The sequence below is a fragment of the Pongo abelii genome, chromosome 7 (assembly GCF_028885655.2).
Source record: "Pongo abelii isolate AG06213 chromosome 7, NHGRI_mPonAbe1-v2.0_pri, whole genome shotgun sequence".
NCBI lineage: Eukaryota > Metazoa > Chordata > Mammalia > Primates > Hominidae > Pongo > Pongo abelii.
The window spans coordinates 44,750,529-44,822,087 of NC_071992.2; the positions used below are offsets into that span (position 1 = coordinate 44,750,529).

At 45.3% G+C, this 71,559-nt stretch overlaps 2 protein-coding genes and 1 pseudogene across 3 annotated transcripts in view; 1 reads left to right on the forward strand and 2 right to left on the reverse strand.

Annotated features, from left to right (window-relative positions):
- The first annotated feature begins 12,584 nt into the window (after nucleotides 1-12,584).
- CHRNB3 (cholinergic receptor nicotinic beta 3 subunit) lies at nucleotides 12,585-50,986 on the forward strand. Its single transcript, XM_002819049.6, has 6 exons — nucleotides 12,585-12,817; nucleotides 23,642-23,793; nucleotides 25,643-25,687; nucleotides 44,303-44,412; nucleotides 45,033-45,915; nucleotides 49,863-50,986. Exons 1-6 carry the CDS (start codon nucleotides 12,766-12,768, stop codon nucleotides 49,995-49,997), a joined length of 1,377 nt encoding a protein of 458 aa, XP_002819095.2. The 5' UTR covers nucleotides 12,585-12,765; the 3' UTR covers nucleotides 49,998-50,986.
- LOC112134653 (ribosomal protein uL30-like) lies at nucleotides 40,249-40,936 on the reverse strand (annotated as a pseudogene).
- A 15,068-nt stretch (nucleotides 50,987-66,054) lies between the features above and the next one.
- CHRNA6 (cholinergic receptor nicotinic alpha 6 subunit) overlaps nucleotides 66,055-71,559 on the reverse strand; it is a 15,816-nt gene continuing 10,311 nt past the window's right edge. For both annotated transcript variants that reach the window (XM_002819052.4, XM_002819051.4), the window contains 3 exons: nucleotides 70,359-70,468; nucleotides 69,277-70,255; nucleotides 66,055-66,723 (listed from right to left, as the gene is read on the reverse strand). In XM_002819052.4, coding sequence (XP_002819098.1) covers nucleotides 66,592-66,723; nucleotides 69,277-70,255; nucleotides 70,359-70,468 — 1,221 coding nt within the window. In that variant the 3' untranslated portion in view covers nucleotides 66,055-66,591. The remainder of the gene's footprint in view (nucleotides 66,724-69,276; nucleotides 70,256-70,358; nucleotides 70,469-71,559) is intronic.

Sequence of the window (71,559 nt, forward strand, 5' to 3'; positions counted from 1 at the left end):
AAACCCCGTCTCTACTAAAAATACAAAAATTAACCAGACATGCTGGCAAGTGCCTGTAATTCCAGCTACTCAGGAGGCTGAGGCAGGAGAATCGCTTGAACCTGGGAGGTGGAGGTTGCAATGAGCCGAGACCATGCCATTGCACTTCAGCCTGGGTGAAGAAGTGAGACTCTGCCTCAAAAAAAAAAAAAAAAAAAAAAAAGGACTAGAGAAGCAAGAGCAAACAAATTCAAAACTAGCAGAAGGCAAGAAATAACTAAGATCAGAGAAGAACTGAAGGTGATAGAGACACAAAAAACCCTTCAAAAAATCAAGGAATCCAGGAGCTGGTTTTTTGAAAAGATCAACAAAATTGATAGACCGCTAGCAAGACTAATAAAGAAGAAAAGAGAAGAATCAAATACACACAATGAAAAATGATAAAGGGGATATCACCACCAATCCCACAGAGATACAAACTACCATCAGAGAATACTATAAACACCTCTATGCAAATAAACTAGAAAACCTAGAAGAAATGGATAAATTCCTGGACAGATGCACCCTCCCAAGACTAAATGAGGAAGAAGTTGAATCTCTGAATAGACAAATAACAGGCTCTGAAATTCAGGAAATAATTAATAGCCTATCAACCAAAAAAAGTCCTGGACCAGACAGATTCACAGCCAAATTATACAAGAGGTACAAAGAGGAGCTCGTACCATTCATTCTGAAAATATTCCAATTAATAGAAAAAGAGGGAATCCTCTCTAACTCATTTTATGATGCCAGTATCATCCTGATACCAAAGCCTGGCAGAGACACAACAAAGAGAATTTTAGACCAATATCCCTGATGAACATCAATGCAAAAATCCTCAATAAAATACTGGCAAACCGAATCCAGCAGGGCATCAAAAAGCTTATCCACCACGATCAAGTGGGCTTCATCTCTGGGATGCAAGGCTGGTTCAACATATGTAAATCGATAAACGTAATCCATTATATAAACAGAACCAACGACAAAAACCACACGAATAGTTCAATAGATACAGAAAAGGCCTTCGACAAAATTCAACAGCCCTTCATGCTAAAAACTCTCAATAAACTAGGTATTGATGGAACGTATCTCAAAATAATAAGAGCTATTAGGCCGGGCGTGGTGGCTCTTGCCTGTAATCCCAGTACTTTGGGAGGCCGAGGCGGGCAGATCACGTGGCCAGGAGATCAAGACAATCCTGGCTAACACAGTGAAACTCCGTCTCTACTAAAAATGCAAAAATTAGCCAGGTGTAGTGGTGCATGCCTGTAATCCCAGCTACTCAGGAGGCTGAAGCAGGAAAATCACTTGAACTCGGGAGGCGGAGGTTGCAGTGAGCCAAGATCATGCCATTGCACTCCAGCTTGGGCAACAAGAGAGAAACTCCATCTCAAATAATAATAATAATAATAAGAGCTATTTATGACAAACCCACAGCCAATATCATACTGAATGGGCAAAAACTGGAAGCATTCCCTTTAAAAACTGGCACAAGACAGGGATGCCCTCTCTCACCACTCCTATTCAACATAGTGTTGGAAGTTCTGGCTAGGGCAATCAGGCAAGAGAAAGAAATAAAGGGTATGCAATTAGGAAAAGAGGAAGTCAAATTGTCCCTGTTTGCAGATGACATGATTGTATATTTAGAAAACCCCATCGTCTCAGCCCAAAATCTCCTTAAGCTGATAAGCAACTTCAGCAAAGTCTCAGGATACAAAATCAATGCGAAAAAATCACAAGCATTCCTATACACCAATAACAGACAAACAGAGAGCCGAATCATGAGTGAACTCCCATTCACAATTGCTACAAAGAGAATAAAATACCTAGGAATCAAACTTACAAGGGATGTGAAGGGCCTCTTCAAGGAGAACTACAAACCATTGCTCAACAATATAAAAGAGGACACAAACAAACATTCCGTGCTCATGGATAGGAAGAATCAATATCGTAAAAACGGCCATACTGCCCAAGGTAATTTATAGATTCAATGCCATCCCCATCAAGCTACCAATGACTTTCTTCACAGAATTGGAAGAAACTACTTTAAAGTTCATATGGAACCAAAAAAGAGCCTGCATTGCCAAGTCAACCCTAAGCCAAAAGAACAAAGCTGGAGGCATCACGCTACCTGACTTCAAACTATACTACAAGGCTACAGTAACCAAAACAGCATGGTACTGGTACCAAAACAGAGAGATAGACCAATGGAACAGAACAGAGTCCTCAACAATAACACCGCACATCTACAACCATCTGATCTTTGATAAACCTGAGAAAAACAAGAAATGGGGAAAGGATTCCCTATTTAATAAATGGTGCTGGGAAAACTGGCTAGCCATATACAGAAAGCTGAAATTGGATCCCTTCCTTACACCTTACACTTTATACAAAAATTAATTCCAGATGGATTAAAGACTTAAATGTTAGACCTAAAACCATAAAAACCCTAGAAAAAAACCTAGGCAGGCCAGGCGCGGTGGCTCACGCCTGTAATCCCAGCACTTTGGGAGGCAGAGGCAGGCGGATCATGAGGTCAGGAGATTGAGACCATCCTGGCTAACACGGTGAAACCCCGTCTCTACTAAAAATATAAAAAATTAGCCAGGTGTGGTGGCGGGCGCCTGTAGTCCCAGCTACTTGGGAGGCTGAGGCAGGAGAATGGCGTGAACCTGGGAGGCGGAACTTGGAGTGAGCTGAGATCATGCCACTGCACTCCAGCCTGGGCAACAGAGCGAGACTCCATCTCAAAAAAAAAAAAGGAAGAAAAGAAAACCTAGGCAATACCATTCAGGACATAGGCATGGGCAAGGACTTCATGACTAAAACACCAAAAGCAAGGCAACAAAAGCCAAAATTGACAAATGGGATCTAATTAAACTAAAGAGCTTCTTCACAGCAAAAGAAACTACCATCAGAGTGAACAGGCAACCTACAGAATGGGAGAAAATTTTTGCAATCTACCCATCTGACAAAGGGCAAATATCCAGAATCTACAAAGAACTTAAACAAATTTACAAGAAAAAATCAAACAACCCCATCAAAAAGTGGGCAAAGGATATGAACAGATACTTCTCAAAAGACATTTATGCAGCCAACATACACATTAAAAAATGCTCATCACCATTGGTCATCAGAGAAATGCAAATCAAAACCACAGTGAGATACCATCTCACACCAGCTAGAATGGCGATCATTAAAAAGTCAGGAAACAACAGATGCAGGAGAGGATGTGGAGAAATAGGAACGCTTTTACACTGTTGGTGGGAGTGTAAACTAGTTCAACCATTGTGGAAGACAGTGTGGCGATTCCTCAAGGATCTAGAACTAGAAATACCATTTGACCCAGCGATCCCATTGCTGGGTATATACCCAAAGTATTATAAATCATGCTACTATAAAGACACACGCACACGTATGTTTATTGCAGCACTATTCACAATAGCAAAAACTTGGAACCAACCCAAATGTCCATCAATGATAGACTGCATTAAGAAAATGTGGCACATATGCACCATGGAATACCATGCAGCTATAAAAAAGATGAGTTCATGTCCTTTGTGGAAACCATCATTCTGAGCAAACTATCACAAGGACAGAAAACCAAACACCACATGTTCTCACTCATGGGTGGGAACTGAAAAATGAGAACACCTGGACACAGGGCAGAGAAAAACACACATGGGGGCCAGTCATGGAGTAGGGGGCAGGGGGAGGGATAGCATTAGGAGAAATACCTAACCTAATGACGAGTTAATGGATGCAGCAAACCAACATGGCACGTGTAACAAACTATGTAACAAACTTGCACGTTGTGCACATGTACGGGTACCTAGAATTAAAGTATAATAAAAAAAAAGAAAAAAATAAAAAATAAAAAATAATTAAAAAAAATAAATCTGGGCAAGGTAGGTTTCACACAAATGTGTACTTCCAAGACTAGCAGTGTTGAGCAGATGGGCGGTGGAATCATACATTTGCTTCCTGGTGTTCCGATGGTCACCCACAAAGCCCACACACATGAACACACACCCCAGAGTGTTTTAAGGATGCCTCTTCTTTCTTACATACTGATGTCAGAGGGGGAATGATGTGGAATGTGGCCAGGGACTGAGGGGATTACTGGGACAAGGGACTTTCTATTTCAAAACTGGGGAAGTCCTGGGCAAACCAGGACGCTGGGCCGCCCTACCTGTAACACGGACTTGTGGAATTTTCAAACCTAAAGAGAGCTTGGAGCGCCTCTATTCTGTTGGTTCACCACTCTGGCTATGGATGAGAATTACCTGAGGAACTTAAAAAAACAAAAAGGCCAGGCGCGGTGGCTCAAGCCTGTAATCCCAGCACTTTGGGATGCTGAGGCAGGCAGATCACGAGGTCAGGAGATCGAGACCATCCTGGCTAACATCGTGAAACCCCGTCTCTAGTAAAAATACAAAAAGATTAGCCGTCGTGGTGGCACCTGTAGTCCCAGCAACTCGGGAGGCTGAAGCAGGAGAATGGCGTGAATCTGGGAAGCAGAGGTTGCAGTGAGCCGAGATTGCGCCACTGCACTCCAGCCTGGGCGACAGAGCGACACTCTGTCTCAAAAAAAAAAAAAAAAAAAAAAAAAGAAGTTCCTGGGTCTCTCATCATGAGAGGTGACAGCGTGCTGGCAGTCCTCACAGCCCTTGCTCACTCTCGGTGCCTCCTCTGCCTGGGCACCCACTTTGGTGGCACTTGAAGAGCCCTTCAGCCTGCTTCTGCACTGTGGGAGCCCCTTTCCGGGCTGGCCAAGGCCGGAGCTGGCTCCCTCAGCTTGTGAGGAGGTGTGGAGGGAGAGGTGCGGGCGGGAACCGGGGCTGCGTGCGGTGCTTGCAGGCCAGCGCGAGTTCCGGGTGGGCGTGGGCTAGGCGGACCCAGCATTCGCACTCGGAGTGGCCTACCGGCCCCACTGGCACCAGGCAGCCAGGGGCTTAGCACCTGGGCCAGCAGCTGCTGTGCTCAATTTCTCGCCAGGCCTTAACTGCCTTCCTGCTTGGCAGGGCTTGGGACCTGCAGCCCGCCATGCCTGAGCCTCCCCACCACCTCGGGGGCTCCTGTGCCGCCCGAGCCGCCTCGACCAGCGCTGCCCCCTGCTCCATGGCGCCCAGTCCCATCGACCACCCAAGGGCTGAGGAGTGCGGACGCCCCGTGCAGGACTGGCAGGCAGCTCCACCTGCAGCCCTGGTGCGGGATCCACTGGGTGAAGCCAGCTGGGCTCCTGAGTCTGGTGGGGAGGTGGAGAACCTTTATGTCTAGCTCAGGGATTGTAAATACACCAATTGGCACTCTGTATCCAGCTCAAGGTTTGTAAACACACCAATCAGCACCCCGTATCTAGCTCAGGGTTTGTGAATGCACCAATCGACACTCTGTATCTAGCTACTCTGGTGGGGACCTGGAGAGCTTTTGTGTCCACACTCTGTATCTAGCTACTCTAGTGGGGAGTTGGAGAACCTTTGTGTGGACCCTCTGCATCTAGCTACTCTGGTGGGGAGGTGGAGAACCTTTGTGTCTAGCTCAGGGATTGTAATCACACTAATCAGCGCCCTGCCAAAACAGACCACTCTGCTCTACCAATCAGCAGGATGTGGGTGGGGCCAGATAAGAGAATAAAAGCAGGCTGCCCAGCCAGCAGTGGCAACCCACTCGGGTCTGTTCCACACTGTGGAAGCTTTGTTCTTTCCCTCTTTGCAGTAAATCTTGCTGCTGCTCACTCTTTGGGTCCACACTGCCTTTATGAGCTGTAACACTCACCGCGAACGTCTGTAGCTTCACTCCTGAAGCCAGCGAGACCACGAACCCACCGGGAAGAACAAACAACTCCAGACGCCCCGCCTTAAGAGCTGTAACACTCACTGCGAAGGTCCTCAGCTTCACTCCTGAGCCAGCGAGACCACGAACCCACCAGCAGGAAGAAACTCCGAACACATCCGAACATCAGAAGGAACAAACTCCAGACGCGCCACCTTAAGAGCTGTAACACTCACCGCGAGGGTCAGCGGCTTCATTCTTGAAGTCAGTGAGACCAAGAACCCACCAATTCCGGACACAACCAGACCAATGAAATCAATATGTCCAGGTGCAAGGCCAAGACATCAGTACTTTCTAGAAGCTTCCCAAGAGCAGTGAGCAGCCAGCATGAAGAACAGCGGATCTAATCCAGCTTCTCTCCACGATAGGCGAGGAATCTGATGCCACAAAAGGTTATTTGTCTAAGGTCACACAATTATTAAGAGGCAAGCTCAGAGTTGCGGACTCTTGGGCCAGTGTCCTTTGCATAGGACACAGTCTTTTTATAGATGTTAATTACTGACTCATTACCTGCGATCGACCCCAGTGCTGTTAATCAGGGCAAGGCGCCCACACACCACCAGTCTGGCCTTCAATAAAGCAGCGCTTTGAGCTTCCAGCGGGGTTTGTTGGGGGGTGGGAGGATCCCAGGCCTGTCCTTCTCTGCTCCCTCCTGACCTTCCTCCCTGCACTGTTCTTAGTTCAGCAGTCCCCAGGCTGATCTTTCAAATTCAGCCCCTACTTCTTGCCCAGGGATCAGATTCAGCCCCTCCTCCTTGCACAGGGATTGCCTTTGCTCCGATTTACAGACTTCAGTGCCTGGCCAGTCTGAGCAGGACACTTCCCTGGTCCTCCCACCAGGCTGCAGCCCTGAGGAACGGTGGCGGCGGCGAGGACAAAGTGCGGACGCTCCTGTCGCTCAGACAAGATGAAGGGAAGCCTCAAAAGAGAAACAGAACGACTGAAGGATGAAAGGAGAGGCGAGGCGCCCCTCTTCAACCAGGGGTCCCGTGCTGCACTCCGCGCCCTTCCCAGTGCCCCCCGTATCTCCGGGGTCTTCCTGGTCACGGGCACCCTCCTGGCGCGTGGTGCTTCAGTGCGATCGGGCCCTGCGGCCACTGAGCCTTTCCTCCTGGTCTTTGCGGAGGTTTCACTTGGAAGAGGAGGCCAGCGTGGTCAGGGTCTGGGACCTTGGCTGCTCTCAGAGAGCCCAGGCCCTGTTCCAGGCCACTGGATCAGAACTGCAGTGGAAAACAACCAGGAATTCGTCTTTCTTTCTTTTTCTTTCTTTCTTTCTCTTTCTTTCCTTCCTTCCTTCCTTCTCTCTCTCTCTCCCTCCCTCCTTTCTTTTTCTTTCTTCTTTCTTGAGATGTACTCTCACTCTGTCGCCAGTGGTGCGATCTCGGCTCACTGCAACCTCCGCCTCCCAGGTTCAAGCGATTCTCCTGCCTCAACCTCCCGAGTAGCTGGGATTACAGGCGCCCACCACCACGCCCGGCTAATTTTCATATTTTTAGTAGAGACAGGGTTTCACCATATTGGCCAGGCTGGTCTCGAACTCCTGACCTCAGGTGGTCCGCCTGCCTCGGCCTCCCAAAGTGCTGGGATTACAGGCGTTAGCCACCGTGCCTGGCCGAATTCGTGTTTCTTGAAAGCTCCCCAGATGGTTGGGAAGCACAGGGAGGTTTGGGAAACGCTGCTCATGTGATCCATTTAGACGGTTTCTTTCTGTTCGAACGCTTCTTCCCGTGCACACCTGGATTCCCCGGGGCTGCGGCCCAGCGATTGATTCCAGCTCGGTCCCGGGCACCAATTCTCCCGGTTGAGGAACGCGCAGGCCTTCTCGGCTACAGCTCTTCTGGGTTCGCGCTGCCCTCCTAGCAAGCGGTACGTGGAAGGGCAGAGCTGTTAAACCAACAGCCCATTGCCTTCCAGTGCTTAGTTTGTGATTTACTCGGGCTGTTATTACCTTTTTATTTAAAATTTGAGGAGCAAATACCGTCTGAAGCACACGCCCTTTAAAGGCCTGCAGTGTGAGGAGTGAGCCACCAGAGGGCACCCGAGCCCCACAACTCACCCTGGTCTAAGGCCCCCGCAATGCCCAGCCCAGGGAGGCCGCGCAGCGCGTCCAGGAGCCTGCGGCTTCTGAGGTCTGATCCCAGGAAAGAATTGGACACTTATTTAAAAGCCGGGTACGGTAGCTCACGCCTGTAATCCCAGCACTTTGGGAGGGCGAGGTGGAAGAATCGCTTGAGCTCAGGAGTTCAAGACCAGCCTGGGCAACATGGCAAGGCCCTGTCTCTGCCTAAAAAATAAAAGCCATGGTTTTCCCATCTCTACCAATAGTGAGAGGTGTGGCTATTGAAAAAATGTCATTCGTGTGGATAGAGCCCAGGAAGAAAAAGGGTTGGCTGGTTGGATTAAAGTGTTATCCTGCCCAGTGGTGGATGTAATAAGATTTAAACCAAAACAATGATCTCTAGAGTGAAATTTTAGGCATCAAGAGATGAGAGGTTATTTAGGAGGGCAGTGAGAATTTCAAATTCAGATAGTTTAGATCCTGAATCCAGACCTTCTGAATCCTGTGAACGCTGACAGCATCCCTGCTCCCTCCCACAAAACCTCCCTACTGGTAGTGAGAAGAGGATTGGAGTATTTGAAATGCTGGCTGGCTTAGAGCCAGGCTGGCTACAGTAGGAATGACTGAGGTTAGACATAAGGAAGGCCCCAAGGAAGAGAGCACGGGTAAACCCTGATGGGTGACTGAGGAAGGGGGAGCTCATGGACCTCCAGAAGGCAGGGAGTGTGTTCTCTCCATGATAAACTGGCACACTCTGGTTAGTGGGATTGCTTATTAAGTATCATGGTACAGAGACCGTGAGAGCACCGGGCTGTGGGAGGTGTGGTCCCAGCCCAAATCCCGCCCCCACCTCACTGTGACTTCACCTCCCCAGGTGTTGGTGAGGAGCAGGTAACTCACAAGTAAGCTTTTTATAGAGGAAAGACAGTTCCCTTAGACTTGTTTTTTTTTGTTTTTTGTTTTTGTTTTCTTTTCTTTTCTTTTCTTTTGAGACAGAGTTTCGCTCTTGTCCCCCAGGCTGGAGTGCAAATGGCGCTATCTTGGGTCACTGCAACCTCCACCTCCCGGGTTCAAGCGATTCTCCTGCCTCAGCTTCCCGAGTAGCATAGCTGGGATTACAGGCACGCGCTGCCACGACCAGCTAAATTTTGTATTTGTAATAGAGATAGGGTTTCACCATGTCAGCCAGGCTGGTCTCAAACTCCTGACCTCTTGTGATCTGCCTGCCTCGGCCTCCCAAAGTGCTGGGATTATAAGCGTGAGCCACCGTGCACAGCCATACTTCTTTTTTTCCCATCTAAACTCCTTGCTTTTTAATCTTTTCTCATAAATCTTCCTTTCTAGATCCCAGGTCTCTTGATGTCCCCAGAATAAACATATTTAACTTCCTAACTGTGTTGTCCTAAACAAAACAGTGCCCTAAGACGGCTCCAGACAGGCTGGGGTGCTGCTAGGAGTGCCATTCATAGGGTGACCAAGTGACTGTCAGTATCATGTAGTTGTATTCTTTGCAGTTAAGGCAATTAATTAAATAAATACCTCAATGTGATTTTGTTTTTCTAACTGTAAAAAGATGTAGAAATAAAATAATAAAGCAAAAAGACATTTTGTCCCAATTCACATAAATGTTGCCAAGAACTAAGCCAATCTATGTTAGTAGCATGGGCCCAGCACCCCCCACTTCTGAGATCGCTGGGTATTGTGACTCTGTCCTGCATGGTAGATAAGCGGGTACGGTTTCACACTGGAAGGGACCTTGGCAATCGGGCTGGCTCTCTTATTTTTGTTATTTGCAAATCCACTAAGTGTATCTTCCATGCCTTCAAGATGTTAAATGTGTTAGATCCACGCAGCCCACCACTAAAGACCCTCTTCCAGGCTTCACATGCATTTATTAATCCACACTCTTGTTTACAGTTGCTCAATTAGTTCTGAGTCCCCTTACATGTACTACAGAACCAACCACAATGCTCCTTTTTGTCCCCTTAGAGGTCATGAAATAATTTCTCAAAGTTTCTTCTTTTCTCATCATTAATACCAAAATGTCCTTTTCTTTAAAAAATCTTTTGTCTTTCCTGCCTTAATAACCTTTTTAATGGTGTTGAGTTTTATATTATGAAAAGTAACAGCTCAGTTGAAGGGTGTTAACTCATATGTCAACTGGGTGACCACAATGCTATCGTGCATGTTAGTGTGTGTGCTTGTGTGTGTGCACTGGAAGGAAGTAAAGCACTGATGGTGATTGTATTAGAATCATGGACTGTAAGTGGTCTTGAAATGTAGTATTAGGATTACACTGCTTTCATGATTACTAAATGCCAATCAGAACTTACATCTTCAATTGAAAGCACACCTGGCCGGGCTCGCGCAGTGGCTCACACCTGTAATCCCAGCTCTTTGGGAGGATGAGGCAGATGGATCACTGGAGGTTGGGAGTTCGAGACCAGCCTGGCCAACATGGTGAAACCCTGTTTCTACTAAAAATATAAAAATTACCTGGATATGGTGGTGGACACCTGTAATCCCAGCTACTCAGAAGGCTGAGGCAGGAGAATTGCTTGAACCCGGGAGGTGAATGTTGTAGTAAGGCGAGATTGCACCACTGCACGCCAGCCTGGGCAACAGAGCAAGACAGCCTCTCTTCCTGTGTCTATTTGATGTCCGCTTTTCCCCCCGAAGTCTAAACTCAATGGAGAGATGATTTGAGGTTTCTACAGTGGGATGGTGAAGAGCTGAGTGTCTTTGCAGGGAGAAAGGTGGCTGTAAAGAGAGACAGAAAAGAACTTCCCAAGGCATAGGAAGGGGCTGGCAGGTCCTTCTGGCAGCAGGACCGTGCCCTGCTCGGGGTTGCACTCAAGGGGTGCAGTCATCAGCAGGCTGGGGTTGTGTGGGGCCCAGGGAGGCAGGGTCCTGTTACCGAGGCCTCCGGTCTTGGCAGAATCCTGGGTCTTGGCAGAATCCTGGGCATCGGAGAAGGAAAAGAACAACCGAGCTGTTGGCTCCACGGGACCATGTGGGTGGGGCACGGACCCCGGCTGTGGTCAAGGCAGCCTGGAGGATACAGGACTGTGCCATATTTTGGAGACCACAAAAGGCTTCCAGATTCAGTTGCTCCCCTAGGGAGATGGCTGCAGGGCCTGCAATGACTGAGACTGGATTTCCAGCCAGTTCCATGGAAGGCTAGCTTCATTTTATTCGATTTCTTGAAAATAAAGGTGAAACTTCCTGCACACTTGGATTGGTGGTGGCTGATTTACTCCTGAGACTGTTACAAATTCTCAGCAGGCTGGGAGCACAGTTCAGATGGATAGGAGGAAATCAGTGCGTGGCTCCTTCCTTCCTCCTTGCATTCCTGCAACATCTCAAGCATTTGCAGGTGTCAGGCCCTGGACACAGAGAGACACAGGGGAGACTCCAGAGGGCTGGAGACCAAGCCCTCCTGCAGGAGCTGGTGGTCTAGGAAGGGAGGCCAGGCAGGGCAGCGACATCGTGATGTGAGGGGCTCTGAGACAGGGGCCCTGAGGAACAGACAGGGCTCAAGAGCTCAGGGTCCCGGGGTCCTGGGCTAGACCTCTTTTCCACACACGACGGCTCCTTACCGAGCACCCTCTGAGTGTCTCAAACTCACTAATGGCACACAGAGGAGGGTTAAATTAAGAAATTTAAAAATTGGACTAAATCACTGCCGCTGAGACGGAATTCCTCCATGCCCTGGAGTGGGTTCCTCCAGCACTCAGTTCCCAACCAGGTAGATCTTGGCTCCCACCTGGCCCTCTTGTTTGTCTAGCCCTGACTTTGTACTTGCCATTCATTTGATGTATCACGCATTTATCAAGGGCCCTCTGGATGTGCACAGCACTGAACTAGATGAAATCTGATCAACTGTGAAGAAGAAAGGATGGTGTTATTAGTGTCCAAGTCTCATACATAAAACACCACTAACCTCCCACCCTACTGTCCCCTGTAGTGACCAGAAGGTGGGCCTGGTGGGGTCAAGGGAGCCACAGAGAATGTGCTGATATTAACACATGTGGGAACCAGCAGAATAGGGAGGCTCCAGGACATACTCATGACTTCAGGTCCAACTGGAAAAGAGAATAGAGAGGCCGGGCGCGGTGACTCATGCCTGTAATCCCAGCACTTTGGGAGGCCGAGGCGGGCGGATCTCCTGAGGTCAGGAGTTCAAGACCAGCCTGGCCAACATGGTGAAACCCTGTCTCTACAAAAATACAAAAATTAGCTGGGCATGATGGCAGGTGCCTATAATCCCAGCTACTCAGGAGGCTGAGGTGGGAGAATGGCTTGAACCTGGGAGACGGAGGTTGCAGTGAGCCTAGATTGCATCATTGCACTCCAGCCTGGGTGACAGAGCAAGACTCCATATCAAAAAAAAAAAAAAAAGAATAAAAAGAAAAGGAAAAGAGAACAGAGAAATAATGGGGATGAGAAACTTTTCACTATGGATGTGGTAAAGTGTGGTTCTTCTGTACGCAGATCTCCAACTGTAAGAAAAATAGCACAGAACATTCAGAAGTTGTCTAGCTTCATCCTTTCTCCAGTGCCCTGCATCTCTTGCAAGGGAGTAAATTAATAAGTCAGGAGTTAGGACCCAGAGATATGTTTTAGACTTACACGATCTGACAGCTGACTGCAAATCAATGAAGTGCACTTTGAGAAGCGGCGCACTCGGCGAGAGGGGTTGAGATTGTTTTATTCCACTCCAGGTGTTGCTGTCCTCTTGGGTTCCACTTCGGATTTTGAACCCCTGTATTTTCTTTTCAAAACCCCCTTTTCCAGTGGAAATGCTCTGTTGTTAAAAAGGAAGAAATTGTCTTTCTGAAACTGACATCACGATGCTCCCAGATTTTATGCTGGTTCTCATCGTCCTTGGCATCCCTTCCTCAGGTAAGCACAAGTCACAGTAGATTAAAACTACAGTCGCACAATTATTTAAGCAGAGGAGGCAAAACTATGGTGTTGATAATGTTCGAATTACAACATGTAATGCACAGGATACATTCAGGATAACCTTTAAAATGTGGCCCAAATGAGTAATTCTGTGAGATGTGGGGTTTTTTTGCTGAAGAAATCATATCTATGATTTTCATAATGTTTATGTTTTTGTCATTTGCTGCGTTTCTCCTTCTGAATCACTATGAGCTTGGTAAGAAAATACAAAAGCAGGAAAAACATTATTGAATGCACTGAGCATTACTCAGAGAATTGTTCAAATATTTGGCACAGAAATTTACTATATCAACATTTTTTTATCATATTTACCAATAATTTCTATATCTGCGTGTAGATACTTAATTTTGTCCAATATGCCCTGTAGACCTATATATTTTAATAAATCTGTGTATGTGGGTAGATTTAGCATGTTTATATATCACAATTAAACACAAATGTATCAAAACTCTATGAATATGTGTTTTATGTGACTATTATCAACTGAAAATAGAGGAATTTTTGATAAGGATAAAGGACAAATAAAAGGAAAAAGTGAAAGATAGAGACAGAGATGCAGAGAAAGAACAAAAAGAGAAAAGGAAAGAGGAATAAAGTACTGAAAGGCTTTGGGGATTGGTCATTCGCACCTGCCAATTTCCTGGGTTTGGGAATCATTTCACTTTTTGTGTAACTTGAGAACAGAAAGTTTTCCCCCATTGAATCAGAAACCATCTGAAACCGCAGCCAGATGGTGAGAAAAGTGTCGGTTCACTAGCAATTTGTATTAATTTCTCAGTAGTATTTTTGCCACGTTTGATTATTGTAATTTTCAAATGGAGAACTGGAGACACTGAGGGAGATTTGCCCAAATCCAGAAATAAATTCTACATTTCAAGGTCCCAAGGCTGTGAGGCACCTGAACATTATCCTATTGTCAAAAACGCCTTTTCTCAGACCAAGGACTCAAAGTCAAACAGGGATTTCTAAATGCAGAAAGCCTCAAACTCACTTTCAAATATCATGAAATTTGGACTTTTCAAAGTCTTAAATGCAGTTTGCCAATCACAAAAATAAGAAGAAACTTCTGTGTGTTTGAGCTTACCATTAATGTACGTGTGTCTGATGTTTTTCTGTCTGTATTATTCTATTTATCATAAAATAATTGATTCTTACCACTCTTTTCCCAAGGAATGATTTCTCTCAATGGTTAGCGAGGGTGTTTAGCATAAACTCTCTTGGTTCAGCTAAGCCTCGTCCTTTGTGTACAATCATGATTACATAAGAAAACTGGAATTGCTTGGCCTCTGGCATTGGTCTCCATTGTGTGGGCTGGAAGAGTTTGGGAAGATTGTGTGATCTTTCACAGATCTATAATAAATCTAATAACCTGTGATAAATCTTACATCTGTATTTCTAGATCCATCAGCATCTGCTCATATTTTTAAATCTGTCCCATATTTCCTTACATTTTTTAACTTTACTATTCATTGTAAACAAAATAGTTTCTTTTTGTTATGCAAAACTACTTTTTTCAAATTACAAGAGGCAACCCCTTCATTTTTATATTTCTGGTTTTTGTAAAAAGGATCCTCGGGTGTGGCCATTGGATGTCTCTCATATTGCTATTTCATATTTTGTGTGTGCTGTCTGCTCTCAAAAAGCAGGAGGTGTATCTTATTTATCTTCCCATCTCTCTTACAACATGATGATATGATAAGACATAATGTGTTTATTCATTCAATAAATACTTATTGAGCATCTACTGTATCCTAGGAATGGTTCCAGTGTCTAGGAATGCAAGAAGAAATGAAAACAAAGCCATTTTCTAATAAGTTCTCAGCTGGGCATCGTGGCTCACACCTGTAATCCCAACACTTTGGGAGGCCAAGGTAGGCAGATCACCTGAAGTCAGGAGTTTGAGGCCAGCCTGACCAACACGGTGAAACTCCGTTTCTACCAAAAATACAAAAAATTAGCCAGGCGTGGTGGCACACCCCTGTAATCCCAGCTGCTCGGGAGACTGAGGCAGGAGAGTCGCTTGAACCTGGGAGGCAGAGGTTGCAGTGAGCAAGAGATCACACCATTGCACTCCAGCTTGGGCAACAAGAGCGAAACTCGGTCTCAAAAAAAGAAAAAAAAGGTCTTATGCTATCAAGAATCCATTAAATATGCATTCTTTGATTTCACCATGAGGGCTAGCTCCATGGGTTGACAGAAGAGGCTGCCATATTTGTGGTATGCTTTTTTTTTTTTTTTTTTTTTTACAGGCGTGAGCCACCGCGCCCGGCCTTGTTTTTTTTTTGTTTGTTTTTTTTTTTTGAGACGGAATCTCGCTCTGTCACCCAGGCTGGAGTGCAGTGGCAATCTTGGCTCACTGCAACCTTTGCCTCCTGGATTGAAGGGATTCTCCTGCCTCAGCCTCCCGAGTAGCTGAGATTACAGGTGCCCACCATCACACCTGGCTAATTTTTTTTTATTTTTAGTAGAGATGAGGTTTCACCATGTTGGCCAGGCTGGTCTCAAACTGCTGACCTTAGGTGATCCACCCGCCCCGGCCTCCCAAAGTGCTGGGATTACAGGCATGAGCCACCGTGCCCGGCCCAATTATTTCTTTTCTGTCCTGGCTGAGGATAAAAAAATGGCATTATCAGTAAAACCATAAATAATCCTGAAGATTTTAATGAAATCCTGTTCATAAAATTATGGACAGATGTTGATGGATCTAGAAATACTCACAGATCTGAGATTTATAACAGGTTATTGGATTTAGTATAGATCTGTGAGAGAGAAAAGTTTTATCTATTAAGTCTTATCAGTTGTTTGTACCTCAGTGTGAGTTTGTCAAATTTTGCTAAAAGCGGATGTTGATATGGAGGTGGGAAGAGAGCAGGGGCATCTGAGAGACTGAGGAAAGGAAACAGAATCAAGAATAAAGAGACTGGTCGGGTGTGGGGCTCACGTCTGTAATCCCAGCACTTTGGGAGGCCAAGGCATGCAGATCACTAAGTAAGGAGATGGAGACCATCCTGGCCAACACGGTGAAACCCCGTCTCTACTAAAAACACAAAAATTAGCTGGGTGTGGTGGCACATGCCTGTAATCCCAGCTACTTGGGAGGCTGAGGCAGGAGAATTGCTTGAACCAGGGAGTCGGAGGTTGCAGTGAGTGGAGATCATGCCACTGCACTCCAGCCTGGCGACAGAGCAAGACTCTGTCTCAAAAAAAAAAAAAAAGAATAAAGAGACCAAGGGTGCTGCAATGGTTCACGTCTGTAATCCAACATTTTGGGAGGCCAAAGCAGGAGGATTACTTGATCCCAGGAGCTCAAGACCAGCCTGGACAACCTAGTGAGAGTCATCCGTCTCTACAAAAAGTTTAAAAATTAGCCAGGCATGGTGGCATGCTCCTGTAGTCGCAGCTACTCGGGAGGCTGAGGCAGGAGGATCACATGAGACCAGGAGGTTAAGGCTGCAGTGACCCATGATCATGCCACTGCACTCCAGCTTGGGCAACAGAGCAAGGCCCTGTCTCTATTAAAAAATAAAAACAATAAAGAGACCAGAAGGTCAGGTCTTCAATTCCAAAGGAAAATTTCTTTGTCTTAAGGTGTTACTAGGGACCTTATCAATATCTTTCATGATTTCATTCAGTGGGGCTGAGAGAGCCCCAACCCCCTCACAGAGGTGTCTCTCCAATCCCCTGGTAGCTGTGTTACTTTTACCTGACTGCTGTGTCTGTTGAGATAAACAGCAGCTGTGAGTGAAGGGCTGCTCCCCAGTCATATGCACATCTTAAACTCTGGCAGTCTTTTGTATCTTGAAAACAGCAAATATCTGGGGTTAATAGGCCACATTTTGTGGATGTTTCATAGACACAAAGACCCTAAAAGCCCGGAAGGTGTGAGCTGCTGGAGGCCTCAGCCATCACCCATTTCCTTTTCTTATTGGGAGATGTTAACTGCTTGGAATCAAGACCAGAACCCATGGTCTCTAAATCAGAGTCCAATGCCTCTCATTATTAAATAAATATTTGTTGGATTCTCATCCTAATGAGTGATGACTTTGGAAAGGGAATCAGCTTTCTGAGCCAACAGCAGCACGCTCTCCCAGAGCCTGTCCCAGCCTGAGCTTGGTGCACAGGAGATGACCAGCATCAGGCCAAGTGCGCTCCATCCCTGTCTCTGCCTCCGAACTGAAGCCTTTGCATTTGCTCTCTGCCTCTCCATCTTCCTTCCTCTGCCCATGGAGTTGTCTGTCTGGCCCCAAAGGAAATATATTTATTTAAAATAGAAATAAACATTTATTTATTTATTTATCAGAGCCTCACTGCACCACCCAGGCTGGTCTCAAACTCCTGGCCTCAAGCAATCCTCCTGCCTCAGGCTCCCAAGTAACTGGGATTTACAGGTGTGAACCACCACACCCAGCCCCACAGGAAATATTTTGACAAAGAAAAATGAGACAAAGATTAAGCAAGGAGGCCAGGCACGATGGCTCACGCCTGTAATCCCAGCACTTTGGGAGGCCGAGGTGGGCGGATCACCAGGTCCGGAGATCGAGACCATCCTGGCCAACATGTTGAAACCCTGTCTCTACTAAAAATACAAAAATTAGCTGGGCATGGTGGCACGTGCCTGTAATCCCAGCTGCTTGGGAGGCTGAGGAAGGAGAATTGCTTGAACCTGGGAAGCAGAGGTTGCAGTGAACCAAGATCGCGCCACTGCACTCCAGGCTGGCAACAGAGTGAGACTCCGTCTCAAAAAAAATAAAAAGAATATAATTCTTCCAGGTAGTACATTGCTCTAAATAACAGTAAAGCATTCTGGAAAATACAATTCTAAGAGCAAAACATCAAAAATAGCAATAACAGCAAATATACGTATATCGAATTGAATTTTTGGAATAAGGGAAGATGGCTGGCCTGGCTGCCAGAAGACCACGCAGGCCACCATCAGCTGGATGGTCCTGGGCAAGCCTCCTCTCAATGCCCCAGTATCTTCATCTATAAAATGAGGGGCTGGGATGGTCCTGGAGGTACTTCTTGGCTTTATTGTCTTAGCTTCATTATCAGTTCACTTTTCCTTCCTCTTTCATTGAGGCTAAAATTGGGTCCAAGCTTCTCTAAGAGATGCATCCATGTCCCGGAGTGGTGGCTCATGCCTGTAATCCCAGCACTTTGGGAGGCTGAGGCAGGCAGATCACTTGAGGTCGGGAGTTCGAGACCGGCCTGACCAGTGTAGCAAAACCCTGTCTCTACTAAAAATACAAAAATTAGCCAGGCATGTTGGTGCACGCCTGTAATCCCAGCTACTCAGGAAGCTGAGGCATGAGAATTGCTTGAACCCAGGAGGCAGAGGTTGCCATGAGCCAAGATCATGCCACTGCCGTTCAGCCAGGGTGACAGAGCAAGACTTTGTCTTAAAAAAAAAAAAAAATATATATATATATATATAATATATATATATATATATATATATATGTATCCACAATGGGGGACACTCATCTTCTGAGAAAAAATTCTTGGTTTCTCAATGGATTACTGAGATGGATCTTAGAATATTGTGATTAATTTAAAATATAAGTTATTTTGCAAAAATTTGGTCTATGCACAACTTTCCAGGAATCCTTTTATTCCATAATACAAAGACAGCACTTGTCCTGGAAACCTTGAGCGCATCTGTGATTTTACATCTTCGGGAGCAGTAAGCCAGGCTGGCTCTGCCTCATTCCCCTGGGTCACAGAAAGCCCCGTTATGGCCTTTTGTTCATGTGTTCATTTGTTCATTCATCAAACATCATCAAATATTTATGGAGGCCCTGGTCTCAAAGGATCAACTGTGAGAAGCACTTGGCCTTTCTCATAATGTTGTATTTCACAAGAAGGACAAACCAGGAACATTTCCAGGCTTGTCCTCTAAATCTGCTCCAATAATGCCAATGACTTCAGCTTCTATTTTGGAAAGGTTCTGGAAATTTAAGATATTAGGCAGAAATCATTTAATCTTTGGCTTTTTTTGTTAGGGGGATAAAGTCTGTTTTGGTCAGAACAGATTTGCATTAGTCAGGCTGCCATCACAAAATACCATAGACTGATTAAAAACAGACATTTATTTTCTCACAGTTCTGGAGGCTGGAAGTCTGTGATCACGTGCTAGAAAGTCAGTTTCTGGTGAGGGCTCTGTTCTGGCTTGCAGACAGCTGCCTTCTTGCTGTGTCCTCACATGGTGTGTCCTCTGCGCCTCCTCCTTATAGGCTCTGTCTTTAAATACAGTCACATTGGGGGTTAGGGTTTAAACATTTGATTTTTGAGGGATATAAACATTCAGTCCCTAACAGCCAGTACGGTTCGTGCTTTTTGTTAATTCAGACAGAAAGTGTGCCTTCTGACAGTGGTAACAGAGGTGGAGATGTATGCTGTGCCTGAAAGAGCAGAGCTGCTTGCTGCCCCTAGATCTTGCTGAAGAGCAGGATTCCTATACCTTCACAGGGAGCACAGCTGCGTAAGTGCAAACGCTAAGCATGTCAGGTCAGAATTCTAGATTTCCCCTCCCAACATGCAACTCCACCTCCTTTCAGAGTGACTGGACAATTTTCCTTTTGGGAAAGGAAGTTCATGGTTACAGTCCCTGCTCATCTTCAGGAACCCTCTCTCTTATGTGTCCAAAATTCTCCCGGCTCACTGTTGTCTGAGCTAATAGATGTGTGTGTGTGTGTGTGTGTGTGTGTGTGTGTGTGTGTGTGCGCTTGCATGTGTTGGTTCAGGCATCATTCAGTTGTTCTCGGCCTCCCTGGCGTGCCTCCATCCATTGTGAGATGGTGTCTTCAGTAATTTGCGCTAATTTGGCTGACCTGGGACTCATGGACTCTGTAAGAACTTCAGCATCTCAGCAGCTAGTCAGGTGGTGCAAGCAGCCATCAGGGCTGTGTTCAGATGCCTGTCAGTGGCTACAGTGGCTACAGTGGCTTAACCAAATAGGAGATTGCTTTTCTCACATACCAAGAAATTTGGAGGCCAATAGTACAGGGTTATCAGAAACCCAGGTTCTGTGTGTCTTTCCATTCTGCCCTCCTAATGTGTGTAGCTTTCATTGGTTTTCAAGACAGATGAGTGGCCAAATCTCCAGTTTCAGACAAAAAGAAAGAGGCAGACATGTCAGATCAAGTCCATCCTTTTTAACAACCTTTCCTCTAACCACCCCAATCCCAACAGCTTCTGTTTGTATCTAATTGGCTACATGTGCCATAGGCCATTCCCAGATGCAAGGGAGCCCAGAGCTGAGCTTTTAAGCTGGCACCATGCAACCCTGAATAAAGTTAGCATCTGTTGCCAAGGAAAAGGGGGGAATGCCTGTTGGGCAGGGAACTGGCAGTGTCTGCCACAGTGCTGCTGTGGTTTGAATATGTTCCCCAAAGTTCATGTGCTGGAAATTTGACCCCCAACACAATAGTGTTGGGAGGTGGGGCCTAATGGTAGGTGTTTGGGTCATGGGGGCACCACCCTCATGAATGGATTTATGCCATTATCATGAGAGGGGTTGGCACCCTCTTGTCTCTCTCACCCCCTCTTTGCCCTTCCATCATGTTTGATGCAGCAAGAAGGCCCTGACCAGATGCCGGTGATCTCACCAGATGCTCATGATCTTGGACTTCCCAGTCTCTAGCACCATAAGCCAATAAATTTCTGTTCATTATAAATTCCTCAGGTTGTGGTATCCTGTTGTAGCAGCACAAAACAAGTGAAGACAAGTGTCTTTCAAACAATATTCTCTGCCTTAGAGGAGGGGGCTGCCTGACCTGGGGATAGATGGAGGAGGACAGCTGTGTCCTCACTGCTTCCCTCTTCTCTTGAGCAATTCACCTCTGGTCCCAACTCTCCAGATGCCCCTCAGTAAAACAAAGTCCATGAAGCTGACTGCATTGTTGCTTGAGTGGTTGTCCACTCAACAGCCATTAGCTCAACAGCTGCTGGGTGACAGTCACTGTTCCAGGAGCTGGGAATACAGGAGTGAGGAAGACAATCCCCAACTTCCTGGAGCTGGCATCATCTAGGGAGGGGAGACAACAATAAACAGATAAATGTGATATGATTAGGTTCTCTACTGGAAGATGAAGTACCCTAAGAAGATAGAGAGGAGAAGGATTTTTAAATAGTGTAATCTGAAATGACTTACTCAAGGAAATGACATTTGAGCAAAGACTGGACAAGTGAAGGGATGGCTGTGGGCTCTCCGGGTAAGGGTAAGAACTTTCCCCAAGCAGATGCATTCTGGTTTGTTCTGGGAATGGCAGACTGGCCCGAGGGCTGGGAAGGAGGATGTGGGCAGTATGGTGGGGGTGGTGCACAGTTAGGGCCATATGGGGTCAGGGAGACTGTGGAGGGACTTAGGATGTTTCTTTCTGAGTGTGATGGGAAACCATCTGGAGCACTTAGCAGGGAACTGACATAATCCTCTAGCTGCTGTGTGGGGAACGGACTGTAGAAAGGTCAAGAGTGGAAACAATTAGGAAGCAGTGCAGGAGCCCGAGAAAGAGAGCATCTGTGCCCTCAGCGTGGCCCCGGTGGAGACGGTGGGGAACAATCAGGGCTGGGATGTATTCTAAAGGATATTAAGACCTGACGTGGGGTGGGAGAAAAAGAGAGGAGTCAAGGATGACTTCGAGAATGTCCCCCTGAGCAAATGCCCCCTAGAGGTTGTGGGGGTCCAGGAAGGTTTCCTGGCTCTTTACAGACGGACACCCTGGTGGCTGCCCAGCTGGCTGCTCCCAGTGCTGCTCTTGGTACTAATAGTAATCAACAGATCAGTTTTTGTTTATTTAAAAAAAATTTTTTGAGACAGGGTCTTGCTGTGTCTCCTAGGCTGGAGTGCAGTGGTGCTACCACCACTCACTGCAGCCTTGACTTCCAGGACTCAAGCCATCCTCCTGCCCCAGCCTCCCAAGTAGCTGGGACTATAGGGGTGTGCCACCACGCCCGGCTAATTTTTTTATTTTTGTAAGACAGGGTCTTCCTATGTTGCCTAGACTGGTCGCCAACTCCTGGGCTCAAAAGATCCTCCCACCCCAGCCTCCCAAAGTGCTAGGATTACAGGTATGAGCCACCATGCCTGGCCTACAGTTTTTAAATAAATAAGCACAAATGTAAGGTTGCGTCTCTCCCTATCACTCATTTGCATTTTATGTGGAGGAAAATGGGGCTGGGCACTGTCAGAGGACACAGCCCACCTCACCCACACCTCTGAGGTGCTGGGATAGAGGCACCTGGAATTGCTCCTCTCTTAGGAAAGTGCCTACGGAAGCCTTCTGCACACAGGGGGATGGTGCACTGTTTTGCTTTTCTTCCTAAAAGAATCTCTGGATTTTGAGTGGGCAAACCTGGAGGGTATGTCTCTCATGAGATCGTTACCCAGCATGTGGGTGTCTCAGTGGGAAGAAAAAGGTTTTCTATGGTCAGGACATGGTGCAGGATGAGTTGCTGTAGGATATTAATCGGGTGCTGAACAGACAAGGAGAGGCAGGTTAAAACTCCCATGCTGATCAGTAATGGGACTGCACCTGTGAATGGCCACTGCGCTCTAGCCTGGGCAACATAGTGAGACCCTGTCTTCTTTTTTTAAAAGTAGGGGGCTTCCTTGTTTTAAATGTGATAGCACGGCATTGTAAGGAAATAGAACTCTATTTTGGGACTGCATTCCTAAGCCATTTCCCCAACTGGAGGGTTAAAGCTTAACACTGGGTGTTTCTGAGTTTCTCACACAGTGAGGCGCTGGGCAGAGTGTGACATCCTGGCTGCTGACCAAGGAAGGACTTTGTAAGGAAAGACTTCCTTGGGAAAAAGACAAGAGGACCGTGAGGGGCACACGGCTGGTGTTCAGTGACCACGTGCCGACTCTGACATCTACTAACACACATAAAACGAACACCCACTATGGGCCAGGCCCTGTTCTAGGTGCTGGGTAAACATGATCAAATATAACGCCCACTGCGCCCGTCGTCAGGGAGCTCCAGAGGAAGACAGGTGTGACAAATGACAAGAGACTCCCAAAGGGAGATGCTGGAGGCTCAGGGACAGAGAACAGCTTGTGGGCAGGGCCCATCTCTGTGAAGAGGGAGCGTTGCAGATGGGACTAGAGGTGGGGGTCGGGGTGGCTGCAGATGGAGCTTTTGGGACGTGGGTGTTGACCCTATGATGGGAAAATCTCATGAGAGAGTGCAGCTCTGGGTAAAATGTGGATTCTGGGCTGGGCGCAGTGGCTCACGCCTGTAATCTCAGCACTTTGGGAGGCTGAGGCAGACAGACCACAAGGTCAGGAGATCGAGACCATCCTGGCTAACACGAGGAAACCCCGTCTCTACTAAAAATACAAAAAATTAGCCGGGTGTGGTGGCAGGCACCTATAGTCCCAGCTACTTGGGAGGCTGAGGCAGGAGAATGGTGTGAACCCTGGAGGCAGAGCTTGCAGTGAGCCAAGATCGCACCAATGCACTCCTGCCTGAGCAACAGAGTGAGACTCCGTCTCAAAAAAAATTCACACACGCACACACACACACACACACACACACACACAAAATGTGGATTCTGTTTTCAGCTGTGCGTGTTTGGAGGGAGGTGGGAGTGGACGTGGAGACTCTTGCATGCTCCAAGTTGCCTTTCAGGAACTGGGCTGTTTAGAAACAGACACAGCCTATGGTGCAGGAGGCCAAGGCCACAGGAGCCACGGGACACTCATCCAGGCATCGTGCCCCTCCCATTAACCCAAGTCCCCCCATGATTCTTTTACAGCCACCGCAGGTTTCAACTCAGTTGCCGAAAATGAAGATGCCCTCCTCAGACATTTGTTCCAAGGTTATCAGAAATGGGTCCGCCCTGTATTACATTCTAATGACACCATAAAAGTATATTTTGGATTGAAAATATCCCAGCTTGTAGATGTGGTGAGTAATCCTTGGCACTTGGCTAAAAAGAACATGCATTCCTTAACCTGTTTATGAGTCTAAAATATATTTTTTTCTCTATGTCTGCCATTTCAATTTTAAAAATAATTTACTGTGAGAGAAAATCTGCCCCCAAGAAGCCACTAAAATGACCCAAGGAAAGAACGAGAAGTTGTCACGGGGTAAATTTTCATTGCAGCACTGTTAGTGTGGGACGATTTTGCTGTGGGGAGGATGTGGTTGCTAAGATAGTCATTGCTCCTGGCCCGGTTTGCTGAACACCCAGGGAGGAGGGCTGGGAACTGCAGAGAAGAGGGGCTGAGCCTGGGGCTGACGTGCTGTGATCTTGGATCCTCCCTGGCTGTGCCCTGGGCTGGTAGGGGGGTCTGCAGGGAGACAGGGTGGTAACAACAGTGCCCAGAGCAAGGCCCATTCCTGCTCTCCCTAGGCAGCCCCGTCACCTCTCCTGAAATCACCCATGCCTTCACATTCTACTTTTCCTTTTGAGCTTGCCTTTCTGCCATGATTGTGTTCTTAGAAGAAACCAGTGAACTTTAACTCCCTAAATGCAACAAAATTGTCCTGCTATGATCCCCAAAGCCCCAGAAGAATCCTCCTATGTTGTCCGTATTCTCCACCCGACTACACACATGTGTGCACACTCACCTGCCCTGGCTGGCTCAATACCCCAGGATTCCTTCTAGGAAGTCATGCAAAGCCCATCTCCAATTTAGCTATTATTTCCCTCTACTTTGTACCTTCATTATTATTATTATTATTGTTGAGACAGAGACTCTGTTTCACGCAGGCTGGAGTGCAGTAGCACGATCTTGGCTCACTTGCAACCTCCGTTTCCCAGGTTCAAGTGATTCTCCTGCCTTAGCTTCCCGAATAGCTGGGATTATAGGCGCGTGTGCCACGATGCCCAGCTAATTTTTGTATTTTTAGTAGAGACGGGGTTTCGCAATGTTGGACAGGCTGGTCTAGAACTCCTGACCTCAGGTGATCCACCCGCCTCGGCCTCCCAAAATATTGGGATTATAGGTGTGAGCCACTGTGCCCAGCCTACCTTGTACCTTTATGTTTTTTTTTTTTTGTTTTTTTTTTTTGAGACAGAGTCTCTCTCAGTCACCCAGGCTGGAGTGCAGTGGCTCGAGCTCAGCTCACTGCAAGCTCCGCCTCCTGGGCTCATGCCATTCTCCTGCCTCAGCCTCCCGAGTAGCTGGGACTACAGGCACCCGCCACCATGCCCAGCTAATTTTTTTGTATTTTTTTAGTAGAGACAGGGTTTCACATTCATTCAGGATGGTCTCGATCTCCTGACCTTGTGATCCGCCCTCCTCGGCCTCCCAAAGTGCTGGGATTACAGGCGTGAGCCACGGCGCCAGGCCTACCTTGTACCTTTAAAGTGCCTTATGGGTTATCCAATTTTATATAAATATAGCCACAATGAACTGCTACTTGTTTCAGTTGTTTTTCATTTTAAGAAAAATCTGCATGCCATTTGACTATTTATATGCCATTTGACTGTTTACATGCCATTTGACTATTGTAAATTGAGAATCTTTTGCACTTTTAACACCTCAAAGGTAAGATTCAGATAGATTTTTCTGATCAAAACCAAACAAAAAACAACTGGGTGTGGTGGCGTGCACCTATAGTCAGCTCCTTGGGGGCTGGGGTGGGAGAATGGCTTGAGCCCTGGAGGTTGAGGGCGCAGTGAGCTATGGTGGCACCACCGCACTCCAGCCTGGGCAACATCTTGAGACTCCATTTCTAAAACAACAACAAAAATCACAACTTATTTTCACTTCAACTCACAGTACTTTTTTAATTGTCGTTTTCTTAGGATGAAAAGAATCAGCTGATGACAACCAATGTGTGGCTCAAACAGGTAAATTTCAATCCAAGGATTGTGTCTGCTAACCCAGACACTTATTTTCTATTTAGAAAGTCTCCCATCTGAAAAACAATTATTTAAGAGGGCATATCGTGTTCCTCAGGGAGATTTGTGGGAAGGGTCTATGGCTTTTATTTTCCATTGTGAGTGTTGGGGAGCTGATTCTGGCAAGCCCCTGGGTACACACTGTTGTGCGTGGTTGCTTCCAGCAGTAGAGCTGCTCGTGGAGTGGTCAGAGGTGACTCTATTGCCATAAGGCCTGGGGATGGGCCCTGGGACCACTTAGAGAAAACAACAAAGAGCCTCCAAGATGCACCACTTTCCCCCAGGTACGGAACTGCAGCTGGGTAGGAAAATCAGGGCTACATCCTCCCTAGCCTTCTCTGGTCCTCTGTGGGTAGAATCTACCTCTAATACCTCTTGTTGCTTCCAAGGAAGAACTGAGCCCTGAATGAGGGAATAACGGGGCTGCCCATTATTAATTTCGGAACAGAGTGAAGCCCAAAAAAAATGATAAATACGTGTTTTCCTGACATCACTGAAAATGCATTTTGAATCGTTTTCAGCTTTCTTCTTAGATAATTGCTTTTAGCTTGGCTAGAGCTTATTTCCTAAAGTCAGGGGAGTGTGCCCAAAGGAGTTTGTTCTAGGATTGTCCGTAAATAATTACCATTCAAATCCCAGTTTCGCATATGTTATCTACAAAGAGAAAATATTGAGATTTGATAGCAGGTAAGAAGTTTGGTTTATCCCAGCTACTCGGGAGGCTGAGGCAGGGGAATTGCTTGAACCCAGGCAGCAGAGGCTGCAGTAAGCCAAAATCATGCCACTGCATTCCAGCCTGGGTGACAGAGCGTAAGCCTGTGTCAAAATAAATAAATAAATAAACTTGGTTTAATTGCTTTTGTTTTTATTTTGCCAGTGGTTTTTTTTTTTTATTTAGTTTTCTCATATCCATTTACATATTTATCTGAGACACAGTCTCATTCTGCCGCCCAGGCTGGAGTGCAGTGGCATGATCTCGACTCACTGCAACCTCTGCCTCCCAGGTTCAAGTGATTCTTGTGCCTGAGCCTCCTAAGTAGCTGGGATTACAGATGCCGCCACGACGCCCAGCTGATTTTTGTACTTTTAGTAGAAACGGGGTTTCACCATGTTGGCCAGCCTGGCCTCAAACTCCTGGCCTCAAGTGATCCGCCCAATCCAGCCTCCCAAAGTGCTGGGATTACAGACTTGAGCCACTGTATGTATTTATTTATTTTTTAGATTCAGGAGTTACATGTGCAGGTTTGTTACATGGATATATTGCGTGATGCTGGGGTTTGGGCTTCTAGTGAACCCATCACCCAAATAGTGAACATTACACCCAATAGGTAGTTTTTCAACTTATTCCCCTCCCTCCCTCCTTCCCTCCCTCCCCCTTCATCACTTTTGGAGTCCCCAGTGTGTTTTGTTCCCATCTTTGTGTCCATGGGTACCAGTTGTTTAGCTCCCACTTCTAAGCGAGAACATGTAATATTTGATTTTCTAAAGTTTTTTGTTTGTTTGTTTGTTTTTGTTTTTCTTTTTCTTTTTTTTTTTGAGACCGAATCTCATTCTGTCACCCAGGCTGGAGTGCAATGGTGCAGTCTCGGCTCACTGCAACTTCTGCCTCCCGGGTTCAAGCGATCCTCTTGCCTCAGCCTCCCAAGTAGCAGGGACTACAGGCACATGCCACCACGCCCGGCTAATTTTTGTATTTTTAGTAGAGACGGGGTTTCACCATGTTGGCTAAATTGGTCTTGAACTCCTGGCCTCAGGTGATCTGCTCACCTTGGCCTCCAAAAGTGCTAGGATTACAGGCGTGAGCCACTGCACCCACCCTAAGTATTTTGTCCAGATATTGCCTAATTTGCCCCATAGTTTCAAAATATTCGTGGTGGGATATCTTTCTGCTAATGCTTTATAAAGAGCAATGGATACAAGAAACAGCAAGGAGCTTCCCCCAGCTTCATTTCATGTCATCAAATTTCTCCCACCCAACAACTTTAGTGAGATTTAGAGAACTATCATGATTTTCAGTGCTTTCTACTCATCTGATTCTCTAATCAGTAGAAATGGTCAGAATATTGTTTTACTTGCAAATAAAAATATCCAGAAGAAAATAATAAGCTTGGAATGTATATATAAAAATACCATTTAAATAAACATATCTTGCTGTACACCCATCTCATTCCCCAGTGACTTACCCACTTTTGCAGTTCAGAGGCCATAGAATTGGGAAGTATTTTGAGTTGATAAAGGCCAAGAAGAAATCCTATATTCAAGCTTGCAGGGGAGAAAAGAACCCACACTTTCCTCTTAAGGTGAAAACAGGCTTAGAAGTTAACAAAAAATCAAACAAACACACAAACCTTTACTTCACGCCTCCTTCCCCCACTGCCCTCTCTCTTTTTTTTTGAGTCTGTGTCTCACTCTGTCGCCCAGGCTAGAGTGCAGTGGGTCGATCTCGGCTCACTGCAGCCTCTGCCTCCTGGGTTCAAGAGATTCTTCTGCCTCAGCCTCCCGAGTAGCTGGGACTACAGGCACATGCCACCACACCTGGCTAATTTTTGTATTTTTAGTAGAGATGGGGTTTCAGCATGTTGGCCAGGCTGGTCTCGAACCCCTGATGTCAGCCCAAAGTGCTGGGATTACAGGCATGAGCCACTTTGCCTGGCCGAGATTAAGCTCTAATCTCTCACATAAAGCAGGAGTCCAGGGACTCTGGGCCTTCACCTGGGGATAGTAGGTCTTTTCACTTTTCTTGTGCTTTTGAAAACAAGGAGTCATTTTGGCCAAAGAGAACAGCATTAGACACAAAAGAGTGGGCGCTGAAGGCCCTGAGGGCCTCAGCTACAGCTTTGGAAAGGACTTCCCACAAAGTGTGCCACCAGAATCCCAGAAGCCTGGTGGGTGTCTTCAAACCAAGGTGGAATTAAATCCTTAAAGTCAATTCAATACCAAAACCAAGCAGGAGAAATCCACAGGCATGGAGCACACTGACACTTGGAAAAGTCAGCCCACTGACTGAAGTTCCCATTTAATAGAAGCAATAAGAATAATCGACTTTTTAAGGTATAAATGTGTAAGGTACAAGTGAAGTTTTGTTACACAGATATATTTGTAGTGATAAAGTCTAGGCTTCTAGTGTATCTAAACACTAATGTACATTGTAACCATTAGGTAATTTCTCATCCCTCATCCACCTCCCACCCTCCCACTCTTCCGAGTCTCCAATATCTATTGAGATTAATATACTTTAATCGTGTTTAATTCACAAATGCATAAATGAGGTTTATCTCATTTAAACCTCTCTACCACCTGACTTAGGAAAAGAGACATCATTACCCCTGTTTTATAGAGATAGAAGAGTCCAGTCCCCATCCGGCAGGAATCTGGGTTTCCTAACCCCTGGCCGGGATCTTTCTGGCCATATGCAGCCTCCTCCCTGAACACTAAGCCCTGCTTCTAGATCACAGGAGGAGCCAAAGCAGGAGAAATGAAGCTTCACCTTCCAGAAAACTACAGAGGATATAGTCAACGCAACGTCTATTTGCACAGATTGAGTTTGGAGTGGGAAATGTTACAGTGGATATTAGTTAATACGCGCTGTTATGGCACAGACAATGTTGGGGCAGAAAAGAAAGGTCATTTTTATAACAGTGGGTGGCAAGAAGGGAAGGCTGCCTGCAACAGGAGGCATTGAGCTCTGCCATGATGTTATTTTTATGCTTTTTAAAAAAAGCTTTTTGGCCGGGCGCAGTGGCTCACGCCTGTAATCCCAGCACTTTGGGAGGCTGAGGCGGGTGGATCACAAGGTCAGGAGATTGAGACCATCCTGGCTAACACGGTGAAACTCCATCTCTACTAAAAATACAAAAAAAAAAATTAGCCGGGGGTGGTGGCGGGCATCTGTAGTCCCAGCTACTTAGGAGGCTGATGCAGGAGAATCGGTTGTACCTGGGAGGCGGAGCTTGCAGTGAGCCGAGATCACATCACTGCACTCCAGCCTGGGCGACAGAGCAAGACTCTGTCTCAAAAAAAAAAAAAAACACTTTTTAAAGCTATATGGATTAAAGAAAGCTGAATGATTAAAAAAAAAGATGAAAAAAAGAAAACCAAGATAAAACAGATATTTATAAAAAGCTAGCATTGGTGTTTTACACAGATCTTAGTTCCAGAGCAGCTAATAATAATATTTAAGATTTACTGAGTACTTATTGAGTGCCCAGGCACTATGCTAACTGTGTAACGGGAATAATCCCATTTAATTTTCACAGCCATCCTATAAGGGAGGTTCTATTATTATCCTAACTTTGCAGATGAGGAAACTGAGAGCTGGAGAGTGGAAGTGACTTGCTCAGGGTTAAGCACTGTTAGGGAAGTCCGACTTATGTAGAGAAATCTTTCACTTGCCTTAGACTGGAGGGAGAGTTTGGAGAGTGTCCTGTTCTCCTGTTAGTCCTGTTCCTGTATAATTTCCTAACCCTGGTCTTCTAAGACTTTGATTCCTCAGTCTCTGGAACATCTGATGGAGTTGGTCTAGAAAGAATTCAGGAGAGAATGAAGTTAGGATCCACTCCATCTTCCATCCATTCACCAGGATTTATTGACATCCTATGTGCCAGGCGCCCTGCTAGATCCTGGATGTATAAAGAGCAACACATAGCACCGCCTGAAAGAAGAGGACATAGCGTTAGTTACCAAAAAATAATTACCATGATAAATAGCACAAAGAAAGTACATATAAACCACTGTGGAGCTTAAAAAATGACAATGAGACAGGAAGAAAGTCAGGGAAAGCTCCCAGGAGGAGGGGATATTTAATTTGAGTCTTCCAGGACAAACAGAAGTTCTACAAGCCAAAAAGGTGGAGAAGTTGTGAACCACCTGAATAGTGAATAGTAGTCCAATAACACCGCTATCCAAAAGCTCTCACATTTGAGCAAACCCATTGGTAACTCTTTGCAATCATCTCTGTGTCCCTCAGTCAAAATGAAAACAAAAATGCCCAATTCCCCCTCTTTCCTCATTTGCCTCCCAGACACTGAAAAATGTTCTCTGATTCATATCCACATGGAGAAGAAAATTCTACATACTTGGAACAAAAGCATGTTCCATGGTAGCGCATACGAATGAGATACTTGTGGGGTTTTTTAAGTCAATTATCCTGTCTTATCCTCTGTTTCCATAGCTCTCCTCTGGTATATTTAGACACTCTTCTTCTATCCTCTCAACCAAAGAAAGAACTTTATAAAGCACAAATCTAGTGACATCCAGAGGAAGTCTTCCACATGGTGCTATTTTTATTTTATTGATTTTATTTTGCAAACTAGTTTGTCTTCCTCCTTTGTACTTCCAGACAGTAATCAAAACCCTATAAACTATAAATATATTGTTAACATTGACTCACTAGAACTATGTGAGAAAGTACTTACTGCCCCAGCCCCTCAGATCCTGCTCCGTTGTATCAAGGTTAGGAAAATGTGGAAAGCACCGTAGAGACAATGAAAATTAAACTGACCTTTTTTTTTTTTTTTTTAAGATGGAGTCTTGCTCTGTCACCCAGGCTGGAGTGCGGTGGCATGATCTCGGCTCAGTGCAACCTCCACTTCCTGGGTTCAAGTAATTCTGCTTCAGCCTCCCGAGTAGCTGGGATTAAAGGCGCCGGCCACCACGCCCAGCTAATTTTTGTATTTTTAGTAGAGATGAGGGTTTCATCATGTTGGCCAGGCTGGCCTCGAACTCCTGACTTCAGGTTATCCACCCGCCTTGGCCTCCCAAAGTGCTGGGATTACAGGCGTGAGCCACTGTGCTGGGCGAAACTGACGTTTTTTGAAATGACACAAGGGTTGGCCGTTTTGCCTAGATGTTACAATAGAAATAATCATTATGACAACAAATGCCAAATTTACTCAATCCATATTTCCTGAGAGCCTGCTCTGCACTGTGTAAGTGATGCAGGGCAGGTGAACCCCAAAATTGGGGCTTAGTCTGGCTTCACCGAGGAAAGAACTCAAGGACAGCGGCAGCAGAGATACTGCTCCCTACAGACCACGGCTACCCGCCAGCAGTGCGCCCGGGCGAAGGTTGCAGGCATATTTATACCCACCTTTAATTATACGCAAATTAAGAGGCAGTTTATGCAGAAATGTCTAGGGGGGTGGTAACTTCCAGGTCATTGCCATGGAAAGGGATGGTAACTTCCGGGTATTGCCAAGGCGATGGTAAACTGACATGGTGCCCAGGTGGCCCTGTCTTATGGAAAGCCGCTTCTGCCCGGCCCTGTTTAGCTAGTTCTCAATCTGGTCCGGTACCCGAGTCCCCGCCTCCAGAGTCAGTTTCGCCTTCTGCCTCATAAGGCCCTGAGCTGGGCGCTGTTGCATATAAAAATAAGGCAATGAGAGGACTAAATGACCCGGCTTCACTGTAGCTGAGACAGTTTGTTCTCCTCTCCCCATGACAATCCTGAGGAAAATAAAACTGCTTGAATGTCTGCCAAGGCCAACATCTTAAAGTAGCAGTGTCTTTCCAACAGCTGATGTCTGTTTTAGATCAAAAAAAGTTCAGCAAACATGAAGGCCTTATTGGATAGACCCCTGGAGCTGATTTCTCAGGAAAAATAAGAAGCAGACCTGTTGTGGAAAGGTCAGGCTAGTACTAGAGGTCTGGGTGATCTCCCCAAAAGTCTACCATCCGCAACCTGGAATGGCACTTATAAGTTGATGAATTCATCTCAGATCTTTCCTCATGATCTGATTTTCCTTCCTTTTCTGCAACCTTACTCTAACCTTAGCAAAGGAGGCCAAGTTTGGACTTCTTACTCAAGTGGACCCTAGTAAGAATTGAGTAGGGGTCAAAGGCCTACTATATAGACTTGGGCAAGTCACTTCACCTCTCTGACCCTCAGTCTCTTCATCTATTAAATAGAGGTGATGCCTAGCTCACAGTGTTGTCTGGGGGGGTTACATGAGATAATATATGTGAATGTGACTAGCTCAATAAATGTTAATTTCTGTTGCCACCTTTGAGCTTTTTCATCCTTTTTTTTTTTGAGGCAGAGTCTCACTCTGTCGCCCAGGCTGGAGTGTGGAGTACCGTGGCGTGATCTCAGCTCACCGCAACCTCCGCCTCTCGGATTCAAGTGATTCTCCCACCTCATCCTCCTGAGCAGCTGTGATTACAGGCACGTGCCACCATGCCTGGCTAATTTTTGTATTTTTAGTAAAGACGGGGTTTCACCATGTTGGCTAGGCTCGTCTGGAACTCCTGACCTCATGTGATCGCCTGCCTGGGCCTCCAAAAGTGCTAGGATTACAGGGGTGAGCCACCACGCCTGGCCTTCATCCTTAATAACAAATCACATTTCCTGGGCTTAACAACTCATGAATTTAACAGGAATATGAAACACATAATATGTCATGTTGCTGCCTTTAGGATTAAAATGAATCAACAAGAATTTGGCTTTAAGAATTTCACATCTAAGATAACTGGAGATCCCAGGGATGTCCCAGAGAGTGCAAATCAAGACAACAGCAAAGAATATTTGTTCCTTATTATCTTTTGGTCCTATTAGCATTGAAGTAAAAATAATTTGGGGACTTGGCTGAGCGCGGTGGCTCACACCTGTAATCCCAGCACTTTGGGAGGCTGAAGCAGGCAGATCACGATGTCAGGAGATTGAGACCATCCTGGCTAACACAGTGAAACCCCATTTCTACTAAAAATACAAAAAATTAGCCAGGCATGGTGGCGGGTGCCTGTAGTCCCAGCTACTCGGGAGGCTGAGGCAGGAGAATGGCGTGAACCTGGGAGGCGGAGCTTGTAGTGAGCCGAGATGGCACCACTGTGCTCCAGCCTGGGTGACAGAGCGAGACTCTGTCTCAAAAAAAAAAAAAAAAAAGAAAAGAAAAAAGAATAATTCGAGGACTTTGTTTATAGTTTTTTTAAAAAGCCTTACGATTTAGGTTTAAATAAAATTTGGCTCTGGGTTGTGGTTTAGCTAGACATTTATGAGTGATTGTTCAGGTAATACATGTAAGAAAAGACAATTTTAAGGGATTATATATATTTGATATGGATTTGAAATTGCAATTTTCTGAATGAGGAAGCCTAAAGTTGGAGTGTTTTTCCGTTTTTTTCTTAGTCATATATTAACTTTGATATTTGGCTCTGACATATCCTGTGCGCTCCTGTTTCCTGCAAAAACACAGCTCTCAAGCCGAGAACTGCTGTGATGTGGAGCTGGTGTTTGACGACGGCTTTGAGCATCTCAGCTGGAACACACTATGCAAACACGGAATATTATTTCTCATCTCTTACCCTAAGAAGGGAGAGAGAGGAGCTTAATCCCCAGATGCCACCAGGGTTTCAGAAAGAACAAAGAAGTGACCAGAAAACCTTGCAGCCCCTTAGAGAACAAGATAGAGGTTTGGGCTCTGGCTCCTCAGCTGGGCACTGCTGACTCCACCACTTGCAAATGTCCTGTGGCTTGTGCCATTCTAAACCCACAGAGGTCCTGGTCTACAGGGCACAGCCAGCTCTGTGGTGAACACACATCCTGGCAGGAATTGGGTGGGCTGGGTGTGGTGGCTTCTGCCTGTAATCCCAACAATTTGGGAGGCCAAGGCAGGAGGATCATTTGAGGCTAGGAGTTTGAAACCAGCCTGGTCAACATAGGGAGTCCCCTGTCTGTACAAAAAATAAGAAAAATTAGCCAGGCGTGGTAGTGCATACCTGTAGTCATAGCTAATAGGGAGGCTGAGGTTGGAAGATGGTTTGAGCCCAGGAGGTTGAAACTGCAATGAGCTATGATCACACCACAGCACTCCAGCCTGGGCGACAGAGTGAGACCCTGTCTAAAAACAACAGAAAAGAAACTGGATGAGCCCTCTGATGGGCATCTCAGGGAGAATGCTCTGTGATTCCCTGTCTGATAGCAGAAGGACACTAAGGTTGTGAAGAATGCTCTCTCACCCTTGCAAAGCAATGCAGCAGCTGGAGATCAGTGACTCGTCCAAGTTGTACAGCTAGTAAAGCACAGTCCTAGTGTGGAGCTCAGGGCTTGTGAGTGGAGTCCAGTGTGCTTTCTCTTTTGAGGCCACCTGTGTTAGCAGTATTGACCACAAGTCCCACCTAGCCTCTTTTTCTTTACTGGTTAGGAGCAACTGAGTCTGCTCTAGATCCCTTTAATATCCTCCTCAAGGATCTGAAGGCAGCCTGCATTCACGCTCTCCTTCCTTCCTGCCCCAGCACCTTCCCACAGGCGGTTCCATCTTTGGCCAGACTTTCTTCCCCACGCAGCCCTGCCCCACTCAGAATCCTTCTTTTTTTTTTTTTTTTTTTTTTTTTGAGACGGAGTCTTGCTCTGTCACCAGGCTGGAGTGCAGCAGCACGATCTCGGCTCACTGCAAGCTCCGCCTCCCGGGTTCAAGCGATTCTCCTGCCTCAGCCTCCCGAGTAGCTGGAACTAAAGACGCGTGCCACCACGCCCAGCTAATTTTTGTATTTTTAGTAGAGACGGGGTTTCACCATGTTGGCCAGGATGGTCTCGATCTCTTGACCTCGTGATCTGCCCACCTTGGCCTCCCAAAGTGCTGGAATTACAGGCATGAAACACCACGCCCAGCCCTCAGACTCCTTCTTACCCTGCGTGTTTCGTCTAAATGTCGTCTCCATGGAAATGCCTTCCCTGTCTACTCCACTGTTCTGTATCCCATACCGAAACTGTCTCCTTTATAGCAACTGTCAGGAGGTGTGGGTATTTGTTAGTTGACTGGTTTATCATCTGAGTCAGCCCCAGGATAAGAGGTCGAGGCAGCTGTGCTCAGTGCTAGTACATGCCTTGCATATTTGATGAATGAATGAACTATTTGAAAACAGTGAGCCCCATAAACCACTATCTCTGTTTTATCTCTGGTCACAGCTGTTAATCCTGCTGTTGAAGGTCAGGTAAGCAACACAAATCTTTCTGACTTAAAAATACCTCCCCCTGAGGCTTGTCCTAGTTCTCTTAGAACAATTTATAAAGCTGGTATTTGTTTGCTGCAGTTTTGCAATTTGCAACAAGACAGAAGTGCTAGAATTTTAGTCATCCCCCATCCTCCTTTGCAGGATAGAACTGGATGTAGGTAAAGACCTTCGGTGCCTGTAGAAGGAAGGAAACTGGATCCAAGAAGCAGGTGATTTCATTTCCATCAATCTTTAGGTTCCAGATGGAGGAGCTGTGCGTTTGGGCTCATTAGCTGTGCTCACTAAAGATGGACCTGGAACATGACAGCACAGCCCTAGCCGGTCTGCCCAAGTCTGCGCCTGTCCCCAGTGCTCTTAACTATGTGCTTGCAGCGTGCTGCAGCTGCATAGCCACCCAGGTTCTTCCCAGGATCAGCTGAGAACCTTTTAGTTGCAAGTGACAGAAAACCTCACATAAACTAACACTAGCAAAAAGAGAACTTATTAGCTTTCACAATCGGAAAAGTCCAGGGACAGGGCTGGCTTTACCTGCAGCTTCATCCTGGGCCCCTGCTATATTCCCAGGACCTGGTTCCTCTCTGGGAGTCTCTGGGCTCCCTGTCCTCTGTGTTGATTCCATTCTCATCCATACCCTCCCCCGGAAGCAGGATGTCTACATCAACTCTAGACTCAAAATGCTTCCTATAAGCCAGGCGCAGTGGCTCACACCTGTAATCTCAGCACTTTGGGAGACTGAGGCAGGTGGATCACTTGAGCTCAGGAGCTGCAGACCAGCCTGGGCAATGTGGCAAAACCCTGTCTCTACAAAAAGTAGAATAATTACCTGGGCATGGTGGTGCACTCCTGTAGTCCCAGATACTTGGGAGGCTGAGGTAGGAGGATCACTTGAGCCTGGGAGGCAGAGGTTGCAGTGAGCCGAGATCACACTACTGCACTCCAGCCTGGACAAAAGAGCGAGACTCTGTCCCAAACAAAACAAAACAAAACAAAACATTTCCTGTGTGCAAGTTCATCAGGGAAAGAGTGTCCCACCTCTTTTCCAGTGGTCTCAGAAGCCCTGTGGTGTCTTGCCAACTCTGATTTGGTTGCCTGTTGTCCCTGAAAATCACAGTGGGCAGGTCTGAGAGGCAGGCCTGGAGCAGAAGGATGCATCAGCTCCCCCAAAAGCTGATGGATTGAGAGTGGAGTGAGGTTGTTCCACAAAAGGAAACTGGGGTTCTGTTACCAAGAGAAGGGCAGGTGAATTCAAGGCAGCAGACACAGCACGTGTCCTTTTTATCTCCTAATCTGATTTCCTCCTCTTTGTATAAAGATCTCTTGGTGGCCAGGCGTGGTGGCTCACGCCTGTAATCCTAGCACTTTGGGAAGCCGAGGCGGGTGGATCACTTGAGGTCAGGAATTCGAGACCAGCCTGACTGACATGGCAAAACCCCATCTGTACTAAAAATACAAAAATTAGCCAGGCCTGGTGGCACATCCCAGCTACTGGAGAGGCTGAGGCAGGAGAATGGCTTGAACCCAGGAAGCGGAGGTTGCAGTGAGTGGAGATCGCGCCACTGCACTCCAGCCTGGGCGACAGAGTGAGACTCCATTAAAAAGAAAAAAAAAAAAGATCTCTTGGTGCACCCCTCCTTCCCGTGGCCTTGCCGAAGCAGAGGACGACCAAAGGCCTGTGTCCCTGTGGCGCATTCCTCATCTCATAATTCTCCCATTGTTCATCACTGCACTTGGACACAGTAGAGTATGCTTTTTCGTATAATTCCCCCGACTTTTATTCATGTATTTACTTATTTATTTTGAAACAGGGCCTTGCTCTGTCTCCAAGGCTGGAATGCAGTGGTGCAATCACAGGTGCCTGCAGCCTTGAACAGCCAGGCTCAAGTGATCCTCCCACTTCAGCCTCCAAAGTAGTTGGGACCACAGACACACAACTACATCCGGCTAATTTTTGTTGTTGTTTATTTTTTGAAGAGATGGGGTTTCCCCGTGTTGCCCAGGCTGGTCTCAAACTCTTGGGCTCAAGCGACCCACCTGCCTCAGCCTTCCAGAGTGCAGGGGGTTACAGATGTGAGCCACCTTGCCCAGCTCCCCGTTGAGGGGGTGGCTTTAACAGATATTTTACTGTTACTTATATATTTTACTATTTAGATATTTACTCATATATTTTACTGTTTAGATATTTACTAAAATATCATAAGTAATAGGATATCCTATTACTTAAATATTTTACTATTGCTTATATTTTATTATTACTTTTAACAGATATTTCACTGTATTTTACTGTTTGCCTTTTAACAGGTGTTTTGCTATTAAGGCCAAACAGTTTTTCTGTTTTATCATTGTTTTTTTGTTTTCTCTCTTTGATGGAGAGATGGAATGAGCTGCTGTTTAGCCTGAGTACACCGTTGTGCTTTATATCTATCAGCACCAGAAATACCCCTGAGAGCTGAGCCATAGAAAGCTTGCTAGAAACAACTGAACTTATGAAGCATTTTAAGCTATAGGTTTTCCCACTGCAATGCATCATGGGGAGAGGTAAAAGCGTGGAGGATCTGGCTTCAGGCAGACCTTAGCTTAAAGCCCATTAAGGCCACCAGGCTGCACATTTCCTGGGGGCCCCCTTCACAGCAGACTCAGTGTGCAGGGCACCTCTGGAGTTGTGGCTGCACGGATGACCCAGCCATGTGCAGCAGCCTTGAATCCCGTTTCCCTCACTGACTGGCTGTGTGGCCTTGGACAGGTATTTGAACTCTCTAAGCACTGGTTGCCTCATCTAATACAGCATTAATAAATATTTATTATATTTTAGGCCGGTTGTGGTGGCTCACGCCTGTAATCCCAACATTTTGGGAGGCTAAGGCAGGTGGATTACCTGAAGTCAGGAGTTCGAGACCAGCCTGGCCAAAATGGTGAAACCCTGTCTCTATTAAAAATACAAAAATTAGCTGGGCATGATGGTGGATGCCTGTAATACCAGCTACTAAGGAGGCTGAGGCAAGAGAATCGCTTGAACCCTGGAGGCAGAGGTTGCAGTGAGCCAAGATTGCACCATTGTACTCCAGCCTGGGCGACAAGAGCGAAACTCCATCTCAAAAAAAAAAAAGAAAAAGAAAAGAAACCTAGGCTGGACGCAGTGGCTCACGCCTGTAATCCCAGCATATTGGGAGGCTGAGGCGGGCAGATCACCTGGTCAGGAGTTTGAGACCAGCCTGACCAACATGACAAAACCCCAAACAAACCTCAGGAAACTTGTAATAGAAGGAATCCTCCTTAATCTAATAAAGGATATTTACAAAAACCCCCAACACCTAACATAAACACTTAATGGTGAACAACTAAATGCTTTCCCCCAAAGTTCAAGAACAAGGCAAGGATATCTTACTTAACATAATACTACTCAGTAATTTTTTTTTTTTTTTTTGGAATATAGACTCACAGCAGAGACAAGTGAACATTTATTTTTATGCCTTTCTTCCTATGTGTATTTCAAGTCTTTTTCAAACAAAGGCCCCAGGAATCTCCGGATTCAATTATGTCCCTGGGGTTGGTCGACCGCTACAGGAGTCTTAGGGAGCATTGGACAAATGCTAGAGTTACTCATTTACCAACATTAAACTCTAGGATAGAAGATGCAGCAAAGCAGGACTCCTTCCTCCATGGAATGTGCTGATTTCAGACGAGGCGGCAGCCAATGTAGAAAACGCTGGAATTTGCCAGGCGCAGCGGCTCACGCCTGTAATCCCAGTACTTTGGGAGGCCGAGGCGGGCGGATCACCTGAGGTCAGGAGGTCGAGACCATCCTGGCCAACACAGTGAAACCCCAGCTCTACTAAAAATACAAAAAAAATTAGCCAGGCGTGGTGGCAGGCGCCTGTCGTCCCAGCTACTTGGGAGGCTGAGGTGGGAGAATTGGCTTGAACCCGGGAGATGGAGGTTGCAGTGAGCCGAGATTGTGCCACTGCACTCCAGCCTGGGCAACAGAGTGAGACTCAGTCTCAAAAAAAAAAAAAAAAGAAAACACCGGAATTTTTTCCTTGGAACTGGACTGTGATGAGAGGTGCTTGCCATAAACATAAGCTACTGTCTTTTCTTTTTTCTTTCTTTCTTTTTTTTTTTTTTTTTTTTGAGACAGAGTTTTGCTCTTATTGCCCAGGCTGGAGTGCAATGGCCCAATCTCGGCTCACCGCAACCTCCACCTCCAGGGTTCATGCAATTCTCCTGCCTCAGCCTCCCTAGTAGCTGGGATTATAGGCATGTGCAACCATGCCCGGCTAATTTTTGTATTTTTAGTAGAGATGGGGTTTCTCCATGTTGATCAGGCTGGTCTCAAACTCCCGACCTCAAGTGATCTGCCCACCTCGGCCTCCCAAAGTGTTGGGATTACAGGCGTGAGCCACCGCACCCGGCCAGCTACTCTCTTTTCCTTGACCCTTCCTTTCCAGTTTTTGAAGATAAAGCAGGGAATAATCTTCTGTGAAGATACTTGATAAAAATTCCCCCAAATACAAAAACACATGCTTCCACTTCATTGATAAAAATTTACTGCAGTTTGGCACCTGGGTCTAGTTCAGCCGATGGATGCATTCACCCTGCTAGCCAGGTATGCCCATCTCCTTGAGGAAGCCCACTCTATTTGTGGTAGCATGACGGGCCACTGAGAGGTGGAAAGGGCACAAGAACCATGAGATCTCCTGGAAATGCTTCCCCAGGTGCTCCTCAATCACTGTGTTGTCTGTCAGAGGGATGGTCTTATTCTTGACCTTGACTTGTCCACGTTTCAAAATGAGTTCCCAGACAGACTTCAGATTTGGAAATCCCTAGGTCACATAAGTTTCCACTATACGCAGCATTTTTAGGTTCTGGGGGGTGACTTTTACAAAGACACCACTAAAAATTTTCTTTAGGCGACGTCTCGCAATGGTTCTCTGCACCAGTAAACTCACGCCATCAATCCTTTCGATGCGTACAACAAAGGCCAAGGAATGTTTATCTGGCAATTCCAAGGTGTGGTTTCACTTCTACTCCTCTGAGACGCACCTTGTCACGTTTCTGTCACCAGGAATCATGTAGGAATGATTCCAGTTGTTTAAACCTGAGCCCTTTTCCTTTTCTCTGCTCCTTCTTTGCCAAAAGTGCCTGCTTTGCCTGGGTGGCTTTGAGGGCTTCATAAGCCGTCCTCATTTTCAGGAGATTTTCTGGAACCAAACAGATTTTTCTTTGCTCTTGCTCTGCCATCTTTCTAGTGTTGCAGCTACTACTACTAAGTAATTAAAGCAAGGAAAAGCAGTCAAAGTTATTCGGATTGGAAAGGAAGAAATAAAACGCTCCACTTGCAAATGACATAATTGTCTATGTAGAAAATCTACAGAAAAGATCCCAAAACTAAATGAGCTAAGCCAGGTCACAGGACATAGGGTCAATATGCAAAAGTCAATTGTATATATAGATACTAACAATGAACGACTGGAATTTTAAAAATTAAATGACTTTTTTTTTTTTTTTGAGATAGAGTCTAGCTCTGTCATCCAGAGTCTAGCTCTGTCATCCAGGCTGGAGTGCAGTGGTGCAATCTCAGTTCACTGCAACCTCCGCCCCCAAGTTCAAGCGATTCTCCTACCTCAGCCTCCTAAGTAGCTGGGATTACAGGCACCCACCATCATGCCCGGCTAATTTTTGTAGAGACAAGGTTTCACCATGTTGGCCAGGCTCGTCATGAACTCCTGACTTCAGGTGATCCACCCGCCTTGGCCTGCCAAAGTGCTAGGATTACAGGCGTGAGCCACTGCCCCTGGCCTATGTAAGTATAAATCTAACTAAATATGTGCAATGCCTGTAAGCCTAAAACTGCAAAACACTAACAAAATAACAACAACAAAAAATCAAGACCTAAGTAAATGGAGACATAGATAATATTCCTGGGCCAGGAGAATCTATATTATGATGCCAGTTCTCACCAAATTAATCTGTATATTCAAATCAATCACAATTAAAATCTTGGCAGGATATCTTATAGATAGCCACAAGCAGATTCAAAAATTTACCTAAAGCTATAATAACCAAGACAGTGTGATATTGTCAAAAAGACAGATGCACAGGGCCGGGCGCTGTGGCTCACACCTATAGTCCCAGCATTTTGGGAGGCCAAGGTGGCTGGATCACTTGAGGTCAGGAGTTCGAGACCAGACTGGCCAACATAGTGAAACCCTGTCTCTACTAAAAACACAAAAATTAGCCGGGTATGGTGGCACATGCCTATAATCCCAGCTACTTGGGAGGCTGAAGCATGAGAATTACTTGAACCTGGGAGGTGGAAGTTGCAGTGAGACGAGATTGCACCACTGCACTCCAGCCTGGGGGATAGAGTGAGACTCTGTCTCGAAAAAAAAAAGAAAAAAGAAAGACAGATACACAGATCAGTGAAACAGAACAGTCCAGAATGGACCCATGCACATACACAGTTAACTACATTTTGACAAATGTACAAAGGAAGTTCCATGGATGTTTAGTCTTCTCCACAAAAGGTGCTGAGACAATTGGACACTCACATGCAAAAGAAAATGAACCTCAACCCATTCCTGCACCTTTATAAAAGATTAACGGAAAATGGATCTTAGACCTAAGTGGAGGCTGGTGGGTCACAAGGTCAAGAGATTGAGACCATCCTGGCCAACAAGGTGAAACCCCATCTCTACTAAAAATACAAAAATCAGCTGGGCGTGGTGGCGGGGGCTGATTACAAAAGGGTGGCACCTGGGAAATATTTTGGGCAAAAAAACTGTTTTGGCATCTTAATGCCTGCCGTTATTATACAGCTATTTGCATTAATAAGTGTAAACCAAAGAGTGAATTTTACTGTAAGTAAATTTTTACAAAGTGCATAAAGTGGAATTGAAACAAACCACAAATGCTACTATAAGTGAGTTCCCTCCAAGATCTCTGAGACTCAGACCTACCAATGATAGTAAGAGTCTCCTCAGCAGGAGACAAATTATTCCTAGGAAGGAGATTATATTTGCTCTTCAAAATAGGAAGAGGAGGAAGAAAAAAAGAAGCCCATGAGCACCAAGTAAACATAGTGAATACTTTATTATTGGGCTCTTAAATTGTCAGTTTCATATACATGATTTCCCATAAATATCATGCCATTGGCCGGGCACAGTGGCTCACGCCTGTAATCCCAGCACTTTGGGAGGCCGAGGCGGGTGGATCACGAGGTCAGGAGATCGAGACCATCCTGGCTAACACGGTGAAACCCCGTCTCCGCTAAAAAATACAAAAAAAATTAGCCGGGCGTGGTGGCGGGCGCCTGTAGTCCCAGCTACTCGGGAGGCTGACGCAGGAGAATGGCATGAACCTGGGAGGCAGAGCTTGCAGTGAGCCGAGATCACGCCACTGCACTCCAGCCTGGGCAACAGAGCGAGATTCCGCCTCAAAAACATAAATAAATAAAATAAATAAATATCATGCCATTTTGTTATACTTCAGATTCTAGCTTTTTAAAGGCCTATACATCTTAAACTTTGTTTTTTGGGGATCAAGTCTCAAAAATGTTGTCTAAGATAGACAATGTTTCCTCTGGGGTGTGGAGTTCCACCATTTGTCAGGCATCATGCATATTTCAGTATTTTACTATCTAGTGACATCATCCATCTGCTGACTCCTGATGTTTTAATGACAAAGTTGGCATCACTGGGCTCCAGGAAGCGTCATGTTGGGCATGCCCTTCTAACTCTCTGAACTCCTGCATCCTTACTCACCTATCCACATGAGGGGCTGTAGAATAGAAAAATTTAATTTTCAGGTCAGATTTCCTATGATTCTGGACCCAAAAATCTTTTTAATAGAGTCCACTCTGCTGTGATTGGGTCATCCATACATCATCCTCTTGACCTTCACAGTCTGATCAATTCATGGCCAGGTTTATTTATCTAGATTCATCAGCCCCTGTAAAATATGCCATGTGATTTCATCCTTATGAAGAAAAATGTGTAAGCACCTGGAGGCTAACAATATTAGGAATGTAATTTAAAATTATAATTGGGAGCTCCAAAAATAAATTCAGATTAAAACTTAAAAGAAAATGCTGGGAAAACATTTTTTATTGGATACAAGTTCTAATGTGATCAAGAAGAATTCATGGAAAATGGATGTCTCATATTAACATAGCAGGTGGATGTTCGTCGAAGCCTCTTGAGTGGTGTTCAAAATCACTTGTACCTGTTAGCATGTAATTAAAGTGTCACTGGACCCACCCTCCTAGAATAAACTGAATTAGACACATCATTGCTTTTCTTTTGTTTGTTAAGAGAAAATAGGCTGAAAAGATAGACCATGAATTAATGGCATCTGTTGTAGAGCCTCTTCGTGGTGAGGCAGATAACGGTAATTTTGGAAATATGTAACATGCAAAGTACGTGGGCCTGGGTGAGATCAGAGGCCAGGCTGGCTCAAGGTGAATCCTGTACTGAGTCCCCAGTAGGGTCACACAGTCCAACCGGGACAATTTCCTTTTCTTAATAAAACAGTGGCTTGGTAAAGCTAACAGAAACTTGAAGATTTCAAGATCTAATACACTGAACTTTCAGCATAAAATCACAGTGTACTAATTTCATGCAGGAATGGACAGACCACAAGTTACGCTGGAATCCTGATGATTATGGTGGGATCAATTCCATTAAAGTTCCATCAGAATCTCTGTGGCTTCCTGACATAGTTCTCTTTGAAAAGTAAGTATCACATTGTTTTTTACTTTTGGGGAAAAAAATAAATTTTTAAAAAAGTGAAAAAAAGAAAAATAAATATCACAGAAGAAAACGATTTTGGTCAGATTAACACTAGGAATAGAAAATTCTGATTCAGGCAAAATACTTAAAAGAAATATTGAACTTTAAATTTAAAAAAATTGTTTATTAAAACAGTCGCCTGGCGTTGTGGTAGAAAAGTCCTAAAATAGGGCAGGGTGCAGTGGCTCATGCCTGTAATCCCAGCACTTTGGGAGGCCGAGGCAGGCGATTCATGAGGTCAGGAGTTCGGGACCAGCCTGGCCAACATGGTGAAACCCTATCTCTACTAAAAATACAAAAACTTAGCTGGGCATAGTGGCCGGTGCCTGTAATCCCAGCTACTCAGGAGGCTGAAGCAGGAAAATTGCTTGAACCTGGGAGGCAGAGGTTGCAGTGAGCCGAGATGGCGCCACCGCACTCCAGCCCGGGTGATAGAGTGAGACTCCATCTCAAAAAAGAAAAGAAAAGAAAAGTCATAAAATAGAAATAGTCAATGCTGGGAAAAAGAACAAAAACTAGCAGGTGCTCCACCGACTGCTAAGGTGAAACTGCTTTGATTGCAGCGCTGACGGCCGTTTCGAAGGCTCCCTGATGACCAAGGTCATTGTGAAATCAAACGGAACTGTTGTCTGGACCCCTCCTGCCAGCTACAAAAGCTCCTGCACCATGGACGTCACGTTTTTCCCGTTCGACCAACAGAACTGCTCCATGAAGTTTGGATCCTGGACTTATGATGGCACCATGGTTGACCTCATTTTGATCAATGAAAATGTCGACAGAAAAGACTTCTTCGATAATGGAGAATGGGAAATACTGAACGCAAAGGGGATGAAGGGAAACAGAAGGGACGGCGTGTACTTTTATCCCTTTATCACGTATTCCTTCGTCCTGAGACGCCTGCCTTTATTCTATACCCTCTTTCTCATCATCCCCTGCCTAGGGCTGTCTTTCCTAACAGTTCTTGTGTTCTATTTACCTTCGGATGAAGGAGAAAAACTTTCATTATCCACATCGGTCTTGGTTTCTCTGACAGTTTTCCTTTTAGTGATTGAAGAAATCATCCCATCATCTTCCAAAGTCATTCCTCTCATTGGAGAATACCTGCTGTTCATCATGATTTTCGTGACCCTGTCCATCATTGTTACCGTGTTTGTCATTAACGTTCACCATAGATCTTCTTCCACATACCACCCCATGGCCCCCTGGGTTAAGAGGCTCTTTCTGCAGAAACTTCCAAAATTACTTTGCATGAAAGACCACGTGGATCGCTACTCATTCCCGGAGAAAGATGACAGTCAACCAGTAGTGAAAGGCAAAGCCCTCGAAAAAAAGAAACAGAAACAGCTTAGTGATGGAGAAAAAGTTCTGGTTGCTTTTTTGGAGAAAGCTGCTGATTCCATTAGATACATTTCAAGACATGTGAAGAAAGAACATTTTATCAGCCAGGTGAGTAAACTGGTATTCCTGATAATGCTGCCATAAAGGTAGGCCAAAGACAAATATTTTGACATCTGTTTACAATAAAATATTGTCATGGTTTAAATGTGACATTATAAGACATGCTTTTTATACATATAACATTTAAAGCAAGCCCTGACATAACATAGTGATATTAGTATGAATTTTTAGGAAGTAGTTCACAAAAACATAAGGAGCAAAAGTGAAGCAACTGTTGATTAAGCAACATTGTTTCTTATAATTGTTTCTTATAAAAAAATTGTTTCTTATAATTCTATATTAAATAATTCAATTACACATTTTAAGTTGGTTATCCTGGTTTCTGGTAATTTGTCTCTCATTTTTCACAGGATGATAAATATGTTCAACCACAGTATTTAGAAATAAAAGATCAGAAAGAATGAGATTTTTAAATTAATATAAAATGTAGTGTTACAACATATATTTTGGTGAGGAAAGAGGATGTGGTTATTTAGTTTACAGATTTTTTTTTTAAGTGTGAGCCAGGCACAGTGGCTCATACCTGTAATCCCAGCACTTTGGGAGGCCAAGGCGGGTGGATCACTTGAGCACAGGAGATCGAGACCAGCCTGGGCAACATAGTGAGACCCTGTCTCTACAAAAAATTTAAAAATTAACTGGGTGTGGGTGGGCATGCTTGTCCTAGCACTTTGGGAGGCTGAGGCAGGAGGATGACTTGAGGCCAGAATTGAGACCAGCCTGGACAATAAAGCAAGACCCTCATCTCAGAAAAAAAAAAAGAAGAAGAAAAAAGAGAAGGAGAAAGAAAAGAAGTAGTGTGGGAAGAGTGTGAATTTCAGACTGAAAACAGTCCTGGGTTCAGATCATAATCTGAATGACTTAAGACAAGTTACTTAACCTGAGCCTCAGTTTTCTGAACCCTACCTTGAAAAGTTTGTGTGAGGATTAAATGACATAAAATACAAACATGCACAGTGTACCCAGCACACAGGGGCTCAGCTCCATTGTATAAGCAGTCAACAAGTGTGAATTTTCACCTTTCTAATTATCATCCTCATCCTTCTTTTTTTTTTTTTTTGAGATGGAGTCTTGCTCTGTCACCCAGGTTGGAGTGCGGTGGCGTGATCTCAGCTCACTACAACCTCCGCCCGCTGGGTTCAAGCGATTCTCCTGTCTCAGCCTCCCGAGTAGCTGGGACTACAGTTACACACCACCATGTGGTACCTGGCTAATTTTTCTTGTATTTTCAGTAGAGATGGGGTTTTGCCATGTTGGCCAGAATGGTCTCGAACTCCTGACCTAGGGTGATCCACTGCCTCAGCCTCCCAAAGTGCTGAGATTACAGGCATGAGCCACCATGACCAGCCCATCCTTCTAAACAGTCCTTCCCCAGTGGAATGAAAATATTATTTGACGTGCAGATTTTCAGCGTAAAAAGTGATCTGTTGGGACGGGCACGGTGGCTCATGCCTGTAATCCCAGCACTTTGGGAGGCCAAGGTGAGTGGATCACGAGGTCAACAGATCAAGACCATCCTGGCCAACCTGGTGAAACCCGATCTCTACTAAAAATACAAAAATTAGCCATGTGTTGTGGCAGGCGCCTGTAGTCCCAGCTACTTGGGAGGCTGAGGCAGGAGAATCACTTGAACCTGGGAGACAGAGGTTGCAGTGAGCTGAGAGTGCACCACTGCACTCCACTCCAGCCTGGCGACAGAGCGAGACTCCATCTCAAAAAAAAAAGAAAAAGAAAAGTGATCTGTTGCCTAAAGCAAGTTACATATTTTCAGTTTATATAATAACTTCAATTTATAGGGTTCAAGTATTTTACTCTAAAATTGATGAAAATTGGTGCCAAGAGCCTGATCTCATAAACAAACTGATGAAAGAATTTTTTTTTTTTTTGAGATGGAGTCTCTCTCTGTCGCCCAGGCTGGAGTGCAGTAGCTCGATCTCGGCTCACTGCAAGCTCCGCCTCCCAGGTTCGTGCCATTCTCTAGTCTCAGCCTCCCGAGTAGCTGGGACTACAGGTGCCCACCACCACGCCTGGCTAATTTTCTGTATTTTTAGTAGAGACAGGGTTTCACTGTGTTAACCAGGATGATCTCAATTTCCTGACCTCGTGATCCGCCCACGTCGGCCTCCCAAAGTGCTGGGATTACAGGCCTGAGCCACCGCACCTGGCCAAGAATTTTTTTTAGAAATATCCTTCTACATTTTCTCTTGCGTTCACAGACACTGCCTCATATATCCTCTCTCTTAACAATCTGTCATGTTTTTCATCCACTTAAAATTGTTTTTAAAAGCCCTAGAAAAGTGACTGCTGCTAAACAAGAAACATTCAGCTGTCAAGTTGGGAGGATTTTTTTGTTTGTTTCTTTTAAAAACACTAATCTTTTAAAAACACTAATACAGGGCCGGGCGCGGTAGCTCACGCCTGTAATCCCAGGACTTTGGGAGGCCAAGGCCGGCGGATCTCGAGGTCAGGAGATGGAGACCATCCTGGCTAACAGGGTGAAACCCCGTCTCTGCAAAAAATACAAAAAATGAGCCGGGTGTGGTGGCGGGCGCCTGTAGTCCCAGCTACTCGGGAGGCTGAGGCAGGAGAATGGTGTGAACCCGGGAGGCGGAGCTTGCAGTGAGCCAAGATCATGCCACTGCACTCCAGCCTGGGCGACAGAGCAAGACTCCGTCTCAAAAAACAAACAAACAAACAAAAAAAGCACTAATACAGGCCGGGTGTGGTAGCTCACACCTGTAATCCTAGAACTTTGGGAGGCCGAGGCAGGTGGATCACCTGAGGTCAGCAGCTCGAGACCAACCTGGCTAACATGGTGAAACCCCGTCTCTACTAAAAATACAAAAATTAGCTAGGCATGGTGACGAGTGCCTGTAATCCCAGTTACTCGGGAGGCTGAGGCAGGAGAATCACTTAAACCTAGGAGGTGGAGGTTGCAGTGAGCCAAGATTGCACTACTGCAGCCTGGGTGGCAGAGCGAGACTATATCTCAAAAAAGCAAAACAAAACAAAACAAAAACCTAATACAAAGATTTCTTTTTTTTTTCCCCAAGACGGAGGACATTTATTTACTCTAGAGGGATGAGGACTCCCCTTCCTTTCAGACTTCCCCAGCCAGTTGTGCCTTGACTTTGTGTTTATGGACCTGTTGCCCACTCTCTGCACCTCCCCTTCCTAATAAAGGGGACTCAGTCTCTTGTCTCCTTCATGAATTCCTGTCTTGTCCTGGTCGGTTCTTCTCCTTGGCAGCACCCTTCCTTCTGGAGCTGCAGCACAGGTGGAGTGGAAGAAAAGAAACCCTGTGACATTTGGCCACGAAAACTCTTAAATTATAAATTTGTGACTCTTTTCATACGTGTATCAGGAAGCACCCTAGTAAGATATACTGGCTGACTAAGATATGCTCCGTCTCCTGGGTTCAAGCAATTCTGCCTCAGCCTCCCAAGTAGCTGAGATTACAGGTGCCCACCACCATGTCCAGCTAATTTTTGTATTTTTAGTAGACAGGGAGTTTCACCATGTTGGCCAGGCTGGTCTCAAACTCCTGACCTCAGGTGATCCCCCCGCCCCAGGCCTCCCAAAGTGCTGGGATTACAGGCGTGAGCCACCGCACCTGGCCTATACTGGCTCTTTATTCATGTAAAAATCAGACTTTTCCCATTCTGATCAGGAATGTTGACATATGCATTCAGAATTCTATTGTTTCTATTTTCCTTCTTCAGTGCTGATGAGAGTGTTCCAAGCTGCTTCTTTTGGGTACAATTAGTGAAGTCCCTGAAAGAACCTGAGCCTGTAGTGTGGTGGGACATTAGATGCATTTTGAAAACTTAAGTAAATGCTATAAATCTGAATGTTACTCTTTTTAAATCCCTTGAGATGAATACAGAACAGTTGCTTGGTGTCTTGAGTGAAAGGCATCTTTTTCTCTTTTGCAGGTAGTACAAGACTGGAAATTTGTAGCTCAAGTTCTTGACCGAATCTTCCTGTGGCTCTTTCTGATAGTGTCAGTAACAGGCTCGGTTCTGATTTTTACCCCTGCTTTGAAGATGTGGCTACATAGTTACCATTAGGAATTTAAAAGACATAAGACTAAATTACACCTTAGACCTGACATCTGGCTATTGCACAGACAGAATCCAAATGCATGTGCTTGTTCTATGAACCCCAATTGCGTTGTCTTTGTGGAAATGGAACATCTCCTCATGGGAGAAACTCTGGTAAATGTGCTCATTTGTGGTTGCCATGAGAGTGAGCTGCTTTTAAAGAAAGTGGAGCCTCCTCAGACCCCTGCCTTGGCTTCCCCAGACATTCGGGGAGGGATCATAGGTCCAGGCTTGGGCTCACATGTGACCAGAGTGCACAAAAAGCTGTTGCTACTTGGTGGAGGAACACCTCCTAGAAGCAGCAGGCCTCGGTGGTGGGGGAGGGGGGATCCACCTGGAATTTAAGGAGGTCTCAGTGTCGAGCTGTCTGTGTGGGCAGAGCCTGGATCTCCCACCCTGCACTGGCCTCCTTGGTGGTTTCGTCTGAGCTGCAAACTGGGGCCGTGTTGTGCTTCCGTAGCAATGGGCCAGGCAAATCTCAACAAGGGTTTGGGGATTACACTGGCAGGACAGCTGGCACTGCACACTTAACAATAACACAGATTCCAAGATGCCTGGCCTACCGAAGCAGGTGTTATTCATGGTCTATTCCCAGCATGATAAGGCTTTCAGATGGTGAAACTGGAGCCCACTGTGAGCTGTGACTTGCTTTAAGGTCATGAATACCAAAATAACTTACAATAGAAACAAAGCCCTTTGCTACCAGAAGTGGATTCATTAATACCCATTATCTTTTCCTAGTAAACTAGTGTACAGAACATTCTCTGATTAATGGTTTTTGATGTCATCTCATCTAATCAGATCCATACCAACACTATCCCCTAGGATCCACCTTCTGTTTCCCTGTCTCCTGGCACCTGGGTGGGCTTCACCCCCACTCACCATCATTCCTTCTCTAAGACTCCGAGGGGAGTCTGCTCAGGTTCTTCTTGCCCTCCAAAATTGCTGCCGCCGCCAAATCCTTCCTGCATTTTAGCTTAAAGCAATTTTTCTCTCTGCCCAGTTATAAATCCAAATCCCTTTCTGGAGTACTTTTAGGCATGGCTCTTGCAAGCAGTTTGCAATCTAGGCTGGGTGGAGTGGCTCACACCTGTAATCCTAGAACTTTGGGAGGTCAAATCAGGAGGATTGCTTGAGGCTAGGAGTTTGAGACCAGCCTGCTCTCTACAGCAAAACCCTGTCTCTACAAAAAATTTAAAAAATTAAAATTTTAACAATTTTAAATGGTGACGTGTGCCTACAGTCTCAGTTACTCAGGAGGCTGAAATGGAAGGATCACTTGAACCCAGTAGTTGGAGGCTGCAGTGAGCCATGATTGCTCCACTGCACTCCAGCCTGGGTGACAGAGCAAGATGCAGTCTCTTAAAAAAATCTAAGTGGCTGGGCGTAGTGGCTCACACCTGTAATCCCAGCACTTTGGGAGGTCAAGGCGGATGGATCGCAAGCAAGGTCAGGAGATCGAGACCATCCTGGCTAACACAGTGAAACCCCATCTCTACTAAAAATACAAAAAATTAGCCAGGTCCATGCCTATAGTCCCAGCTACTTGAGAGGCTGAGGCAGGAGAATCACTTAAACCCGGGAGGCAGAGCTTGCAATGAGCCGAGATCGCGCCACTGCACTCCAGCCTAGACAACAGAGCAAGATTCCATTTAAAAAAAAAAAAATCTAAGCATGAAACACCTTCACATATTGTTACCAGTGATATGTTCGTCTTATTAATGCCATTTAGTTTGTGGTTTCTGTATAACATTTTCTTGTTCCTTCACCTTTTTCCCTTCACCTTTTTCCCCCCTTTTTCAGCCTTGGCCGAGTTTGTAGTTTGTCCATTCCTTCTTACCTTTAATGGCTTGAAAGTTACATGTCCACTTCTATTAATTTATTAATAAACATTCAACTTTTTAAATCAATGTTGAGAATTAGTGTTTGTGGCTGCCACTTTCTACACAAAATAATTTCTTTAGGACCCTCACTTCCCCTCACCTTCATTTCACTTTTATCACCTTCCACATTTTCTTTACATCATCCAGAATTTTAGTTCTATATGATTAATTTTTATATTATGTGTTCCTTTCCCTAAGAACCATGTATTGACCACACATTTTGTCCACAACCACATGGCAAACAATTTCATATCTTTGTTCATCACTGTTTTGTATCTTAAGCATTCCTCTTTTTCTGCTTCATTTCTTCCATTATTTCAGAAGAACATGTCTTCAAGTAATTCTTTCAGGAAATATTTGAGTGTGGTAACCTTCTTGAACCCTTGCTTTTCCGAAATTGTAATTTATTTTGCCCTCACATTTAAATAATGGATTGGCTGGGTATGGAATTCTGGTTCAAAATCATTTTCCCTCGGAGCTTTGAAAACATTATTGTATAATATCCCATGCTCTAGATGGGAAGCATGCTGGGGTTGATTATTATTCCTAACCTGATGGGTCCCTCTAGGGTTTCAGTTTCCCAGTCAGTAATAAGAAGTATTGACGAAAAGAGTCAAACTCTGCAAAATATTTGAAGAGATGTATTCTGAGCCAAATATGAGTGATCATGACCTGTGACATAGCCCTCAGGAGATCCTGAGGACATGTGCCTAAGGTGGTCAGGGCACAGCCTAGTTTTATACATTTTAGGGAGACAGGAGACATCAATCAAATACATGTAAGGTTTACAATGGTTCTTTTTTTTTTTTTTTTTTTTGAGATGAAGTCTCGCTCTGTCACCCAGGCTGGAGTGCAGTGGCGCGATCTCCGCTCACTGCAAGCTCCGCCTCCCGGGTTCACGCCATTCTCCTGCCTCAGCCTCCCTAGTAGCTGGGACTACAGGCGCCAGCCACCATGCCCAGCTAATTTTTTGTATTTTTAGTAGAGACGGGGTTTCTCCGTGTTAGCCAGGATGGTCTCGATCTCCTGACCTCGTGATCCGCCCACCTCGGCCTCCCAAAGTGCTGGAATTACAGTGGTGAGCCACCGCGCCCGGTCTACAATGGTTCTATCTGGAAGGGCAGGACAACTCAAAGCAGGGGGGTTGGAGGGGGTTTCCAAGTCATAGGTAGATTTTAAAATTTTCTGATTAGCAATTGGTTGAAAGAGTTATTATCAATAGAAAGGAATGTCTGGTTGTTGACAACGAGGGATTGTGGAGATCAAGGTTTTCTCATGCAGATGAAGCCTCCAAGTAGCAGGCTTCAGAGAGAAGAGATTGCAAATGTCCCTTATCAGACTTCAGATCGGTGTTGATGTTAATTCTGGTTGGCTTTTCCTGAATTCCAAAAAGGAGGAGGGTATAGTGAGGCATGTCTGAACCCCACTTCCATCATGGCCTGAACAGGATTTTCAGATTAATTTTGGACTGCCTTGGCCAAAAGGAGGGGACCATTCAGATGGTTGGGAGGCCTTAGAATTTTAGTTTTGGTTTATAGGAGTTATGATTCATGCATGACCTTTGAAGCTCTCCCCTGCTCTAAATTTCTATACTTTGGATAATTTTACTGGAGCTTTCACAGTTTTTAAACCACACAACTCATTATAACTTTGTTCCTTTGGGAAAATTGAATCTGCTTTATCAGTACTTCAGGATGGGATTTGCAGGAATATATTGTGATGAAAATCAAGGATTCCTTGCCTTAAATTATTGATGGGATTGTGGATTCAAAGGGCAAGCCACTATTCCTCTCCTTTTTATTGAGAATACTATTGACTTTAACAAACCACTTAACTTTAACTCTTAGTTTGCTAGGTAAATGATGTCAATCTAAAATAATCAAAAGGGTCAGAATCTAGTTTAAGCAGTTTGTTCAAGTGCAAAGTTTGAGGACAACCCTCCCAGGAAGCACAGATTCCAAAGAATGGAAGTCAGCATTCCAAAGTTAGAAATTTGGGATCACTTTTATAGACAAAGCTTAGCGAAGTTTAACAGAATTTCAATCTCTTTCTATGTAAGGCTTAATGCATAGTCACAATGTTTTCATTAGTCAAGGTGGTTCTTTTCTTTTGGGAAAGGTATATTTAACATTCTACACTGAAGATGGAACTGTCATGGGGTCCCTGTTTGGGACACCATCTGGCCTGAGTTAGGTACAGGATAACAAAGGAGGCAGTTAATCTATCACAATGATCAGCGTTTGGAAGAGGGAGGTCTGGTCTTTCCTAGTCAATGACAGAACAAGGACAATGAGGAAGAGTTAAGCTATAATCTAAGAAACAGACGTTACAACAACGTGCCATATAACCCAGATCACAGCCACGTCTCTCAAAGCTTAAAGCATTTGGGGGTTTCCAACAGCTTTTAAGTTTTATTTATTTTCACAATGATTATACTAATCTCAGAAAAATGTGTTTAGATCTGAATTCAGTTTCAAATTTTGAAAAAATGCCAGTATGAGCCAGGTGGGGTGGCTCATACCTGTAATTCCAGCCACATGGGAGGCTGAAACAGGAGGGTCACTTGAGCCCAGGAGTTGAAAGTTTCAGTGAGCTATGATTGTGCCGCTGCACTCCAGCCAAGAGCGGCAGAGTGAGCCCTCATGTCTAAAGCAAAAACAAAACAAAGTTAAAAAAAAAAAAAAAAAAGGAAAATACCAGCATGAAACACCTTCTACAGGAAGTTTCTTACTGAGCGGACACAGATTCAGAAAAGATTAAGCCTTCACATGTGTGCATGTAGCCAAGGTGGGAGATAATAACAGCTTCAAACACAGAAAAGAACAAATATTTATATAACATAATAATCCTAAGGAAGTAACCACAAACGATCACTCTAAGGCAAAGAAATTTTAATTCCAAATGTATAGCAAGAAAAATCTGTGTGCAAAATCTGCCAATTAATCCAAGAAGTGGAAGTTGCAAGAACGATTTCTCTGTGTATCACACTGCAGCAGGATGAGCCGCAGACAAAACCTCTCAGACACCGAGATGTAGAAGCAAGGGCTTTATTCAGCTGGGAGCATCGGCAAGCTACTGCCTTAAAATCCGAGCTCCCCGAGTGCACAATTTCTGTCCCTTTTAAAGGCTCACAACACTAAAGATTTCACCTGAAAGGGTCGTGATTGATTTGAGCAAGCAGGGGGTACGTGACAGGGGCTGCATGCACTGGTGGTCAGAGAGAAACAGAACAGGGCAGGGAGTTTCACAGCGTTCTTCTATACAATGTCTGGAATCTATGAATAACATCGGTTTCTAAATTATGAGTTGATTTTTAACTACTGGGTTTAGGCCAGGCAGGCCCAGGCTTAGTTTCAGGCCTGACGCCAGGCTGCCTGTCTTTGGTTTTACTTCCTTGTGGTTTTTTTTAAAAACAGGTACTGAGTATAAAATAATATAAAACAACATGAGAGGATCTCTCTCTTCCCTCAATACGTGTGAGTGTGTGACACACATGTGCAGGCACACACACGGGGGGCCACAGAGAGCTGTCCACATTATGTGCAGCCTTCAGATTTCTGCTCACACACCCCCGCCACTGCTCCTCCTGAAGCCTTCATAGAACACATGGCCTCCACTGGGCTCCCTGTGTTGGAAAGCCAGTGGCATTTCCAGGGTATGCTGTATGGTTTAAAATATCATTTCTATTATTAAGTGAACCTCATTTTCTTAGCTATACCAGCATATTCTCCATCATACCCCCGACAATATCTAATAGAGCTTAGTCCACAGTCAAGGCTTACTTGATATTTGTTGATTAATTAAACCAGACACCAGGAATTTTGGATGAAGTTGTCTAAAATGGGGACAAATGTGTACTCTTGCTCAGCCCCTCCAAATATTTCTAGCTCTGTGTGTGTGTGTAATTTTCAGTATGCACCTTAGAAAAACATTTTCTTACATTAAAACAATCTCCAAAATACTATTATCATACTTAGCAAAATTAGTAATTCTACATTCAAGTTCCCCACCTCAAAAATATCCTAATTTGATATTTAGCTTGTCTCAAATAGGATTTGACCCAAGACCATTTGTTATGCCTCTTAAATCTTTTTTTTTTTTTTTTTTTTTTTTGAGACGGAGTCTTGCTCTGTCGCCCAGACTGGCAAAATCTCAGCTCACTGCAAGCTCTGCCTCCCAGGTTCATGCTATTTTCCCGCCTCAGCCTCCCAAGTAGCTGGGAGTACAGGCACCCACCACCACGCCTGGCTAATTTTGTTTTTGTATTTTTAGTAGAGATGGGGGTTTCACTGTGTTAGCCAGGATGGTCTCGATCTCCTGGCCTTGTGATCTGCCCGCCTCGGCCTCCCAAAGTGCTGGGATTACAGGCGTGATCTTAAATCTATTTTAATCTCTTTCTTGGCACTGATTTGTTGAAAGGACCAGATCCGTTTTCCCCAAGTATATCTCCCTATTTGGAGTTTGTCTTGTTGCTTGCTTCTGGTGGCATTTAGCTTATTCCTTTGTCTCCTGTATTTTCCTGTAAACTGAAAGTTACATCTGTATCCCTAACCATAATTCTAGTTCAATCTTTTTTTTTTTTCCCTGGGACGGAGTCTCACTCTGTCACCAGGCTGCAGTGCAGTGGCACGATCTCAGCTCACTGAAACCTCCACCTCCCAGGTTCAAGCAATTCTCCTGCCTCAGTCTCTTGAGTAGCTGGGATTATAGGCTTGTGCCACCATGCCAGGATAATCTTTGTATTTTTAGTAGAAATGAGGTTTCACCATATTGGTCAGCTGATCTTGAACTCCTGGCCTGAAGCAGTCCTCCCGCCTGAGCCTCTCAAAGAGCTGGGATTACAGGCGTGAGTCACCGCACCCGGCTCAATCTTTTTATTAGGGATGTGCTATAGATGATAACATGGCGTTCGTATTGTACCATAGTGAGGAGGGAGGCTACTTGGCTATCTGATCATTAGAGCTAAGATTAATCCCTAGATTAAGGTAATGCAAGTCTGATCTCTCCACTGTATCCAGTGGTAAATCTTGTGGTCTAGCCTGAGGCCACAACACACAGCAAGGTTACAAAAACTCTTAGCTATGATCTTGGTCCCTTTGGAGATGGTGTATAGCCGGCTAACATTGGAACATAGTAATTTCCAGAGAGTAACATTCTTATGTTGGAATGGACCTTTCGGTTGTGTCAAAATTCTTTCTCTGAAGCACCTACTGTTATCTACTTAAATTAATTCATTTAATTTACACAGTGATTACCATATATGTTTAACCTGACATGTATTTCTTCTTTGTATTAAAACTTTCTGTTCAGTATGTCAATCAAGTACCAGTGACCATAAAAGTAACGCTATGTCTCTGGCTCATGGACATAATCTTGGGTTTGGGAAAACTAGGTGAGAGCAGCAATCCGTGCCCAGATGTGGACTGTCACCCCTCCAGGCAGTGTTGATGGCCATGGGACAGGGCAGCCCGGCCTGCTGTGGAATTAGACATGCTCGTCTGAATGCTCAAGGACAGTCTCAGCTCTGGGCATCAAGAGGAGAGTCAGCCAGGCCAGAAGATCACAGTGTTCAAAAGGAAACAATAGAAGAATGAAAACTGTGACATTAACTCAGGCAACCTTAAAGAAACAGCCCTGTGAGGAAGGCGCTATTATCGCTCTTGTTTTACAGATGAAGGTTCTCTTCATCTGCAAAATTCCATGAGGTGGGAGTGGGAAAGGATTCACCCTACTTTACTCGGGCACCCCCAGTCATTGTGGCAGCCAAAACACCCCTTTATACATTTCCAAACACCAATGGGAAATTGTGTGAGAGTGTGTGTGTGTGTGTGTGTGTGTAGAATGGGTGCAATGGCATCTCCAGTTGAGAATAACTGGTATCTAAATTGATTCAGGATGCCATATAAAAATACCATAGATTGGGTGGCTTCTAAACTGCAGAAATTTATTGCTCAGAGTTCTGGAGACTTGGAAGCCCAAGAAAAGGTGCTGGCAGGTCTGGTGTGTGGTAAGGGCTGCTTCCTGGTTTGTAGACGGCCCTGCTCTCCCTGTAGGAGACCCTGCTCTCCTCACATGGTGGACGGGGTGAGGGAACTCTCTGGGGTCTCTTTTATAACGGCACTAATCCCATTCACAGAGTCTCCACCCTCATGACCTAATCACCTTCCAAAGGCCCCACCTCCTAACATCATCACATTGGAGTTTAGGATTTAAACTTATGTGTTTGAGCCAGGCACGGTGGCTCACGCTTGTAATCCCAGCAATTTGGGACACCGAGGTAGGCGGATCACTTGAGGTCAGGAGTTCAAGGCCAGCGTGGCCTACATAGTGAAACCCCATCTCTACTAAAAATAAAAATTAAAAAAAATTAGCCAGGCATCGTGGCAGGTGCCCGTAGTCCTAGCTACTCAGGAGGCTGAGGCAGGAGAATCGCTTGAACCTGGGAGGTGGAGGTTGCAGTGAGCCGAGATCACACCACTGCACTCCAGCCTGGGCGACAGAGTGAGACTCTGTCTACAAAAATAAAATAAAATAAAATAAAATACACTTATGGGTTTGGGGAGGGCACACATTCAGTCTACAGCAGCTGGATATGCTGAAGTACTGAGACGATCGCTCCAAAGTCTAAAGGGGATAGGAGAGGGGAGGTGTGCACATGTGTGCCCCCGTTCTTATTGCCTTGTTCCTGAAACCGCCTTTGTAAAAATTATAACAGTAAGAAAAGAGATCTGACCTAACCCACTCCATCTTGCCTTTAACCTCCAAGCTGCCATTGTTCATCCCTGGACGTAGGCCAAACTAACTGGGAGAAATTTATAGTTTTAACTTTGTTGTTGTAGTTGTTGTTGATCTTTTTTTATTTTTCTTTGAGACGGGGTCTTACTCTGTCACCCAGGCTGGAGTGCAGTGGCAGGATCACAACTCACTGCAGCCTCGACTTCCCAAGTTCAGGTGATCCTCCCATTTCAGCCTCTCCAAGTAGCTGGGACCACAGGGAGGCACCACCACGCCCGGCTAATTTTTGTATTTTTTTATGGAGATGGGGATCTCCCTGTGTTGCCCAGGCTGGTCTCGAACTCCTGGGCTCAAGCACCCACCTGCCTCGGCTTCCCAAAGTGCTGGGATTACAGGTGTAAGCCACCACGCCCAGCTTGATTCTTTCCCTTTTTCCTCTCCAGATGTTCACCTTCTCTTATGTAAAATGCACCATTCGCAGCCAGCCTGTCCCTCTCCCTACTCACCCCACCCCCACCTCTAAGAACGTGTATAAATGTTAAACGTCCTGAAATCCTCTTAATGAAAAACGGCCACAGGTGTGTCCCACAGGTGCAGTGTTTTTCCCAGACTCGCCCTCAAGTGGTTTAATAAACCTCGATGATCAAGACACGCCTCAGTCCTTCATTTTGGTCATCATTCTTTCTCTGAAAAATCAGATGATCAAGCACCTGAGGCCACATCCAGCACGCGGCTTCGAGGGCTCCCGAGTGGAGCTGGGTGAGGGCACAGGGGTGTCTGCCTGTCTTTCCCAGCCAACTCCAATCTGGCTCATGAGCCCCCAGGATGACCTACCCTGGGCATCGCCCCTATGCACTCAGCATCTGCTGATGTCAGTGGTTTTTCCTCTGCCCACTTTCTGCTGCCTCTGCCATGGGAAGTGTGACAGGGTGGATGGGGCACGGCAGTGGGAAGAGGAAACCTGGGATGCTTCCATCTGGCCTGTGACTTGTCTTCCTCCAAATGTCGACCACGCAACTCAGCTTGCCACCTCCATGATTGGTCTCATTGTGAAAACTTGTATACATTAGATATTTTTATCCTTTATGCTCATTAAAATAAACTTTCTCAGGTTTTGGTTTTTTTTGTTTGTGTGTTTTGTTTGTTTTGATCTTCCTTTTTTATTTTTACTTATTTATTTATTTTTTGAGACAGAGTCTTGCTCTGTCGCCCAGGCTGGAGTGCAGTAGTGCCATCTCAGCTCACTGCAAGCTCCGCCGCCTGGGTTCACACCATTCTCTTGCCTCAGCCTCCCAAGTAGCTGGGACTACAGGTGCCCGCCACCACGCCTTAGACATGAAATGAAACTCATAGATTATTTAACTCAAGTCTTATTTTATCTCAAAAGATAGAGTGGTTTGCCCACAATCATACAGCTGATTAATAACAAATCCAACACTAGAAAACAAATCCAACACTAGAAAACACTAGTAAACAAACTGACTCTTTAACCATGTCTCTACCTCCTGTACAATTCATCCTCTTCCATGAGATGAGAGTAGAAAAAGAAGTAAATCAATTGAGATGGTTCATCCTGTCCCAGCCCCAACTCCAGGCTCACCACCACAGGACAGGGGTGGCAGAGGGACGCCCGAATTACGGAGAGTGGCTTGGGGGGCAACTTTCAGTGTCAGTAGTCAGTAGGGAGAAGAAGGCTTTGAAATGTAAACCATGTCAGGAAGACGAAGAAGCAAACTGCTCACTTATTTTAGGAAGATCGGGGCCAGGCGCGGTGACTCATGCCTGTAATCCCAGCACTTTGGGAGGCCGAAGCAGGCGGATCATGAGGTCAGGTGATCGAGACCATCCTGGCTAACACGGTGAAACCCTGTCTCTACTATCATTGATTCTATAGTTCAGATACACAGACAACCCCCAATGCATGTGCACACGTGTGAACACACACACACAGAGACAGTAATGATGAAATCATAATCAAGAGTATTTCAAGTCAATTCTAAAAGTTAAAAATCTCGGGCCAGGCGCGGTAACTCATGCCTGTAATCCCAGCACTTTGGGAGGCCAAGGCCGGTGGATCACCTGAGATCAGGAGTTCGAGACCAGCCTGGCCAACTTGATGAAACCCCATCTCTACTAAAAATGCAAAAATTAGCCGGGCATGGTGGCATGCGTCTGTAATGCCAGCTACTCGGGAGGCTGAGGCAGGAGAATTGCTTGAACCCAGGAGGCGGAGGTTATGGTGAGCTGAGATCGCACCACTGCACTCCAGCCTGCGTGACAAGAGCAAAACTCCAGCTCAAAAATAAAAATAAAAACAAAAAATCTCAATTAACAAAGAGATCTTTAATGTTTTACTCCTTTCATGCCCCGTCATACATTTTCAATCCATGCTTTCCTTTGTCCTTCTGAACAAATGCTGTGATTCCCTTTTTTTCCCCCCCAATGCTTAGTTCATTTCTTCTTAAAAGTATGTTGCTAGTTTGTTTGCTTGTAAGTACAAGATCCTCTCTCCCCTAAGGGTCACGGTGCAACATCTGGAAAGCTGAACTGGGCAGTCTAAGGCATGCTCAAGTAGAAAGCTATGTGTTAAGAAGTCAGAATGGGGTTTCCTTGACCCTGGCTGGGAGCACTCTCCTCCCATCTTCCTGCGATGCAGTTCCTTTTTCTATTTTATTTGTTTTATTTTGTGACAAGGTCTCATTCTGTTGCCCAGGCTGGAATGCAATAGCATGATCATAGCTCACTGCAACCTTGATCTCCTGGCCTCAAGTAATCCTCCCACTTCAGCCTCATGAGTAGCTGGGACTGCAGGTGCCAGCACACCCAGCTAATTTTTTTTTTTTTTGTAAAGACGGGGTTTCACCATGTTGCCCAGGCTGGTCTCAAACTCCTAGACTCAAGCCATCCCTCCGCTTCAGCCTCCCATGGTGCTGGGATTACAGGCATCAGACACTGCGCCTGGCTGCAATACAATTCTTCTTTTTTTTCTTTTTTTTTTTGAGACGGAGTCTCGCTCTGTCGCCCAGGCTGGAGTGCAGTGGCGTGATCTTGGCTCACTGCAAGCTCCACCTCCCAGGTTCACGCCATTCTCCTGTCTCAGCTTTCCTAGTAGCTGGGACTACAGGCATCCGCCACCACGCCTGGCTAATTTTTTGTATTTTTAGTAAAGACGGGGTTTCATCGTGTTAGCCATGATGGTCTCAATCTCCTGACCTCGTGATCCGCCCACCTTGGCCTCCCAAAGTGCTGGGATTACAGGCCACTGCGCCCGGCCAATGCAATTCTTAAAAGTCTTGTTTTTATATCTGATGGGCGATTAATATACAGAACATATCAAGAACTCCTACAACTCAACAATTCGAAAAACAACCTGATTTTTTTTTCTTTAGATGGAGTCTCACTCTGTCGCCAGGCTGGAGTGCAGTGGCACAATCTCTGCTCACTGCAACCTCCACCTCCCGGGTTCAAGCGATTCTCCTGCCTCAGCCTCCCAAGTAGCTGGGACTACAGGTGCACATCACCACGCCCAGCTAATTTTTGTATTTTTAGTAGAGACGGGGTTTCACCATGTTGGCCAGGATGGTCTCGATCTCTTGACGTCGTGATCTGCCCGCCTTGGCCTCCCAAAGTGCTGGGATTACACGCGTGTGCCACCATGCCAGGCCACAAATAACCTGATTTTTAAAATGGGTGAAGGACTTAAATAGACATTTCTCCAAAGAATATATACAAATGGCCGGTAAGCACATGAAAAGATGCTCAACATTGCTAATCATTAGGGAAACACAAACCAAAACCACCACAAGACACCACCTCTCACCCATTAGGATGGCAACTGCCAAAAACCCCAGAAAATAACAAGTGTTGGTGAGGATGCCGAGAAATCGAAACCTTTGTGCACTGCTGATGGGAATATGTAAAATGGTGCAGCCCTGTGGAAAACAGTATAATGATTCCTTAGAAAATTAAAAATAGAAAAACCATGGGTACAAAAAAATAGAAAGAATGAATGAGATCTAGTATTTGCTAACACAACAGGGTGACTAGTAAAAAATAATTTAATTGTACACTTAAAAATAACTAAAAGTATAATTAGATTGTAACACAAAGGACAAATACTTGAGGTTACAGACACCCCATTTATAATAATCACCAATGTGATTATTACACATTGCATGCCTATATCAAAATATCTCACATAACCCATCAATATATACAAGTCCTATATACCCACAAAAATTAAATATTAAAAAATAGAATAACTGTCTGATCCAGCAATTTCACTTCTAAGTATATACCCAAAATAACTGAAAGCAGGGACTCAGAATTATTTGTAAGCCCAAGTTCATGGCAGCAGGCAAAAGGTAGAAGCAACCCAAGTGTCCATTGACTGGTGAATGGATACATAAAGTGCAGTAAATACAGACAATGGAATATTATTCAGCCCTGAAAAGGAAAGAAATGTTGACACATGCTACGATATAGATGTACCTTGAAGCTGTTACATTATGTGAAATAAGCCAGTCACAAAAGGACAAACACAATATGATCCCCCTTATATGAGGTACCCAGAGTGGTCAAATTCATAGAGACAGAAAGTAGAATGGGGGTTGCCTGTGAGGTAGGGGAGAAGGAGCAGTAACTGCTTACTGGGCACAGGGTTTCAGTGTTGCAGGACAAAGAGTTCTGGAGATGGATTGTGCTGAAGGTTGTACAACAACATGAAGGCATTATGGGCTGGGCACGGTGGCTCACTCCTGTAACCCCGGCACTTTGGGAGGCCGAGGCGGGCAGATTATGAGGTCAGGAGATTGAGACCATTCTGGCCAACATGGTGAAACCCTGTCTCTACTAAAATACAAAAAATTAGCCTGGCGTGGTGGTGTGTGCCTGTAGTCCCAGCTACTCGGGAGGCTGAGGCAGGGGAATTGCTTCAACCCAGAGGCAGAGGTTGCAGTGAGTGGAGATTGTGCCACCGCACTCCAGTCTGGCGACAGAGCAAGACACCATCTCAAAAAAAAAAAAAAAAAAGAAGGGATTTAATATCATTGAACTGGATGCTTAAAAATGGTTAAGATGGGAAATTTTACGTTATGCGATTTTACCACAGTTAAACAAATTTTAAATGAAATTAAATATTGATTGGGCTTAATAATAAAAAATAAAGTATTGCGTAACAACCAACCCTCTATAAAGGCAGGAAGATAAAAGGTAGGTACTACAATCACCAATATTATAGGGAATAAAAATGCTCTAAAATAGTCATTCAGGCTGCATGCGGTGGCTCATGCCTGTAATCCCAGCACTTTGGGAGGTTGAGGCAGGTGGATCACTTGAGGTCAGGAGTTCAAGACCAGCCTGGCCAACATGGCAAAACCCCGTCTCTACTAAAAGTACAAAAATTAGCCAGGCATGGTGGTGGGCCCCTGTAATCCCAGCTACTCAGGAGGCCGAGGCAGGAAAATTACTTGAACCCTAGAGGCAGAGGTTGCAGTGAGCCGGCATCACGCCACTGCACTCCAGCCCAGGCGACGGGAGAGTCTGTCTCAAAAAAATAAAGAAAGAATAAAAAATAAAATAGAGTCATTCAAATTCAAGACCTCTGCCTAATGTCCTACAGAGAACCTCATGCTGCAGCAAAAAAAAGACAAAGAATTCACATGGTAATCCTAAAAATTACGAGTACCAACACAATGGTAATTATGCCATCACAAAAATTATACTTCAAGACTCTGTAAAAGAGAATGTTGCTAATATTATGTTTTAAGGAAACAGCATTGCAAGGTAAAATTGAAGTGCTTACATATGGACAAAGACTAGAAGGGAAAAGGCACACATGAAATTATTTCCTTTGTTAGATTTGATTTATTGTTTTCTGCCTTAAAATACATGTTTAAAATTGTTATAATATTAATATGACAAATAAGAAGATAATCAGAGTATGATAAAACAGAATTCCCAAGCTTCTCCCTCTCAGAAAAGGAATTGCTCCAAAATCTCCAAGATTATAATTACTTATAGAAGAAATATGCATGTGGCATTGGACCCAACTTAAAACTAAAAACCTAAATGAAATTTAAAAAAAAGAAATAACTGAGGCCAGGCGCTGTGGCTCACGCCTGTAATCCCAGCATTTTTGGAGGCCGAGGCAGGCAGATCACCTGGGGTCAGGAGTTCGAGACCAGCCTAATCAACATGGAGAAACCCCATCTCTATTAAAAATACAAAATTAGCTAGGCATGATGGCACATGCCTGTAATCCCAGCTACTCGGGAGGCTGAGGCAGGAGAATTGCTTGAACCCGCGAGGCGGAGGTTGCAGTGAGCCGAGATCGCACCATTGCACTCCAGCCTGGACAACAAGAGTGAAACTCTGTCACAAAAAGAAAAAAAAAAAAAGAAAAAAGAAAAGAAAAGAAATAACTTCATTTTCAGTATCAGTACAATGAAGAAATGAAAACTGTTGATGAAAAAAGACTAGACTGCTGGGCATGGTGGCTCATGCCTGTAATCCTGGCACTTTGGGAGGCTGAGGCAGGTGGATCACTTGAAGTCAGGAGTTCGAGACCAGCCTGGCCAACATGGTGAAACCTCGTCTCTACTAAAAATACAAAAATTAGCCAGGCGTGGTGGCACACACCTGTAGTCCCAGCTACTCGGGAAGCTAAGGCAGGAGAATCACTTGAACCGGGGGAATCAGAGGTTGCAGTGAGCTGAGAATGCACCATCGCACTCCAGCCTGGGCATCGCAGCAAGACTTTGTCTCAAAAATAAAAATAAAAATAAATTTAAAAGACTAGAAAGACAACTTTTTCCAACCCACAACAAAGGGGTTGCTTTAGGCTTGCCTGGCCATGTCACATCATGTTCTCCTATTCTGGTTGCTCTAGTGACATTCCCCAGATGACATCTGGCCTGCAGTCTTCATAGCTACAACTTTTCCTAAGAAGCTACAAGCACTTGTGGGAAAGAACTCAATGCTTGTCACCCTTGCGATGCCTAGCACAGTGCTGAGTTTCCACTTAAGCTTCTTGCCAGATGAATGCTAAGCAAATACAGCCTGTTGAGAAAGACTCTATCTGGTAGTTTTTATTTATTCATTTATTTTTGAGACAGGGTCTCACTCTGTCACCCAGGCTGGAGTGCAGTGGTGTGATCATGGCTCACTGTAGCCTCAACCTCCCAAGCTCAAGCAATCCTCCCCATGTCAGCCTCCCAAGTAGCTAGGACTACAGGTGCAAAACACTACAGTGGCTAATGTTTTTATTTTTGTAACACAGGGTCTCCCTATGTTGCCCAGGCTGGTCTTGAATTCCAGGGCTCAAGCAATCCTCCTTCCTCAGCCTCCAAAGTGCTGGGATTATAGGCCACCACACCTGGCCAAACTGTTTTTTTTTTTTTAAAAAAAAAACAAACAATCAATGTATCAAATAATGCTGAGGAGGGTGAGTTACATTACAGAGACGCACAAGAAATCAAGGATGCAATAGTTCACAAGTGTTGCAAACAGTTCACAAATGTTGCATGGTCCAATTCCCAGAGTTCACCTGTCACATATCATAATACTGAGAAACAGCATCCACTGGAGGTACAGCAGAACTTTTTAGTGTGGCTTGATGTTAATTACATAGTTAGGCTGTATTGTAAGTCATTCTTGTCTTTAGAAGCCAAACACACAGACACGAGAAACCTGACCTGATACTGTAGCCGTGGGTGCTGCCCAATCAGGGCACTAATGTCATAACACTTCTCACTTCTCCCCCTGTGCTACACTGGAGGATATTCTGCTTCCTAATGTGCAAGAAAGTCCTCTTTTTCCATCTAGCCATCAGTTTTAGCAGATGGGGGACTTGGGTGGGAAGCCTTTGCTTTCCTTTCCTTGTGGCAGGGAATGCAGAACAATTATGGTGTCTGTAAATTTCTGAACATAAAAGAAAATACATTTTAAGATTTTCCTGTGTTCCCAAGTAGTGGCTGTAGAAATAGCCCTGCAGTTCCAAATACACAGACAATTATAAATACCCAAAGAAATACTCTGTCCACCACCATGGCCACGTATTTCCAGTCGTCTTCTACCTGGAATGCAAACAAAAATTAAGAGCTGTTTTAAAAAACCAAAACCATAAGAAACATGCCTTGTTTCATCAATAAGCTGCTTCTTTTTTGAAGATTTCTCCGGCACATTTTAAAGCAAATATTAGCTGGGTGGGAGGATCACCTGAGGTCAGGAGTTTAAGACCAGCCTGGCCAACATGGTGAAACCCTGTCTCCACTAAAAATACAAAAGATACCCAGGCATGGTGGCATGTGCCTGTAGTCCTAGCTACTCGGGAGTCTGAGGCAACAGAATCGCTTAAACCTGGGAGGTGGAGGTTGCAGTGAGCCAAGATCGCACGCACCACTGCACTCCAGCCTGGGTGACAGAGTAAGACTCCATTTCGAAAAATAAATAAAAATAAAAATAAAGCAAATATTGGTATTTGGTGAATCCAGATCTCCTGTATAGGACACACAAGAAATTTTGTTTCGTTTGCAGAGGGCAGATGCACAGCCTCTGTGAGTGCCTCAGACAGCAGAGTCTGCGGCAAAGCCGACTCCATGGGTCACCAGGGACTTTCCCAACTGCAAGAAACACTCCCGAGAAGCAGCTGCTCAGAGAGCTAGACTCATTCTTTGCAACGGTGGGTAGTCTCGCTCCATGGCAAGTCTGGGGAATGAGTTTGAGGCAGGGGGTGCCGCTGGGGGTGGAGGACATGGAGGGGTATGATTGAGAACCACTTTATAAGGAATAGGCAGCCCTCCAGGCCTCAAAGGGATGCTGGCCATGGAGAGCTGGTTGTGTTTCTCCCAGTTCCTGACCCTCCAGGCTTCTGCCACTGTATCTGTACTTGTGTCTTGAGAGCCCTAACTGGTAGTGATTAAGTCAACAGCAGCTGTTTCTTAGATTAAAAAAAAAAAAAAAAAAAGGTAGGGACAGGATTTTGCTGTGTTGCCCAGGCTGAAGTGCAATGGTGCGATTGTGGCTCACTGGAACCTGGAACTCCCCAGCTCAAGCAATCCTCCCGCCTTAGCCTCCCACATAGCTGGGACAACAGGCTTGGCAAATTTTTTAAAATTTGTTTTTTAGAAATAGGGTCTCAATATGTTGCCCAGGCTGGTCTCAAACTCCTGGCCTTACTTAAACAATTCTCCAGCCTTGGCCTCTGAAAGTGCTGCAATTACAGCCATGTGCCACCATGCCCTACTAATTTTTGTATTTTTTGTAGAGAGAGGGTCTTCTTTTAAATTTTATGAAGGTGAATTTTTCTGGGCTCTCTTGTCCCATGACACATCCGCATGACAGCCATTCACAGCATCTTCCTTCTACACCAACAGGGTGGACTTTCGGTTCCACAGTATCCTTTCACTAGGAGCGATGGCTGCCAGCAGCTGCAGTCTGAGGTCAAACCTAGACACCTGGCCTGAGTTTCAGATGCCCTCCGCTAGTCACCCACATAGTGTGGGAAATTGGCATGATTCTCTTGAGCTCTGTCTTTGGAGGCTGAGGGAGGTACATGCTGCTATAGTTAGACTCTGGACAGCAGGAGCAGAGTACGTGAACGCTAAAAATATCCCTGGGGCTCATTTCACCAGCACCTAAATCCCTCAAGTAGGACAAGTGGGGCCAGAGCTGCTGGAACGAACGCACTCCTGCCCTCTCCCACATCTCCCAGCACCCCCAGGCTGCACGCTGCTCTGAACTCATTTATCCTTCCCTCTGGGGCAGCTTTTCTCTGTCTACCTTTTTATTTGCTGCTGTTTCTTGTGCAGGGGCTTTTTTTTTTTTTTTTCCTGAGACAGGGCCCTGATCTGTCATCTATCTCCCAGGCTGTAGCCTCAAACTCCTGGGCTCAAGCAATCCTCCCACCTCAGCCCCTTGAGTGGCTGGGACCACAGGTATGCACCAACACACCTGCTAATTTTTTTTTTTTTTTTTGGTAGTTCAGGGTCTCACTATGTTGCCCAGGCTGAGGCTCTTGGTTTCATTAACTGAGGTTGCCCTGAATGTTTGTTTGTTTATTTATTTATTTTTATTTTTGAGATGCAGAATCTCTCTGTCACCCAGGCTGGAGTGCAGGGGTGCGATGTCGGCTCACTGTAACCTCCACCTCCTGGGTTCAAGCGATTCTCCTGCCTCAACCTCCCAAGTAGCTGGGATTACAGGCCTGTGCCACCATGTCTGGCTAATTTTTGTATTTTTAGTAGAGATGGGGTTTCCCCATGTTGGCCATGCTGGTCTCAAACTCCTGACCTCAGGTGATCCGCCTGCCTTGGCCTCTCAAAGTGCTAGGATTACAGGTGCGAGCCACCACGCCCGGCCCTGAATGTTCATTTTAAGCAAATTTTACTTGAGTTCACATTTCTGGTGGTGGAGATTTGCTCTGGGGCTATTGCACCTGACCCCGCTCCACTGGCAGGTCTAACCCTGTCAGTCCACCCATAACCACATAATAACAGAGCCAGGTCTCAGAGCAAGGCTGCCTGACCCTCTCAGGAACAAAAGTCACACTGAAGGTCTGACTGTGCATCCAGAGTGCCCATAGGCTGCAAAGGGTGCAAGCTGGCTGGGTGAAGGGAACACACATTTACCTGCTTGGTTTCATTGTGGCTCTTCATGTTTTCTGCTATGAACTGAACACTGTTAATCACATCTTCAACTTCAGGCGAGTGCTCCGAATTTTCCACCATCCATTGTAACGGCTGATGACTTAATCTTCTCTTGCTTGTGGCAAGCTCATTTGATTTGTGACAATGGAAGCATTCTTTAAGATGTCTGGGTTCCTCACGGCTTGCAAGCTTGCCTTTGGCAGGCCTCCTGGCAAGGCCTCTGGGCATTGCATCAGAGCCTGTGCCCCTTGTCTTGTCCACAGGCCACCTCATCAGCAGGACCTGGGGCAGCAGCTTCAGGAAAACTGTCTTCACCCACCTGGGCATGGTGTGCATGGTTGGGGTGCGGTAGTGTATGTTCAACACAAACACAGTCACCATGATGGACAGTGTGACAAAGATCATGGTGAACAGCAGGTACTCACCCACCAGTGGGACCACCAGAGATGTGGACGGGATGGTTTCTGTGATGACCAGCAAAAACACAGTCAGAGAAAGCAGGACTGAAATACAAAGCGTCACTTTTTCACCACAGTCTGAAGGAAGGTAAAAGACCAACACGGTTAGAAATGAAATAAAGAGACAAGGGATGATCAGATTAATCGTGTAAAACATCGGCAATCTTCTAATGTAGAAAGAATAGGTTATATCTGTGTATATCTCTTCACAACAGTTGTATTTGATGTCATGTTTGTAGCCAGAGGCGTCAATAATTTCCCATTCACTGTTTTCCCAAAAATCATTCATATCCACTTTTGATCCAATAATTAGAAGATCAATTTCAGCTTTGTCATACGTCCAGGAACCAAATTTTAGGGAACAGTTTTGATGATCAAAAGGGAAAAAGGTGATATCCATAGGGCAGGAACTCTTAAAAATAGCTGGTGGAGTCCAGGTTATCATGCCATTGTATTTAAGAAGAGCTTTTGTTTTGCCTTCGACTTGGAAGTCACCAACAGCACTACAAAGCAAGTCAGACACCGTTAGTAACACTCCCTTTGCTATAGGCCAGAATACACCAACGGCAGCTTTGGAAAGAGGCTACGGTGGTCAGAGACCCATACTTGTTATAGAGAACAATGTCGGGCTTCCAAATCTTATCTGCGGGAACGCGAAGAGTCTCAATGCCATCATATTCCGTTGGATCCCAGCGCAATTTATAATCATTCCAGATCTAAAATAAATAGAAATCAGCTTTTAAAATTTCTTAATAACTTTCTGGCCAGGCATGGTGGCTCATGCCTGTAATCGCAGCACTTTGGGAGGCCGAGGCGGGCAGATCACTTGAGGTCAGGAGTTCGAGACCAGCCTGACCAACATAGTGAAACCCCGTCTCTACTAAAAATACAAAAATTAGCCGGGTGAGGTGGCAAGCGCCTGTAGTCCCAACTACTCGGGAGGCTGAGGCAGGAGAATCTCTTGAACCTGGGGGGCAGAGTCTGCAGTGAGCTGAGATCATGTCACTGTACTACAGCCTGGGTGACAGAATGAGACTCTATCTGGAAAAAAAAAAAAATTCGTTTCTTAATAACTTTCTTCCAGTGTTAACTTTATGATGGTTCAACAGTTGTTGTTGAAAACAGAATACATTTGGCCAGGCGTGGTGGCTCATGCCTGTAATCCCAGCACTTTGGGAGGCCGAGGTGAGCGGATCACGAGGTCAGGAGACTGAGACCATCCTGGCTAACATGGTGAAACCCCGTCTCTACTAAAAATACAAAAAAAATTAGCCGGGCGTGGTGGCGGTTGCCTGTAGTCCCAGCTACTTGGGAGACTGAGGCAGAAGAATGGTGTGGACCCGAGAGACAAAGCTTGCAGTGAGCCGAGATCGCACCACTGGACTCCAGCCTGGGCGACAGAGCGAGACTCCGTCTCAAAAAAAAAAACAAAAAACAAAAAAAAACAAAATAAAAATAATACATTCTTATTTGAAGAATGCATTGGTTGCTATCAAAATCTGGACAATTATATCCATGGGGAACAGGGAGCTAAATAGCTGAGCTGATTTAGGCAAATTTTTCATTAGATAATTATGTATTGATTATTAGTTAGCTGGTCAAAGTTTTGGGCTCAACTTCCATATTCCATGAGCTATACTCACACTGGAGTATAGCTCTAATATCAAAAAGTTCAAGGGTATGATGATAAGCTTTGAATTTAAAAAAAAAATCTGTATAAACGATTAAGACTTCCTTTCCATTTTTTTTTTTTTCAAGACAGAGTCTCACTCTGTTGCCCATGCCGGAATGTAGTGGCGCAATCTCG

What these genes read in the sequence shown, in the direction of transcription:
- CHRNB3 (XM_002819049.6), top strand. Translation starts at nt 12,766, where the DNA reads ATGCTCCCAGATTTTATGCTGGTTCTCATCGTCCTTGGCATCCCTTCC. An exon ending in CCTTGGCATCCCTTCCTCAG is followed by an intron (nt 12,818 to 23,641) that starts GTAAGCACAAGT and finishes ATTCTTTTACAG; the next exon opens with CCACCGCAGGTTTCAACTCA. An exon ending in GACATAGTTCTCTTTGAAAA is followed by an intron (nt 44,413 to 45,032) that starts GTAAGTATCACA and finishes CTTTGATTGCAG; the next exon opens with CGCTGACGGCCGTTTCGAAG.